This window comes from Aedes aegypti, chromosome 2 (assembly GCF_002204515.2).
Source record: "Aedes aegypti strain LVP_AGWG chromosome 2, AaegL5.0 Primary Assembly, whole genome shotgun sequence".
In the NCBI taxonomy this organism is placed as follows: Eukaryota; Metazoa; Arthropoda; class Insecta; order Diptera; family Culicidae; genus Aedes; species Aedes aegypti.
Window position 1 is genome coordinate 385,620,224 of NC_035108.1, and position 72,089 is coordinate 385,692,312.

Here is a 72,089-nt window from a genome sequence, read left to right on the forward strand (position 1 = left end):
AGATTGTACAAGAAATTATTCAATATTCCAGGTAATCCACTATTGTGCAGGCTTTCTGACAATATTTCTATGGAAACTGAATCAAAAGCGCCCTTAATATCCAAGAAAACCGAAGCCAATTGCTCCTTGTCCGCAAAGGCTAGTTGAATATCTGATGAAAGCAACGCTAGACAATCGTTTGTTCCTTTGCCCTTGCGAAAGCCAAATTGTGTACTGGAAAGCATGTTGTTTGATTCGACCCAGTGATCAAGTCGGGATAGGATCATTTTTTCTAACAATTTCCTTAAACATGATAACATAGCGATCGGGCGGTACGAATTATGATCAGACGCTGGTTTCCCAGGCTTTTGAATAGCTATTACTTTGACCTGTCTCCATTCAGGTGGAACAATGTTGTGCTCCATGAATAAGTTGAACAGGTCAAGCAACCGTCTTTTAGCGATATCAGGGAGATTTTTAAGAAGATTGAACTTAATCATATCGCGTCCCGGAGAGGAGTTGTTTGATGAAAGAAGAGCCATAGAAAATTCCAGCATAGTGAATGGTCTGTCCAACGCATCGTCTCTCTGGGTTTCCCAGGATGGCGGTTGAGCTGGAACTGAGTCTGGACAGACCTTTTTCGCGAAGTTGAATATCCAACGATTGGAGTATTCGTCACTCTCATTTGAGGATGAGCGGTTTCGCATGTTGCGAGCCACTCTCCAAAGCGTCGTCATTGAAGTTTCTCGTGAGAGGCCATCGATGAAACGTCGCCAATAGCTACGCTTCTTCGCTTTAATAAGATTCTTCAGTCTTTTTTCGAGCTTCGAGTACTCTAAATAAAGTTCTGAGGTACCATATCTACGAAAAGCTTTAAAGGCATTGGATTTTTCTCGATACAACTGAGTGCATTCATCATCCCAACCAGGTGTGGCTGGTCGTCTTTTGAAGGATGCACTTGGAACTCGTTGCTTTTGGGATTCTAATGCACTTTTATAAATCAATTCTGTTAGGAATCGATACTCATCCAACGGTGGGAGAGTGTTGAATGATTCGATACCAAAGGTTACCGCTGATGCAAATTTTTGCCAATCGATATTCCTAGTGAGGTCAAAAGGAACCTGAATTGACTGTTCTGACCTTTCAAAATTATTTCTGATAGAAGTTATTATGGGCAAGTGATCACTACCATGGGGGTCATCGATCACCTTCCACATGCAATCGAATGATAGTGAACTTGATCCCAAAGACAGGTCAAGGCGGCTTTCTTTGCCGTCGGATGAAATACGTGTCACTTCACCTGTGTTCAAAATGTTCAAGTTGAAATCGTCGCATAAGTCATAGAAAATAGCCGCTCTATAATCGTCATAAGATTCGCCCCATCCAGTACCATGTGAGTTCATATCACCCAGTATTAAAACTGGAGATGAGAGCATGGAGACTGCATTCCAGAGATGACGGCGGTTTATTGAAACTCTTGGAGGAATATAAACAGAAGCTACGCAAAGGTCTTTACCCTTTACGCTTATTTGGCAAGCAACGATTTCTATGCCTGGATGAGTCGGGATGGGGATTCTGTAGAATGAATGGCACTTTTTGATCCCTAAAAGCACTCCCCCGTAATTATCATCTCGATCCTGGCGTATAATGTTAAAATCGTAGAAGTTAAGATCATCTTCAGAAGAAAGCCATGTTTCACAGAGTGCAAATATATCACAATCGGAGTTGTGAAGCAAAAACTTAAATGTGTCTAATTTAGGTTTTAGACTATGACAGTTCCACTGTAGCACAGTGATCATATCTTGTACCTCACTCGATGAATTATCCATCGAAAGATATGATCGAAGCAAGGAGGGGCCACGAAATAGTCAATTCCCTGAGATACTCTTCTATTGCGGGGAGAAAAAGGTCGAGTATGCCTCTGAATGAGTCTGAAACTCCGAGGGCATTGCATATGCGATCCACAAGGGCCGTAAAAGTTATCAGTCCTCGCTTGGCCCCGGGGGTTTTCGAGGAAGAGCGAGGGACTTCAGTAGCTTTTTTCTTGCTATCTTGTCTAGAGCTTCTTTTTGAAGTATATTTAATCGGTGGAGGCGGGGGCGGCAGATCTTTGCTGCAACACGGAACGGAAGCATCAAAGACCTGTTTCTTCGGCAATTTCAAATTTGCCCCACCTCCTTTTGAATTAGGCAAACTTTTGAGGGAAGATTTCATTACCTTTCGGCGCAGTCCCGGAGAAGATTGAGACTTTCGTTTACCGGGTGCGTGTACCTCCGAAGAATCTCCCCCATCGGTTTCGTCGTCGTTCGCTTCGTCGGAAGACAACTCTTGAAAAGAGTTACCAACTGGGATGGCTGATGAAGACTCTTTTGCGGACGGATTTAAAGATTTTACCATTTCCGCGTATGTCTTCTTGGAGCGCTTCACAATTGAGCGACTCTCATTTCGAATGCGTCTTTTATAAGCCGGGCATTTCTGCAGGTCATGAAGTTCCTCGCGACAGTAGCTACATTTTTCGGCTTCCTGTGTGCAAGCATCTTCCAAGTGAGCTTGGTTGCATTTGCCACAACGGGGCTTGTTGTCGCAATAGCTAGCACTGTGGCCAAGCTGCTTGCAGTTGGTACAATTGAATACCTTCGGCACGTAAAGACGCACTGGGTAAAAAGCACTGTCAATACAAACAAATTTCGGGAGGACGGAACCGGGGAAAGTCACTCGAAACGAGGCTGACGGCGAAAACACTTTCTTATTTCCTTCCATGGAAACTGATTGTAATTGTTTACAATCCAGTATAGCCACATCAGGAATGGACCGGTTCTCAAAGACGCCTTTGCCAGTCTTAATGTCTTCGCATGTTAGACTCGCGTCGATAATTTTCCCTTCCACCTCGACTTCTCGTGCCGGCACATAGACGCAATATTCCACAGTAAAAGCCTCATGCTGAGCAATTTCATTCGCTGCTTTGTAACTAGGTGCAGTTACACGCAGCTTGGATTCTTTCACTTGGTGAATAACGGTCCCAGGATATTTACGCGTCAGCTCCCGAGAAATCGAGAGCACGTTCAAAATCTTCTTTTTGCGCCGGAAATAGACAACCCAAGGCCCAGCCGAAGACGGTTGATAGAACCGCGTTCGAGCAACGAGATCTCTAGGAGGCGTATCGCCTCCATCCGATTCATCCATGCGGAAAAAAGCTTAACCGCAACCAAATGAAGAAAAAAAAAAAAAATAATAATAAAAAAAAAAAAAAAAACAAAAACAGAAAAAATATGTGTAAAAAAAAAATTATTAATCAGTGGACTATATTGTACACACCTCCCCTAAATGGGTAAATCAAATTCACAAAAAAAAAAAAGAAAAAAAAATTAACCAATCAGTTTGTTTGGGCTATTTTGTACCCAACTCCCCTATATGGGCAAAATTGCACCGGGAGAGAGACAGAGGAGGAGCGAAAAACAACCTTGAACTCAACACTGTTGTTCGGAGATGCGAAAGCAATTCAATAGATAATGTATACTTATCCGTTCTACAGCAGGAGAACGTCCACGCGCCGTAGGTAGTAGACCGACCGGGTCGGCCTTCTGCCTTGTTGTTGTTCTCGGTGCGGGAGAAAAATCAATCACCGATAATTGATGATGGGCGATGATTTTATTGCGGTGGAACGATACTAGTTTCACTAGTTCGCTTCCTTCGCAAAGCGCAATCGTCTAAGCACTCACTTTGCACAAAACTGAAACTTGTTTAACTCACTAATTAAACCAAAAACCCACGCGGGCGGTGGGGAAAAAGGCCTAAATGAACTCTGCAAAAAGTGCCGTACGATGAGACCGGGATCCTGTCGACCGACTCGTTCAAGCGCTAAGCAAGGATATATGCAAATATGCAAGAGGTCTGCGTGATCTGTGGGGATTTGAATTCGAAACTTATAACCATCTGAGTTATTTGGTCACCAAGTGACTCGGTAGCTTAGTTGGTAAAGCGTTCGTCTAGCATACAAGAGTTATATAATTTCACCCATAATTTATCCATCTTTACGACGCGTAATGAGTTAATTAAGAGTATATCAGCTTCACAGCCGCCGGTAATCCGACACGTCTGCGCGAGACGTGTATCGCCAGGAGCAAGACATTCGTTTTGCCGCCCAACACGAATCACCGACACGTTTGTATGCACTTTCCTGAAGCGTGTAGCACTAGGAGAAAGCGTAACCCGACTAGGCGTCACGTCTGTGTGGTTCCTTGTTCCGCTAGTTCCTTGAAGGAATTTTTCGAATATATTTTGCAAACTCCCTAATAATTCTGTATTTTTAAAGCAAAAGCTGTTTGAGAGGGATTACATAACCTTGAATAAACTCCTCTACTAGCAGCATTATTTCTCAAAAACTAGAGAATAATCAAATCGTGGTATCTTTTCTATTTCCCAATATTTTTGCATATTTTCATCACATGTTCTTAAGAAAATCTTCTACTTTCAGAGTCTACGTCGATTTTGATCAATAATCATCTCAATCTAAAAATATTCCAAATTTATTTGAAGAACCGACGCGTATCCATAACCCACGCAAACATCTCAGGCTACAGATTGTTTATTGTGTTCGATTATTCCCTTTTCGAAACAATACTTTTATAAGACCCTGTTATGAAAAAATGAAGCAATTTGGTGTAACCGTTTTTGAGGAATGCGCATTTATGTTTGTGATGCCACTCGAACCGCAATAGGATCTTGAAAACTTCAAAATACAGCAAACAGTAATTTTGAGATTTATTGGAGACAACTTAACCGATTTGTATGATTTTTGTCGAGCTGCTTATTCTTGGCAGGAGCTTCTTATTACCTATCATTGTGTAGCACTTCTGCGTAGTTTTTTTTTCGATAAATTGATTAAAAACAAAATAAAGGCAAAGTAATTTTTATGGGGAATGTCTTAAAATAGAAGAGTTTTTTTTGAACTTGTGATAAAATGGTGCAAAAATACCGAGAAACGAAAAAGTTATTGCGGTTTGAATATTTATTGTGGTAAAATAAATTTAGTTGCAGCTAGGGGGTTAAGGTGAAGATGTATCGAAGCCAAATCTCACCTCAAATTTTCAAGAGCACGATTCTGGAGAACCGAACATCCGTTTAGGGTGAAAACTTAATCGTCTTTAGTGCACTTCGTGCAAAAATTACAACTTCTCGAAGCGGAATGTCAAGCTGGTTCGAATGAAAATCATTTTTTGTTTCCGATTATCACAAAGCGGTTGAGTATCAGTTGGTTAAAAGGAAACTGACAATCTTGCAGCAAGCGCTTTGCCAATCTTTGTTGTGTTGTCAAGGTGAGGATAAAAACAAATAAAAATCAACGAAGATTCTACCCAGCAAGCGTCAAAATAGGCGAGGGTAGATTGAGTATTTTCGTCCCTGATCAAAACTGTTAAGGTTAAATTACATGGAATTATTTTAAATTAAGGCCAAAGTCAAAGTGGCGCAAAAGTCACAACTGAAAGAGCGGTTTTCTCCTTTTAGAACAACAAATCGAAAAAAAATAAAAACAGACAGCCTTTTTATTTGGCAAATAGATGAGCAGTTTTTATTTTCTTCGATTTGTTATTCTAAAAGGAGAAAACTGCTCTTTCGGTTTTGACTTTTGCACCATTTTTACTTGGGCCTTAAAGTCATGATAGTCAGAAGGTATGATTTTTCTCTTTATCATATTTTTCAACTTTCAATTCAACACTCAGGATTGTTCTGCATTATTATTATTGACATATTTTATTTTCTATGCATTTTTAATACGTACGATTTGTAATCAAATGCTGTTTTTTCCACACAAAATGCCCGCTCAAGATTGGGGAGTTGTATCTCCGTTTGTGGCAGTCAGAATTCACTGAAATTTGGATGATGAGCTACAAATAACCTGAAGTTTTGTGTATATATACTGAGGTCATTAAATTTCAGTCAATTTCCAAAGAGTTTCAGAGGGTTGTTCAAAGACAAAAGTAAGTAACCGAGAGATCTTTCAATTTATTTAAAAACTGTTAGTCGTAGATAGTTGGTTTGTTCGACTAAGTTCACTTTTGGATTGCTCAAACTATTTATACACACTAGCCACTTACAACTGACCGTTTTTGGATAAATTAAAAAAATCGGAAAATGGTTGAAATTTAATGCACTCAGTATACATTTTTGACTCATATTCTGAACACTTAAGGCCAACAGTGACTATAAATACATCTCACAGGCCTGTGCCTTTGGCTTAGACAACATTTGTGAAAATTTTGATTTCTTCGCAAAGTTTGACTGTTAGCTGTTGAGTGTGCTGTTAAAAATGCTAAGTTAAACTTGTTCAGTATTGTTTTTATGTAAACGAATAGAACAACATTTTGATTCGAACGCTGTGTTCATTCTGTCTCACATTCCGAACCTTAGATTCAAATTCCGAAAAGTACGAATACATCGTATTCAAATAAATAATTTTGCATACAAATTTATCTGAACTAGTTTTACGGTCCTCGAACTAGCAAACCATCACTACCCTCGAGGTATAAAATAAATTGGAATATTATTAAATTGAATTACAATTACAAACTGCCAATTTGATGACATATTCCAGCGAAATATTTCAACCAAATCGTCATATAAAAACCGAGTGTTCGGAATATGAGTCTGTTCGGAATTTGAGACAAAACGGTACACAAAACTTCAGGTTATTTATAGTTCGTCACTACCACAAGCTGGAAAACGGATTCATTTCTTCTACTTCTTGGCATTAACATCCACACTGGGACCAAGCCTGCTTCTCAGCTTAATGTTCTTATGAGTGTTCATTTTCGCATTCGTATATCGTGTGGCAGGTACGATTTTACTCTAGATTTTACTCAATGCCCAGGACATAGCAAACAGCATTTGGTTACTAGCTTTTATCACTAATTGTATGTGTTATGAAAACTTTCTGGGGGCCTGGCCTCCCTGTTCCTACGCCTCTGCTCCAACCCCTGATCAATTGGTACAGGAAGATTGGGGTAACTACTGCAGTACCATCACTATGATGACGACAACAGCGACAACATCGAGGACAAGGACGGAGCCGCTTCGGTCTTCAAACGCTTTCACTCTCGACTTATGATGCCTTGCTTCGTCCTGTTGGGAGGCACCTCCTCGTACCCAGTCCATGTCCCTATTAATATTTTAAAGATTTTCTCCTTTCTAGTCAGTCAGTGGGGTAGCACCCGGTTCAAATGCAACGGCGAGGTGAGGTGTTCTGCTCACTCATTCACAATCGGGTCCTTCGATAGGTTCGTCGTCGGTTCGGTTGATTGGAAATGTGCAGGGTGGAAAATTAAAAATAATGTTGACATGTTGGAAAATTTTAATTAATTTTGACACTCGCTTCAAGTGAGAAGTGACGGCGACAGCGAAGTTGCGAGTACGATAAACTGTCTCTGGCTGAAAGTGGAGGCGGAGAAGAACGGGTGTTGTGTTCAATAAGAGAGTCACAACATCGACGGGTTTGATGGGGGTGTAGAAACGATTGGAGGAAAAAAATACATATGGGAGAATACAATGAAGATTTGATGAGGAATGACAATTTTTCCCCGGGTGCCTGTCGATTAGAATCAACAAACTTTGACGAAGGAACGATGTCTGGTTGTTTCTAACTGTTTTTTTTTTTCATATTGAATCGTTTTCGATACAAATTTGTTGCACCAGAACTATAGTTATAGCCATCAATAAATGTTCTAAGTTAAATTGATTTGCACTAAAAACTATGCAATAAAGGAAAAATATGCTCAACTGATGAACCCCTCCCCAAAAATGTACCAGTTGTCAAGCGTATAAATACACTCCAGTAAGTGACGAGCAGTGCAATGGAACCGACAGGAGATGGACAGTCAAAACCCAAGAGCTGCAAGAATATGTTAGTTTTCTGCAAAATCAACTGCATGCATGGAAAGACACATTCCGTCGCTGCCATACGATGACTGAGGTGACATTCAGCCAAAGGAACTGCTGGACTTTATTTCCAAGGACTCTTGATGCCTGAAAAGAGTAACAGCCAGCGCCGGGTACACTCTCTGATCGCTTCCATACCTTCAGGGGGTTGGGGGCTTACGGGCTCGAAGGAAAAGCGGGACCACCATTCACCAGGCTCTGTTCTATTTCTACAACTGTCAAGACTATTTAAGACAGGCTATGGTACCCCGGGGCCATCCTGAGTTTCATTAGCATCCATCAGCCGGCCAAGACCAAGGAAGAAGCGCATCCTGCCATCTCATCCTACTTTTCGGACTCAAAACAAAAGGAATTGCAGATGGAGTGGGGGGTCGTCCATAAAAGACGCAGCGTTTTTGGAGGGAGGAGTGACGATGTGTGACAAGGAATCCCTGAATAGACGACAAAGCATCTGATTTTTTTATTCTTTATCAGTATCATTCCAAACATTAAATCAATTTCTTATTTCTAGGTGTTCTGTGTTAGAAAACACTTAGTTGGTTAAACTAAATTAAGCATTCATAAACATTTTGTTCACAATATATTACATTTAATTTACCGTAGCAGCTCAGAATTTTTGCAGGTAAGTTAGTTTCACTTGTTTGTAAGAGATAAATTTTTATTTATTAATATTTTTGTCGAAATTTGTTTCAATGTTTCAACATTGGATATTTTATTTTACTCATTAGTATCATACCACGGAGGGAGCTTCTATATAATTTTAAAGATTAACTCTGTAGTGCTTTTTTTCTTGTATTACAACAGCTAGTCCACATTGGTACAGCATACAGCATGGCTGACCTGAAAATTTGTTTAAATATCAAAAGCTTGTTCTTAAGACAAGTTTTGATTTTGTATATATAAGTGCATGAATACATTTTATATATTTGTTACATTTGGCTTGAATGCCCCAAATGAGATTTGGAAAATTTAATATTTATCTAGCATTTGCCCTAGACACTAACTTCATCTAACCAATTTATTGGAACCTCTCTTATCGTGACAACATGTCTACTGTAAGGTTAAAAGCTTTTGGTTTATGTGGGAATATTATAAGTTGAATTTTAGAAGTATTAGAAGTAAGCATCCAAACGTTTTGCAGTTTATTACAGATGACATCCGCAAACAAAGATTTTTGACATCCCTGAGGTAACTCAAGTAAGTCAGATGAGAAAATATTGAATAATATTGGTCCCAATATGCGACCTTCAGGAACATCAGCTGTTACAGGAAGTTTTTCAGACCTGCAGTTCTGATAATTAACCTAAAGTGTACGATTTGACAGATAACTTTGGATTTTTCGAAAAATGTATGTTGAAAAATTGAAGTTTTTTATTTTTACAATCAAGCTTTCATGCCAAGCACTGTCAAATGCTTTTTCTATGTCTATAAGAGCAAGACCAGTGGAAAAGCATTCATATTTGTTGAAACGAATCGAATTTGTTACACGTTGGAGTTGATGAGTGGTCGACTATCCATGTAGGAATCTGAACGGTTCATTGCCAAAAATTGAATTTTCGTTGATGACCATTATTCTGTACAAATGACCTTTTCAAAAAATTTACTGATAGGGGAAATCAAGCTGATATAGCTGAAAGCTTCTGCAGGATTTTTGTCTGGTTTTAAAATCGGTACAACCTAGACATTTTTCCATTTGTCAGGAAAATATGCCAACTGTAACCATTTGTTATATATATCAACCAGAAATGATAAGCTACTCTCTGGAAGTTTGTTGATGAGAATGTAGAAAATTACATCAACGCCAAGGGCTTTCATAGATTTGATTTTTAAATAATAGTTCTCACTTCTTCCACATCAATCTCCCAGGAATTTTCTGAATCGTTCTCTCAATTGAGAATGCTTTAGGAATCATGAGTAACTTGATTGCCAATTGGACTAGTGCGCCCTCAATTAAAATTATGCACGCTTTCAAACTGCATAGCAGATTAATGAACTTTTTTGCAATTAGTTAGCAATAATTTGTTTTCCTCTTGAAATGCCGGAATTGTCTTCTGAGTTTTTTTTTTTTATTTTAATGATTTTCTACAGGGCATAGAGTCAGGATAAATTAAGACATTTTATTTTCAAAATTTTTGGTTTTTAATTTACAATTTTTTTTTCTTTTTACAGATCCTGCCATATATTTTTCATAGCAGGATCGCGAGTGCGTTGAAATAGAATTCTCCTTACGTTTTCAAGACGGGTCAATCGTTTAAAATCATTGTCTATAATAACGGACTCGAATTTCATTTCAAATTTCGTTATTGCAATGCCTCTTTTTTCAACAATGGAATGAGTTAAAGCTTCGAGAGCATTGTCAACATCAATATATTTGTTTGGAAGGAAATATTAACATTCATTGGAATAACTTGGCGAAATAATTGGCATCAAAGTCGGCAATGATAAAAAATACGTTTTGCGAGTCAATTTTCGCAAATCAGTTTGAAGGAAATTAACTTGCTGCCCACTGCATTAAATAATTAGCTAATAAGCAGCTATGAAGATAAATTAACGAAGCTATGTTTCAACTTTCCCCATGCTCCATCCAGTCGACAATTCAATAAAAAAAATTTGGATTTCTTTTTCGATTGGATTCTGGTTTCAAATAAGCTTGAATAATAACTGCTGTATGTATGTTATTGATTGTTAGAAAATTAAACAGCTTGTCAGGCGAGATTGGCCAACCCTGGCCTTAGCCTGTCACACCAGTGATACATGCAAAGGTAAAATAAACAGCTCGTCCTCTTCACCAATCAACGGACGAACTTGTCAGTTGGTATAAATTGTCTTTACAGTCACATCTTTTTTTTTCGTGCCTTACAGTGAATAATGGTATATAATCCTAAAGGCTGTAGAGAAATCTTCAGAGACTCTTACGTGATTATTTTCCCGGACTTTTTAAGATTCATGGAGAAAAATACTGGGAAAAAGCTATCTCAGTGATTTCTCATAAGATTTCGTCTTGAACACTTTTGAAAGCTCCTCAAAGCATCCCTCCAGAAATTTCTCACAAATCTTCTACGAATTCGTTGAGACAGTCTTGTTGAGAAGACAAGAAGTTGAGAAGACTTTTTAAACAGGATTCAAAGGATTTTATTCTAAATTTGCTCCAGGAGATCTAACGCCACAACCTCCAGCAATTTTCACAGTAATTACTCTGGTCCAGGTTTTCCGGTTTCATCCTAAACATTTACACCAATTGTTTCACCGATTTTGACAGTAGTTACTCTATCAGATTTCTCTTTCTATAGTTCTTACAGGAAAATTCTCACTGATTTCTTCAATTTTTTTTTTAATCGATGGAACATTTCGCCAGAAAACCCTATAATGAATCCTTAGGGAATTCTATCAACTGTTTTTTCATTTGTTCTTACATTAATTTCTTAATCGTTCAATCAATGGTTAAACTTTTAATTTTTTCCAAAATTTCTCCAGAGCATATTCCACAGAATTTTACCAAGGATTGCTTAATAAGTTCCTTTAGATTTATTTTTAAGACTTTCTTCAACATTTCGTCCACAACTCTTGCAATTTTCCCAAAACTTTTTTTTATTTTCTCAAGATTTCACACCAGAAAATATCATAGAATTTATTCCGATCATTCCTATACAAAATTTCTTCCATGTTTGCTTTTGATGTTTTTCAACTAAAATGCCAGAAATTTATCAAAAAACTCAGCAAATTTTACACTTGAATTGAAGAGCTCTTTCAGAGATCATTTCAAGAGTGTACCAGAAATTTCTACGGCATGATATATCATTTTTTTAACAATGCTTCACGATTTTTAAGGAATTTTGCCAACAATCTCAAAAATTAACCCTGGAATATTCCTGGTCTATTTTTTTCAGTTTTGGTCTTTATTTTCAGTTTTTTCAGTTCCTTGAAACTATCGAGGACTCCCAGAAGAAACCTTGAGAAGAATCTCTTGAGTGTAATTTGAAGGTATGCTTAGAGAAATTTCTTGTTAAATCTTAAAAAGACCTGAATGTTAACTTTGGAGCATATCTTAAGAAATCGGTGGGGGTATCTATGTAGTGGAGGCATCTTTGGACTACTGTTTGAATTCATGCAGACATGCTAAACAAGAATCTAGGACAAAATCCTGTGTTGAGTGGCTCAAATGTGATTATAATAGGTGTATTTTTTTTCCGATTTATAAGGTAACGATATATTTTTGAACTGTATTATTTTCACAGTCGGGTCTCCTATTAATCGCATTCCTATAACGCGCACTTCTATAAAACACACTACGTGACCCAGGGCTTATATGATTTCATCATTTTGAGGGTTGACTATCTCGTATGCCCTACAGTACTGTCTTGGGCAAAGTATAAGTACTCAGCTAGGACAGGACGTGACAGCTCAACGAAGACTGCCCCATTGTTTTTCAGTTGATGATCTTGACGATACAAAAGCCAATGCTACTAGTATTCATTTTAAGTTAATCTTGTGAACAAATAAAAAAAAACTAAGGGTCATAATTTGGATGTTTCTTACATGCTCAATTTATTTACAGCAATAGAAAATCTGATTTATATTGAAAACCGGTAATATTTTTAGAGAAAATTGAAACAATTTCCATTTTGTTGCTCCTCATTATTTATATTTTTTCGAATATAAATAGATTATATAACTCAAGGACTGACATACGGTGGGCATTCAGATGTGGAACTTCGCTACTGTGCATGTAACTTTTGTTTTCTGATATCTCAGAGTCCTGCCTACTTAGAAAGATGGCGTCTTTGGTAAACTTATTCATTAGCGCAAAGGCTATCATTATACAAGCAAAGAATTTCGAGATGTCGCCACCAATTAAGATAATTATTAAGCTAAATAATAGCCCTTGTACTACTGAACAACTTTTCCAAAGATGCCATCTTTGTAAGTGGTCAGGATCCTGATAAAAAAGTTGCATGCGCACTAGTGCCGCCTGGTGACAAAATCTCGAAACTCTTGGCTTGAATAATTCTAGTACTTGAGCTACTGAACAACTTTGCCGATGACGCCATCTCTCTAAGTAGGCAGGATCCTCAGATATTCGTAAAAAAAAACAAGTTTCATGCACACTAGCGCCACTTTGTGGCGGAATTCCACATCTGAAATGACCCCCGCATGTCAGTCCTTGAGTTAGTGAACAACTTTGTCGAAGACACCAACCTTCCAAATCTTCAGGATCTAGCGATACTACATATTATGAAGTTTACATTCCTATCTCCCAAGGTTCATATAGTGCACGCTAGAAAAAGCGCCCCAATCGGCCAAGTTCTCAACTACAAGGATACTCGTCAACCCCTAAAGGTAGATCGAACTGAGTACTGAAACTTTGCCGAATACAGTACTTACTGTGCTATCTCTTAAGGCATACGAGATAGTCAACCACACCCCCAAAATGATGAAATCCCATAAGCCCTGGGTCTCATATAATGCGGATTCCTATGACGCCCCCAACCATGTGTCTAATAGGAGACCTGCCGTAGTATTTGAAACAAGATATTCATTCAGAGAGTAACGCTTTAAATATTGTTAGAGGTCTCATCTATTTGACTCGATACATTAAATGCTCTGGTAGAAATTGCCTGGATAGTTACAAATAGGGATATCAATTTTAAAAATAATCCATGGATTTTCCAAGCATCTCGGTAATATAAGTATAATTTGTTCAGGAATACATCTGAATGGAATGGTAATGAAGTTTGATTAGAATATTTATCAAGGTGAGTAAACATTTTTTACAACTTATTTTTCAACAAAATAAAATATGGGGTCTATCCTGGCCAGCTAGGAATTGATTTCTTAAATCAAAATTTCTAATATCAAAGGTATTTCGGTGGAACAAAATTAGCACAGATTGCAACCTAAAGAAAAATGATTAAATATAAACATATTTGTTTGTCAGACAAAAGAACTTATTCCTTTATATCAAAGTCGTACTCATGCTTTCTGTGACATCCTTTCACTATGAATAATTTGAAAACGCAAGTAATCAAAATGCTTCACATGTTTTATGAATCCTATGTGTAATATTATTCCAAAACAAATAATCAAACTAAAATCCTCTGATGTTACAAAATTTCTCTCCTTTAAAAAAATTAATGGACGACTGAACAATTCTTTAACGTGTCGGGTGGATTGGCTCGGCATTATTGTTTAGAAAACCAAGCGAACAAAATTCCACTCGCTCCAACGTTTCGGTTCTGGATTAGGATCTTCCTCAGGGATCTTAAATCGTTTTATTAATAAAATTGTTGTACATACAAATTAAACAATTCACGATACCGTTTTGATTCATGTTACGGACACTTAAGGACTCAGTGAAGTATAACCCAGTATGGAGCTTACAAAATAAATCATTCTGTATGATTCCTTAGCGCTGTCGATCGACGGAAGCCCTTTACTTTCGAATGGTGGGTAAAGAATACGCTTCCGCAACATGAATAATTTTAAATAAATCAAAATGTGTGGCCATTTCATGATTCTTATTCCGGACGCTTCCTCACTTTTGCTCCATATTCCGGACACTTTGAACCGAATTTCGGACAGCTCACGATAATCAATAATGGAACAGTCAAATCATCAATTGAAATCGTAAAACCACTAAAGAGACATCTTAGGTAGTTGGGCATTATCAATATTGAAAGATTTTTATGCAAAAAGCTTACTAAAACGAGCCTCGAAAATTAGAACTTTTGAACGGCAAAAATTTAAACATTTTGTGTGAAATGTTTCCCATAAAAATTAGAGTGTCCGGAATTAAAAGCTGTCCGTAATATGATTCAAAACGGTATATGAAAAATAAAACATTTTTTGAATATATTAATATAAACAAAAAGCTAAACGACAAGACCATTTTTTTTTTGCTTAAGCTAAGTATGCTGTTCCGCTCAAGAAAAGTAAAAATTTCTGCGGAAGAAATGGTCAAGAAATTTTCTACAGTTAGCTCCATTTGAAATGACATTCCTTTTCAACTGCGTACTGCGATAAAAGAAAAATGCTTTTCTTGACCATTTCTTGCAAGAAATTTTCCACGCATCGAGATATGCGATTACTTTTCTGTTGAAGTGCATATTGATCGTTACAAGGAAACGACTGCTCTAGTCCTAAGAATTTAAGCGTGTCTTGTTGTCGGTATTGACAAACATTTGTGGAATCCTAATTTATTGTATATTGCGTTACCATGACTGGAAATAAGACGACACCAATATACGATGCATTTCACTGTCGGGTGTAAAGAAGTTTAAAGATTTTTTTGGTTTTGTTTTTGTGTTGTGTTCATTCTATTGCTATTTGTGGTGTGGTGGTTTGTTTGGTTTCTGTTTGTGTGTGCACTGGAATCATAGTGTAACTAATACAAAAACCTTCGGTATGGTTCCGTTTGTTGATGATTTTCGTAGTTAATTTGTGGCAAATTTCAAGCTTAGGGAGTCTAGTTGGTTCATTACTTGAGTCTAATATATTTCGGTTGTGTAGTCAAAAATATGTCCAGTTGTCGCAGAATGTTGCACTTTAACTGTCCTATGTTTCAACTATTCGAGTTGTATCTTCGAACAATCGTCGTCTTGCATGTCAATGGTTTTGTCCTACTTGTTTTTGTCATATTTGTAGTTTGTTTGTTGTTAACCCGACATAACTAGTTTCGCATATGAAAAATACTCATGTGATTAAGACAATTGTCAAATCAATGTATTTGTTTACCCATCAACTATTCCATCCGAAAACGAAACACATACAGCGAACTAAACAGTACAAAAATATCAAAATATGCAACTACAACATTAACACCATGAAGTTAAAACAATACCGACAAAAGTTTTAGAACAAGAGCAATAATTCTCTGTGAGTAAAAAATATTTTTTGGTCATTTAGATTTTTGTTCATGTTCTTTTTCTTCTTCTTCTTGGCATTAACGTCCTCACTGGGACAAAGCCTGCTTCTCAGCTTAGTGTTCTTATGAGCACTTCCACAGTTATTAACTGAGAGCTTTCTTTGCCAAAGTTGCCATTTTCGCATTCGTATATCGTGTGGCAGATAAGATTATAACTCTTTGCCCAGGGAAATCAAGAAAATTTCCATTACGAAAAGATCCTGGACCGACCGGGATTCGAACTCAGACACCTTCAGCATGGCTTTGCTTTGTAGCCCCGGGGTCTAACCACTCGGCTAAGGAAGGCCCCTTTTTTGTTCATTTTAATGTCTACAAAGTGTTTTGTTAAATTTTTTGTATGTCGTGTTTTGTCCAATTTGTGTGTATATATTTATATATAAAAAAAATATTTATGTAAAAGTATTTCACATCCCTGAACAAGGTCCCAGGATCGAAGCGAGTAGAATTTAGTTCGCTTAATTTTTTAAATAAGACTGCCGAACCAAATCTCCCGACACATTAAAGAAATGTCGGTCCAATACAACATAAAAATATAGTTTGTGCCTTAACTTTTAACCCAGCCTGCTTACCTCACTGATACCAAATGGCGTGAGTTCCACCTATGAGTGACCGTGAGAGATTACTGCCATCATTGCCATCATCATCGAGATACTCACTGGAACTCACCACACAAACAGCGAAAAGATGAGTGCTAGCGCTTCCTAGAACGCGTACGCGCTAGTATTAATACGCGACCATCTCACCCGTTCGATCAGTATTGCTTTAACCTCCACGCGATTTAAATCGAAGTGTGTAACAGTGAACAAATAAAGTAGAAATAGTTAAGTTCAGAGTAATAGAATAAAGTAAAGTATGTAGTGATTGATACCAGTAGTGGTGTTGTCTTTTTATTACGAATTCCCAACCCACGAAGTTCAGTTTACCTGACCAGACCAGACTAGGCCACGGTGAACAGCGCCATCTATGGGCTGAAGAACTTCGAAATAAAGCTGATGATATTAATAAAAGAACAAACATAGATTATTTTCCTTTTTTAAATTTTGAGTCGTGAACTTGTTTGAAGTTATCATTGTTCTAACAATAACAACATCAAAAATTTGTAAAATGTTTTGCATTGTAATCACAGTGTCTTTGTGGAACAACATTATAACAAAAAAAATAGGTAAGTCTGAAATTTCAAACTAAGAATAATTAGACTTTGCTCTTTTATTAGCGACCGAAATCAAAAAAAATCAGTCGGGAGGTCCAGAACATTTTAATTAAATTTGTGTAAAGTATTTATGGATGTGTTGTTGTACCGACGCACATTGCGTTGAACGTATGGGGATACGGGACAAACTGCAAGATCAAACTATTTGAATACCTTGGGATGAAAATTAAAGTTGTTCTTGGTCAAAAGAGCTGTAATTGCATAAATGACATATGTCATACGCATAATCGCAAAACTGTCTCAAACATAATTTTAATTATTTTCCACGAAAACCCTTGAAAATCGTACTTAAATTGGTCATAATGATGTAAGAAGTTATTAGGAAATATTTCTCGCATAACTTATGATCTCGTCCTAAGGTGAAGATGCATCGAAGTCAAACCTCGAATTTTAAAGAGCCCAAATCTATAGAACATGGCAACCTTTTGCGTTGAACATTTTATTGATTTGTCGCCACCAGCGAATAATCAGTGAGTTATCGGTTGTCTGCTTCTCTAGACTTGTGCTTTTGAAAATTCGATGTTTGGCTTCTATGAATCTTCATCCTAAAAACCATTGGTAACTGAGTGTGTAGCTCGTTGTTATTAAGCAGATAAACGACTCAAATTAAAACTGTCTCCGCTGGGAGGCGGAGGAGGATCTCCATGTCTTCATCGTAGCAATGTGGAATAAAGTGTAAATCCATTCGTTTGCTCAGTAAAAACAAGCTACACACTTGGTCACCTATGGCTTTTAGGACGAAAATCATAAATTATGCAAGATTTCTATTTTCTCTCGTAGATACAGAAGTGAAATATCAAAATCTTTCCAAATGTATACCATACTTGCACATAAATTACAAATCTTCATAATTTAATTTATTTTTATGGCAATAGTAGCTTTACTTGTTATTATAATAGGTGGAGACTTATAGATGGATAACAGTTTTATAAAATAACCGGTCGCATTTGAAATTGCACTGAAATCTCGACTAATATCAATTCTCCAATATTCCTAGTATACTTAAATATTTACTTACAGATATACATACGTACATTCATTCATGTATACATCCAAACATATGTACATTAGGGTGATTCAAATTTTAAAATTGTTTGAAAATCCAATCTCCCATATGCTCCTTAGCATCCTTACTATAAAAATAGTGTTCTGTGAAATTTTCTGCTTTAAATCATAATAAAGAAATTTGCTGAAGAGAGAAATCCGAATCGAAGGATAGCATAACAGGTATTCATGAGTTGGTTTGCAATTATTTAGCTTAATATGGGATTATAGCACTGCAAATATGTACAAAAATCCCAAACAAAATTAACTCAAACGGATTCCTTTCTTCAGCAACATCCTTCATTAAGGTTTGAAAAATGAGTTTTCAATATGTGATGATAAGTTTCTACTTACATTACAGTACTAGCGTGTTTGGAACATTTCTCATAATTTCTCCATAGTAATTTCCTAATAAAGCTACATTGTCGTTGGGCCACCTTTGAAGAAAATTTCACAGATCACTATTTATATAGTAAGGATGATAAGGAACATATGGGAGACTGGATTCTCAAACATTTTTAAATTTTGAACCACCCCAATGTACATAAAAACACAGATACGCAAATACAAACATATGTGCAAGACTCTCGAAATAAAAAAAAAAATAAAATTACCCCCCCGACCGATTATTTTGATTTTTGCAGCAAATGAACGCGAGAGACTTAGACTTTATTGTGGCGAAGTTTCAGACTTACCTATTTTTTTGTAATAAAGTTGTTCTACGAAACACACCGTGTAATGAAATTGAGCCAGTTTAGATCTTCGAATTCGAACTATTAAGTTCAATTGCTTTTATTAGGTATTTCCAATACTTTTACCTGTTTATTTTTTCTTTTGAAATCTCAGCTTATGTGTGATTCAATATGAAAGCTGAATGTCATTGAATCTCAAACATAAACCAAAATTAATTTTCTCCAACTCAGACTCTCTCCTGTTCCGGTCCGTCACTACGACCAGTTTTCAATCTATTGTGATATCACCCGTATCTTTAGTGCAGTACATATCGTATTAACCCACGGTGTACTATATTGAGTGATATATTCCGAAAACTGACAGCTACTTGACGACGTCATTCCTATCCATCTCGAACAAATTTGTGAAAAAAATGTTCAAGTGGTCCGGAAGGTATATGGTACGATAGGAGTGACGTCACATGTTTACAACCAAATTCGATGTTTACACCAGTAAAGAGCCTGCCTTGTTAATTTTTATGACGTGGTAAATACCAATGTTAATTGATGTGCAAATAGAATATCGATTTTGATGCAGATCTTATGTTATTTCCTTAAAAACATTTGAAGGAGTCAATAAGTCTAAATAGCCATTCACAGAGCATTAACTCAACGAAGGCGTGCCCCTTATCAATAAAAAATGATTCATTTTCTGAGAGAGAGAAAACATTAGTACTGATATTTGGCTATGCATTGTAAACCTGGAGGATAATATCTCTGTTAAATTGATTCAGTAGGCTACGGAAAATCCAGTGCTTCTTATTAACAACAAAAGCATTTTAAAAATGGAGGTTCGTGCAGTAATAAGGATTCTCGCTAGCTGTTTCAAGTAATTCCCGAAAAGTTTTCAAGGATTTTGCAGCATTTAAAACCAAACGCTACTAGGGGGAAGTATTATAAAAAAAACAGTAAAAAAAATGCTACGTCATTTATGAATGGTCCCTATGTGCATGAGGGGTAAGGTTGGATGCTCGTTCGGTGGGTCGGTCGGTCGGTCGGTACACACAATCACTGGTTGCTCCGGATCTTCTCCACGGCTGTCCGAACCTGGGTGAGTCTAATGCATGTAGACGGATGCTGGAAAAGTCCTCTTGAATCGTCGGTCTCTTTCTCATTTTCCGCCTCCCGAGCAGCAGCAACCAAAGGAACAGAGCTCTTTGGTGCATGGTGATGATAAGAAGCCTCCGATGCAGTGAGGGGAAGGGTGGGAAAAAAACCTCAACTAAAAAGGAAATCAGAAAGAAGACGTGTTTGCTAATAGATCATTCAAGGAGTGTCGGCCTGCCTGGGAAGTGGGTGGGCTGTGGACAGCAAAAACAAGGGCATTCCATCGCCTGGGAGACAAAAGGATTGCTCATGATGAGAAGACAGCCAGAAGGACAGTTGAAGGAAAAATGAAAAATTCCCATGCACTAGAAATGGACAGATGTGGAGATGTGCTGCTTTTGGTTTTCCAGGCTCTTCCGATGACGCTCGGGGGGCTGTGGCTTGGGCTGAAAATTGTTTTTCTTATACGGGGTTTTTCAAATTTTATACAATCAAATTGACTCGAAATAGCACATGTTCATGTCGTTCGGTGGATACAACCAAATCACTCCCATCATTTGAAATTGCATTTTTCCCAGTGTCTGTCGAGTACATCAGGAGTTAATCATCAATATTAACTTCCGTTTCTTGATCACAATAGATAGCCGTGTTGCAATTGGCTAAGATGTATCACTGCGAGATGTCTGTTCTGGTGAAAGCTCGTAGGCTAATTCATGACGTGATGCGATTTCATGCTAACCGTTCCTAGAAATGGATATTTAAGGGGGTCTAAAAACACCTAACCGCAAACGGAGCTTGTATTTTCTGCTCTACCTGAAGTAATGGTGCAGGCGACCTTGTGTTTTTCAGAGATAATCGGATGCCCATCTATAGTATTGAGCCTAAGGCTAAATATAGGAGGGATCATTATGCGTGTACACAGTGTATTCTGTGCTATTTAGCCTTTTACGACTTTTAATGGATACTGATCTGTTTTTTCACTGTTGGTCTTTTTCGCGCGGAGATTGAGAAACGCTTAGTCATGCACAAAATTTGCGTTTTAGGAATCTCCGGTCAACAAACTGGGAACTCTACATTAATTTGGTGGCGTTCGTTTAAATTCCTAGTGGTATGGATGATGCCGTTTATACTACAACACCCTACATTATGGAAACTTTTGAAGAAGCATGTCCTCTGCGGTCTGTGAAGACTACAAGCAATAGCAATTGGTGGAATTCTGATCTCACTAGACTCAAGAAACAATGTAGAAGAAGTTGGAAAAGATACCCTTCAGCTAGATTGGAGTCGTTCAAGTTGGCTCGCAAGGCTTGCAAGAATGTTCTTCGATCTGCTGAAAAATCTTTGTACACATGTTTCCAGTTTAGATGAAGTCAAAATCCTTGCAAAATCTAAGGATTTCCAAGTGAACGAAATTCGCTTACCTAATCGTTGCCTCTATACGCTCCAAATTAATTCAATTTCATATTTCTTGTCTTACGTTGATCGGAGAGGCTCGTCGAAATTGCTTCACTGTGTAGGTACTCACGATCCTTGGAAATTTTCAAATTAAATATGGCTTAAATGCCATATATTCTATATTTACTTACAATTATGAACCTACAAAAAACTCCAGCCAGAAATTTAATTTGTTAATGGCTCTTCTCATACACAAAACCCTTCCACTCAATTCAAACATCATCTCCTGTAATCTGTCTGGCTGCTGCAATCGAACAATTCATAGATTTGCTAAAACTCGTCACTAAATGCTCCCCTCGTTGTGGAACCGACGTGTTCCATTGACGTTTTTAGACTGATTGGACGTAATATAAATTTTAACAAATCAATTGTCGTTTGTTTTAATTTATTGTCAAATTGCATACGAATCGCATGCATATATGTGGCAACTGAAACAGACAAACGCAAGTAAACCGCTTAGGACACGTGTGGTTGGTGGAATCGTCCGAACGCGACAACGAGACGACGACCGACGACCCATTCGTCGCTGATAGATAAAGGCATTTGTTTTAATTTTAGGTTATGGATTCGTGACACTTTTTGCCGCTTTCGGTGGATGGATCCGGTGTGCGTCGAGGAATGGTGGACAACTGTGTGAGCCGAAGTCCTCATCTGTATCCGCCTATCAGTTAGTGCTTATTCGTGCGAAAATGTTAATTTATTGGCTCGCGATGAGCCTCTGATCGGCCCTATGTCGCGTCGTCGTCATCGGAGTGTGTTATCTAACCGGTCACAGTGAAATGTGTGTAGGTTGGATCACTTTTGTTACGATGACGACAACATTGACAACGTGACGTGTGCACACATTTGTGAATTTGAATCGAATCGGAACAATAGTAAATTTAGAGTTCGATTGCTGCTGTGGCAATTTCGGTGGCTTTTCGGCATTTACTGGTTCGTGGATATATCAACTCTCAAATCGCAAACTCGTTTTGATGTGTCAAATGTAGAATGCCATTTCGAATGATGGGAGCAATTTGAACACAAATTCCTGGTAGTAATAGAATCGATTCGACTTATTTACATATTGGTTGCATCCGCAGAGTGAAATGAACAAGTGCCATTTCGAGTCAATTTGATTGTATACAATTTGAAAAACCCGTAAGAGAAAAACAATTTTCAATCTAGGTATCATATATCTAATATCACAGAGTCGGATCCAGAGGCATGTTCCCCACCAGTTAGGAAATTTGCGCCATCGCTTTTTTTAGCCTATTTCATCATCTACCCGGTTGGAAATGAAAGTAAAGGAAAAGGTGGGAACCTTTCAAGAGCATTTTGCCAGGCTTGATCCTTGCTATTGATATAACAGTTTTTATCTTTGTTTTAGGGGGGTCTCGTAGCCTCGAGGTTACGGTTTCGCTTCGTAAGCGGAAGGTCATGGGTTCGATTCCCAATCCCCTCACACAAAAAACTCCGTCCAGTCACCAGAAGACGCCGCACGAAGGACTGTGTATAGGGGAACACATCCATCCTTCGTCAGTCGGATGGTGACTGAGACACACTGACCCTCTTTGTAGGCTGTTGCCTCACACGACACATATACATGGCAAAATGAACCAACGCACACCAATGGACTTCGATATGGATATGGATTGGACCAACGACAGCACTCTCCTCTACCTGCTCGGTATGAGAGAAATAGCAATAAGAAGTAGGATATAAATAGAATCTGTATATATGATCCTCGGCATAGTAGTGGCCAAGTGCACGGAGTGCCTAACAAAAAAAAAATCTTTGTTTTCATGATCAACTACAAAAAAGTATTACAGTGACCGGGAAAAGAAAAGATCATTTTAACGTTTTCCATGCAAAATGACCAAGTTTGGTGACTTGAATCTTAGCTCCGATTAGACTGAAATTCTAACCGCAGCCCTGTCGTTTTGCTTAGTCGCGCTTAGTCGACGATCAAGAAGCTTTTCTAAGATTTTTTTCTTTACGCCCTGTAGGACTTCAATTGAAAATTCAAGCTGTATCATCGACCTGAAGTAATTTGACTTTGTTTCATGTAGATCAGGGGCAACCTAACGCCCTCAAGAACATTAATCGAAATTGTCGACTTTTATCAACGCCCTGACGTATTTTGACTTTGTCTCACATGGATCAGCTGCATCTTAACACCCTGCAGGGCATAATTTAAATGTTCCAACCTGTTTAAACGGCCTGCGGCAGTTTGATCTTGTACTATGTAGATTACATGCATCTTAATGCCCTGTAGAAAATCAATTGTAAATTCCAAGCTTAATCAACGCTCTGGTGTAACTTGACATTATTCCATGTAGATCAGATGTATCTTAACGCTCTGTAAAATTTCAATTGCAAATTACAAGCTTTATCAACATTTTACTTTATGTAGGTCAAGTGTATCTCAACGCCCTATAGGGCATCAATTGAGAATTACAAGCTTTATCAACGCCCTGGAGTAATTTAACATTATTTGACTTAGATCAGTTACATCTTTACGCCCTGTATAACATAAATCAAACAAGCTGTATTAATGCCCTAGAGTGAATTGAGTTTATACCACACAGATCTTTGCGAGATCTGGAGAATTTTCCTGCCCAGTATAAAATGAATCAAAATTTCCAAGCTGTATCAATGCCCTGTAGTATTTTGACTTTACCGTATGTGAATCAGGTGCATTGTAGCACCCTGTAGGAAATCAGTTGAAAATACTAAGCTTTATCAACGCCAGGGAGTAATTTGACATTACAAAACTAACGCCCTCTAGGACATCAATTGATCCAGCTGTATAATCGCCCTGCAATTATTTGACCTTATTCCGTATAGATCTTTGCGATCTGAATTATCTCCGAACTGTATAATCACCCTGAAATAATTTTACTTATCCTATGTCGATTAAGTGCATTTTAACGCCCAATTGAAAATTTCAAACTTTATCAACGCCCTGGAGTAATTCAACCTTATTTCATGTAGATCAGATGCATTTGTCCGCTCTATTTGACATCAATCGATCAATATCTACCAAAGTCCTGAAATAATTTGATCTTCTTCCACGTAGATCATAACGCCCTATATGACATCGATCAAGCTATATCAACGCTCTGGAGTAATTTGACTTTATTTTACATAGATCTTTGCTAGATGTGAGTGTGTGTAATTTTGGTTTGATGTAACTCGTACAGGTATACGACTTTTTACATAAATTTGTATGCGTCTTCTGTTTCTCTGGGTAAATTACCTTTTCCACACAGTTAAAAATAATGAATATTACACGTCATGTAAACTTCATTTATGCGATGTAAACATGACGTCATGTAAATTAAAGTCTGAAATCATGTAAAAATGTGTTATATGTCATGTAATCACACAGAATCCTACTGGATTACATGACATATAATTGAAGTTTACATGATATATCATGCAAATATCCATGATATTCCACGCTCCAATTATGTGCATTATATGTCTCAGAAATTTACACGTTTCGTTCGAACTGTGCACGTGGAAAGTAAAATTATGTTGAAATTGTAACGTTAACTCTAGCAAGATTGAAACAATATCGATCGAATTATCTCAAGCGACTCTTTAAGTACGATGAGATATATGAAAGTTTGAAGCTGAAAAAAACTTCAATGCATAATATATTTCTCAAAATCAGATTTTTGACGCTTGGTGCGGTTTACCCCGCTGTCAGGTAACATCCTTATTAATTTTGGATCAATAATTTATATGTAATAGTGACAAAAGCATTTTCGCATTGAAATGAGTTTGAAAGTCATCTGTTAAAAGCTATCAATTATAAAATCCACACAGTTCGAACAAAACGTGTAAATTTCTGAGACATATAATGCACATAATTGGAGCGTGGAACATCATGGATATTCACATGATATGTCATGTAAACTTCAATTATATGTCATGTAACCCAGCAGGATTCTGTGTGATTACATGACATATAACACATTTTTACATGATTTCAGTCTTAAATTTACATTACGTAATGTTTACATCGCATAAATGAAGTTTACATGACGTGTAATCTTCATTATTTTTAACTGTGCACTAATAAATCCAACGCAAAACTACAATACATAATCATAGCGAAATATATAGAAATCCAAAGTAATTGTCAACTGTTTTGCACTTTATTATCACTTCAAGAGTGACAATTAAAAAATAGCAAATAAACGATATATTTGTCAGAAGCTCGAAAATCTCTCCTAAAAAACGTTCAAACTTTCAAGATGTCCTGCTTTGAGAAAATTAGTTCGTAAACAAAAATTCCCGATTCATTTTTTCAATCATATATTTCTCCAAGTCTGCTAAATACATTACTTCACGATCAAACACAATCAAACATTCTAAAAATCTAATCTCAAAAATCTCTAAAACTATATTATAATAAGATCTACTTTATAACTTGTCCTTGCACCCTCACATATAGCTAGAATTCCATTTTTTTGTTTTATTTCGCTAGAATAGGCCAAAACTAGAGGAGATGCGTTTTGGTTAACTCATATTGGTAGATCGCTCGTACGACAGCTAGCTAAACAGTTTGCAGGAAAGCTACTTTTTCTTTCTGGCGTTACGTCCCAGCGGGAACAAAGTCTGCTTCTCAGATTAGTGTTCTTATGAGCACTTCCACAGTTATTAACTGAGAGCTTTCTTTGCCGATTGACCATTTGTGCATGTGTATATCGTGTGGCAGGTACAAAGATACTCTATGCCCTGGGAATCGAGAAAATTTCCTTTACGAAAAGATCCTCGACCGGTGGGATTCGAACCCACGACCCTCAGCATGGTCATGCTGAATAGCTGCGCGTTTACCGCTACGGCTACCTGGGCCCCCAAAGGAAAGCTATTTTTCCGATAAATTACACCATTAGCGCACCGCTCGTTTCAAATTCTGAGGTCTCCATCAAGAAGCTAGCTAAGAAATTTTTTTTCGGGTGGCCTCTACAGAATGGCCCATAAAAAATGTTATTCATTATTTGTATTGTTTGATCTGTTTAAACTCAGTTTTTTGCTTTGAGCATAATTTTTATCTCTTACTTCCAACTTACTAAAGCGGAATTGGAAGCATACCTTCAAATTTGATCATGCAGTCATCGAGTTCAATATCTTTGTTACGAAATCTTCCAAAACATCAACGATGGGGTGATGTTCTTCACAGTTCTCCAGCAACCGCCCATATCAAATGATAGAATGGGTTCATACCTAGATCATTGCAGATTTAAACAGATTTTTGTAAAAACAGCTTATTTTGGTGAGTCGTTGTTGAACCTTCATATAAATGTGATAAGCGGCTCTGTTTTAATCAAAACCTATAATCTAGTAGATAAAAATAACCGAATTTAGTACTATACCATTTAATTCCACTAGAGTTCTAGTGGAACTAAATGGTATAGTACTAAATTCGTTTTTTTTTTCATCTACTTATAGGTATTCTACTAAACTGCTCGAAGATTTATTATCAACTATAATCTAGTATTGATATAAGTTGTCTCTAACCAAAGGAACGAATTTCTTCCTCAAAAAACTGTTATAGACTTCTGTGTTTATTTTTTATTCAACTTTAACAAAAAAATAAAGGCATTTCAAACCATATTTGCGTCCCTCAAAAATAAAACTCTGGCAAAATATTTTATTGTGACCACAAAAAACACGTTCTCTAAGAACTTCTCCATCCTCTGATAACAAACCTTTTAATGTTTTCAACAATAAAGTGTGATTTTTGAAGGTGGAAAATTTATCATCAGAGTATACGACAAAAAAAACGCTATTCCTAACTTAAAGCTGACAAAACCTGATAAAACTTCTTTGCTTTATTGCATTATTTTGAACAGTAAAAAAATATGACAAAAATTGTCCTAGATAGATGATATGTCAGAACATACAGCAATCAAAAATTACATTCTCTTGAAAAAAACGCTTGTGGATAATGAATTCACGTTCAAACAAATTTCGCATTATTTTTTGGGCCATAATGTAGTTTAGTTGACATGCCAAATTTCTGATTTTTATATGCTCAAAGAGATATATAAATATTGAGGTTTTTGCAAAAATTATGTTCTCATGCATCAGTAGTTGCCGTCATGCTCATGTAGTGGATCAACCAATGCACATTGGTCCCAAAGCCATATCTAGGAAGACAAAAATGATTGCGCCTAAACCGTCAATTTTAGATATATGGTGTCTTCGGCAAAGTTTCTCCATATTTTTCAGACATTTTTTTCAGGGATTTGAAATTAGGGTGGCCCACATGGTTTACGAAATCAGCACATAAACTTTTTTGCTGACGCATTTAGGACTACACAATGTCCTACAATGTTTTAGAAAAACCGATTTACAGCAACTTTGCCGAAGAACCCAAATTTCTATCTCTTATGGTTCGCGAGTTATGATTTTTTTTTAACAAAAAAGTTAGGGTGGTACTGAAAAATCAGTTTTTTCTTGATAACTTTTTATACGATAATTTCTCGCAAAAAATTTGTTCCGAGCACTTTTAGAACTTTTGATTGCGCAACTTTTTGCCGAAGAAACTACTGTTCTATCTCCTATGGTTACACAGTTATAAGAAATTTTCTTCGAAAAAATGGTTGTTTTCAAATGCCGATATCTCAGAAAGGCGCAAACGGATTTTCAATCTTTTGTCGGCATTAGAAAGATTATTTCTTTCTCTGTTTATGGTGAAAAAACTGTGACGACGTTTTTTGTTTGAAAAGATTGATAGAATTTTGAAAATGATATGTTTTCAACCGAAAATTGTCCATAACTTGAAAAATATTCGAGATAGCTCTTTGGTGCCTTGAGCAAAAATGTGCAAAATTGAAAGTTCTGAAAGTGCTTCATACAAAGTATTCATAAAAAAATCATTGTTTCATGATATATTCACCATAAACCGAATTTTGTATGGTAAAAAAAGCGAAAAAAGAGATATTTGCTGGAACAACCGGAATAACTGTATGTGAAGTCATTTTAAATTGAAAATATATGTAATGAAATAAGATCGATCACAGTAAGGGAAATGTTTGGAGTTAGGGAAAGTTAGTTGCTGAAGCAGTTTTAACAGTGATCCATGGAACATTAATCCATAAACGGTGTCTTGTTATTTCACGCGACATAATGTTTGTCCAGCTAACCTATGCCGTGGTTGGTTATAAATTGCTACCGCTTCAGATTACTGAGCAGAAGGTCATGCATTCAATACCGGATCCGTTCATTATATTATCAACCCCAAACGATAACAAAACGTATACTTTGAAGAAATCCTTCAAATTACCAAAACCTTACACCCAAAAGTTGAAACCGTCATTATAGGCGTTTTCTGCGTCTATTGATGGCGGAAAAGTGTTCTTCTGAGCGACATGACGTTTTTGAGCGTCTATTGATAGGCAGATAATCCGGTCATTGAGTCGAGCAGTTTTTACGGTACAAATGGGGAAGTACAACTTGATATGCTTTTTGAACCACACATACCAACAAGCGGGTTTAGTGCTGTGGTATAGTATGTGGTTCTCACGCTCATGACCATGGATCGATACTGGTTGATGTCGCACGTGTATTTTTTTTTCATGTGCGTGCATCACCAACACATGTATTAAAAAATAAAACTTCCACACATATGCCTCTTTTAAGTGCATGTATTGGAAGTATGGAAATACGCAAAAAACCGAGAGGGAGCAAACCAGATTCGAACCATTATCATCGGATCGACTAGCACACTGTGTATCTACTGCTCCAAACTTACCACTGAATGAAGAGTAACCAAAGTCGATGTGCTTTTACGTTTCATATGCATGATTGCTCATGCTGTTGATAAACATGTGAACATGTGTTATCCCCAGCAAAATAAAGATGTACAGTCAAGTCTCCTTTAAAGCGTTAATCATCGTATGTTGACAAGTTTAATGTATATTCATAATAATTTATCACCTACCAGAGTAGCCACATTCTCTATTGAAGAACTTACTTAAGGACTGTTCATTTTATAAAGTGGACACCTTGTGCATGCTATATCTATATAATATATCAATAGAATCGTAATCGGTTTTCTGTATACAGTATCGTTAGACTATTATATTATTGCACGATGGTGTTATAACAAAAAAGCCATCAAAATAATTATAATTCACACGAATAAGGAACAATGTTTAGAATGGTCAAAGATTGGTAGGTCTGGAGCCAAGTATAATAGTTGAGTATACCAAAACACAATTCATTCATAAAAATTCGGATTTTTGGTATGTGAAAAATATTGTTTAAGTTTGAAGAACATCTTTTCTATGAAGTTTTTGTCGAAACTTCTTTGTTCTTCTTTGTAAGATCTTATATTTCCATATAAGAGGAAAATAATAGTATTAAGATGCACAGAAAACCGATTATGATTTCATTGATAAACTAGCTAACCCAGCGTGGCTAGTCACGTTCCATAAGAATTTTCAAGCAAAAACCTCTTTCAAAGATTAATAATGTTTATGTTCAATTGCAAAATGATAACATGGACAGAGAAATTTCTCTGTTGATTAATATGCCATTGGTGTATGAATAATAAGCTGAGACACGCATGATATTTATGAACGCAAAATCGCCCAAATTTATGCTCTAACCATACTCCACTGTTATAGTGCCGTTATTCTGATCTGAAATAATTACAGCCTTAAATGCTGTTGTGAAATATTTCAAAAGTTCCAGAAGCTTCTATAAATTAGAGAGAAGAATCTGACTGAAAATTCTAGAATATTCTATTGAATCCCGATTAACCAGTGCTACAATTTCTGTATAGATCTTTGTGCTGCGATGGCGATCGTCAACGATATACAACGAATCGAATTGTAATGCTTTGGAAAGCTTTTTTAGGGGACCATTATAGTTACCATAAAAAAATATTTTTATTTTGCCTTCATAAGTCGATATCGAACCATGGAACATCGACTCAAGAAGGTTGTGTAAATAAAAAAAAAAAACTAGAATATTCGGCCCACAATCACGTTTATCTTTCCTTTGCAAATATCTTATTTGGTTTTGAACCTTATATTGAAATGACGAAACCCGTAATGAATCACATTTTCAACTTGCATCGGAATTTAAGTGCGGTCGAACAGCATAAAGTTGGTTTGTTTACATTTTGATTACCGTCCAAGTTCATAAAACCGGAAAACTACAATGATAAAAAGATCGTGACTTTTATACGAATTAGGAAGGACAAAGCTCCGGAAAACTCTAGAACACCCTGTGCAATAGCTGTTATAGTGCTCCACAATTTGCAATAGGGTCCTGAAATGGTTAATGAAATCTTGTTTTCATTTAATAACACGAAAGATCATATTACTGCAACTACTTTAGCAATTTTTCTCGCTCAAATAACGGATATATCATATTTAAACTTTAATTTCAAAATTGGATCCATAAATGAACCTTGACACTTGAGATCATGTTTGACGTTCGCTTAGTCGACAAAAATATCACAGGGGTTTTAGTTTTAACACTGGGGTTGTTGCTATCTGACATTTCGGAAGGGACACGGAAAACAAAATACACCCGAAATTTGAGTTCAAATCAAGGAGTGTGACAAAATCTATAAAAACATAAAAAAATGTTTTTTGTACTTAAACAAATGAAAAACATTAAAAAATTGAGTAAACATGTGTTTTTGGCCTGAACGTAAGCGTTTGGCACTAAAATTGGGACAGGGCTTTAGGACCCTATTGTAATGTTGTTACATTCAAATGGACTTTTGCAGTGCTCTTAATTTGACTGTTGTTGTGCTCTTAAATTGCTGTTGTATGCTGCTCAATGAAACTTTTCAAAGCGTTACTGACAGACAGAAAACTCTGGGATTTTATATACATGATAAAAAAGATATAGCATAAACAAGGTGTCCTCTTTATAAAATGAATAGTCTTTATAACATGAAAACTCTGTGGAATCTTTTGCTGGTGCTATTCAAAGAAAACAAGATCACGGTTCTACTTTCACATTGATAAAAAAATATCGATCCAATGCTGATGAATGCTACCCAGAATGAGCCGATTATAAGAAACCGTGCCCCATATATGGGATTAAATTTTAACCATGGTTTTAGTATAATAGTAAAAGAGTTTTCTATAGATGAGTCGATCATTTTGACTCAAGAACAACTTCTGCAAATTGGCTATTAGTTTTTGCAAGCAATTTATTTTTAGAATTATGGCACCGATATGTTGATTTTAGAACAGAACGTTCAGTGGGGAGATTGTAGTAAACCGTTTGGAGAAGTCAAGAGAACATATATACTGATTTTTTTTATCATGAAAAATATGAAAACAAAATTTCATTTTTATATAACGCAATAATCTTTTTTTTTATCATTTTTAATTTTGACTATCTATGAATTGTGATAAAAATTAGTTGTTCAGGACAAAATTTCAGAGACATTTTCGATAAGAAAGTTTTTCTAAGAACAACTTATGCTGTCCATAAAGGCCCATATTGAAAAAAGTAGGCACTGAGAAAATAGCTCTCAAACTTTGAAGTTTTTCTTTCATACAAATGTTTATAATTTTCTATTGGGGGCCGTCCATAAATAACGTAGCATTTTTCACTGATTTTTTACACCCCCCTTCCCTCTCGTACCGTTTCGTCACAAATGCTGATACTTCCCCTTGGAAAATACGTAGCATATCAAGCACCCCCCCCCCTTCTTCTTCTTCTTCTTCTTCTTCTTCTTGGCATTGACGTCCTCACTGGGACAGAGCCTGCTTCTCAGCTTAGTGTTCTTATGAGCACTTCCACAGTTATTAACTGAGAGCTTTCTATGCCAAGCTTCCGAATTCTCACTCACTCTCGCGATAATGGATTTCTCCATCACCACAATTTTCAGCGAAAAGCTGCCTTGCGAAATTATACTTCTACAAAACAAAGCGAAAATAGATAATGGCACAACTCCGCAGCTATGAGAATTTTATTTTATCATTCTCCTCTCCATGGAGAACTTTTCATGTGTCCATCGCCACAAGCAGCAGTTGCTTTTATGCATCAAATTAACTGCTGGTTTCGTCAAGTTGATGTGGTAGCATGGATAGAGTGCACGCATGGCGGCTGTTTGTAGCAATGTTGTAGGTTCGAATCCCGTCGGCGGCACCAGTTTTTGTTTATCTACATAGTGATAATTCTCGGGAGAAGTTAATGAGCGAAAATATATGATGGGGTGAAAAAGAAATTATCCCCGGAGTGGAAAGATTTTCGGTTATCCTCCATCGTAACTCTAGGGAAAATAAGTGTGAGCGAAAAAAGATATTCACGTGAGGAAGCGAAAAAGCATTCTCCTTACGTGCGAAAAATCGTAGATTTCGCATCATTGATACGATAATTCAGAACCCTGATCGTGTGGCAGGTACGATGATACTCTATGCCCAGGAAAGTCGAGAAAATTTACAACCCGAAAAGATCCTGGACCGACCGGGAATCGAACCCAGACACCTTCAGCATGGCTTTGCTTTGTAGCCGCGGACTCTAACCACTCGGCTACGGAAGGCCCTCCCTTTGCATTTTTTATTAATTTTCCTCAGTGATTGGGTTGAAACAAAAAATCAGAATTCAGAAGTTCAATACAAAATTTGATATTAATTACTGACTAAAATGTAAGGATAATCTAATCTAACAGTATGATATACAGTAGCGCTCGAAAGTAATTTGGAAAACAGTTTCAAATAAACTCAGTTCCTGTTACATAATTTTGGTATCTAGTTTCATATATATAAATTGTATTACTTTTGCTGTTGTCAGCAAGCCAAACAAGTTTACTATAGAAAATGTGAAAAAAAATTGATTGGATTGATGAAGCTCGTTATTGTTGAGTTAGGGTACAATATATTTTTAGTTTATTTTTAGTTAGAACAAAAATTTCGTTATTAAAGGATTGTTTTTTTTTTTAAATTATTCTTTGTTAGGAAATAGATTTCAATGAAAATGAACAATACAATATATTAATTCGAAATGAATTATTATCCAAATTCAAATCCATTTGGCAATCAGTGGCCAGATATAGAAAAAATTTCACTTGATATATTTGGAATGTTTAGAAAATTTTAGCGATTATTATACAAATTATTTATCTCTATTAATATTTCAGCTGAACTTCATTATCTTTCTTCATAATAAAATAAACCTACACAACCTATAATGAAACAGTTAAATAATAAAAAATTATCAAATTACCAAGTTATCAATAAAATTGAATGATAGGGCAATTCGATATCACTCGAATCTGTTGTCCTCATTAATATTCAGGCTATTCCATCAAGAGCATTGATACATCAAAACAAATCGATGAGTTGATTGAGTGAGATCTCCTGCAACATTGAATGCATAATACACGGTATAAATATCTTGTTTCATGTAATATTTGCCGAAAAGAGCATATTTTATTGTCTTGAAAACGGCTGACTTTATGACTTGTTAACAAATGAGAAAACAATGTACTCCAAGTAGTTAAAGCATTGATTTTTAATTTATTTATTAAACTTTGATTTTGTTTATTTATAAATTTATCAATTAAGACACGAATATAATATAATATTTACATAACCATTTAAAGCTTTGAAAAATCTGTTTGATTGCATTTATCAAGAAAATCTAAAATTTCTCAGATTTCTTTTCAATCTTGATGAATGTTTTGAAGCTGAATCATCATTTTATAAATCAAGTTAAGTCAAACAAAACAGAGGACAGAGCCTGCATCTCAGTGTTCTTATGAGCACTTCCACAGTTATTAACTGAAAGCTTACTGTGCCAATGACCATTTTTGCTTGCGTATATCGTGTGGCAGGAACGAAGATACTCTATGCTCTGGGAAGTCGAGAAAATTTCCAACCCGAAAAGATCCTCGACCGGTGGGATTCGAACCCACGACCCTCAGCTTGATCATGCTGAATAGCTCCGCGTTTACCACTACGGCTATATGGGCCCCGTAAAGATCCCCCTCCCCCCTAAATAGCTACGTCATTTATGGATGACCCCTTACATTTCTTCCTGACATATTTAACACAACCGCATAGCTTACTAATTTTGCTTCTAATGATCAGCAAAAAATAATAAACTTGAACACAATTCACGTTTGCAGCTGAAATTTAAATTAAAAGTTCATATGGAGACTGGTATGCCTTTATTTTTCAATATGCGACTGCACCAACTTCATATTTTCCAATACATTTTCAAACAATGTGTTTATTTTTATATGCATAATAAAATGCAGATTAAAATAAGTTTTATTGCACTCATTCGATAACTGTCAAGCAATGATACATAGTTTTGACATCATGAATGCTCTAAAGCATGACTTTAAATCGACAATATGTTGAGCATTATTATTATAAGTAAATTTTCTGGGATGTAGAAAAAATATTGTTCGGAAAAGATCTTCACGAGTTGTATATAGTTATGCGGCTTGGCAAACCTCTGAACGAACACCAACACCAAAAAATCCACTTAAGGGTTGAAGAAATCATTTCGTGACGCGTTCACCATTATTTTGCGATTATGTTGTGCACATAAGTTTTTTGAGAATTATTATTTATGTATATCAATTCCAAAAATATAGAAAATCTGGCTTTGGTGTAAAATGTTGAGTGCGATAATTCAACCTTATTGTAATTTCTGTAAATTCCAGTTAGGTACTATTGCATCTTCTTTACAAAAAAAAAATATAACGGTAAATGTAAATGACTGCTAATAAGAGCGGTTTTAAATTTAAAAAATTTTGAAATTCCAATCCCCATATCTTTCTTAGGGGTCGTCCATAAACCACGTGAACATTTTTCCTGACTTTTCAGTCACCTCCTCCCCTCTCGTGCTTTTGTGTGGTTTTGACGAATAACCCCCCACTTGCCCAATGATCATGTGTTTCTTTTGTTCATGAATGAAACAGAAATTTGAAAAATGGGAGAAGAGATATTTATGAATTGGTTTGCTATTATTAAGCGAAATGTGAGATTATAGTGTGACAAACTTCTGCAAAAATCCCTAACAAAATTAGCTCAAGAAAGATTTGTTTCTACTGCAGTGTTCCTTATTATTGTTTGAGGAATTAGTTTTCACTTAGAGATAATTTTGTATTAACATTAACATGTGGGGAACATTTTTTTTTTTTTCAAATTTTGTCATAGTAATTTCCATAGAAAGCTTAATCGTTTCATTAGCAGTCGGATGGTTCAAATAAAAAAAAAGTTTTAAAATTCAATATTTCATATCTTTTTTACCAACAACGATTAGAAGTTGTTGGTAAAAAAGATATGAAATATTGAATTTTAAAACTTTTTTTTTTAATTTGAACCATCCGACTGCTAATGAAACCTTTCATGTTTAGTTGATGGCGGAATTTTCTTTGAAACACAAATGGGTGGACCGTGGTCTTTGGCTAGATACCCCCTCCCCGCTAAATGATAACATAGTTTATCAACGGCCTCTATTTTGATAAGTAATTGTTAAAAGAATTACGGTAATTAAGTTTGCTGTATGCACACTTAGATGTTTGATTACAATATTACATCGTCAAATGAATCGAATCCCACAAACCCTGGGTCTCCTACTTCGAGGAGTCTCATACCGTCCCCAACCATGCGACTAATAGGAGACCAAAATGTGAATAAATGAAAAGTAAATCAATCAGCAAACGTCAACGATAAAATTCTGCTTATAAAGCGCCCGACTGTTATAGTCAAGTGTGTTTATTTGTTTCTCCCTAATATATTACCCAATCCAACACGCACGGCATGAAATTCTATTTCCACTGCAAATGTATAAGTCATTGCCGATAATAAAGATATACAAACACATAGATTTTGACTCTGGTATAAGTAAGAAATTCCCGCAGCACCGCGTTGGTACTTTAAATATATTTATAGAACATATCATCTCACCCCTTCTCGCACTTGGCTGTCCAACGGGTGTTGTATTTTGCTCCTCTTGCAGGTTGTCCTCCGTGACAAGATGGTTCCATGTTGTGTGATGTAGAGAATTCCACACATGAAAAATTGTGGTAGGCGAGTGGTGTAGGTTTATGTTTGAGGATCCGAAGGTTGCGGTTTCGAATCCAGTCACTGTTATTATTTTTTTGTTTTTCATATTTTGGTGTCTAAGGCAAATTTCTTGTGGCGGAGCCTTGGAGCAATCGGGTATATGGGGTAGCTAACAAGGGAAGGTCACGATGTGTTACACGGGGTTTTCAACCGGACTATTTTTGTTGGATTCAACATGTCGAAATATGTGAAACACCAAAGCCTTTCGGGTGAAGAGCCAGGGAGATGTAGTATGTTGTTAACAAAATGTTAATAAAATCTTAAATTTGTTTTACCAAATTAGGATGATAGTGTTGTCTAACACAGATCACCTAGATATAAGAAATGAATGTAATGTTTGGAATGATACTAATAAAGAAATTAAAAAAAAACATGTACATCGTAATGTTCTGAATGGCTTCAACGGATGACGCATGAATTTGGATACTAGGTTCAAATAATGACTTATTCAGTAGGTACAAGAATGTTAATACTTTTGACCGGGTTAAATCCGCTCGATAAAGGCAATAAATACATTACTTAGAAAAGAGATAACTTAACTTTATATAAAATGAGTAGTAGAAAATCGGTAAAATAAATGGAATGGTGTTTGATTTTCGATGATGTTATTACTTTCAATAAAAGTAACATTGTTGCTAAATAAATAACTTTACTCAAGAAAATTGTTTTAAAAAGAACAAAATGTTTATTATTTATGTGTGATTTTTTGTGTATTCATACACTAACAAATGAGGCCATTTGAAATCACAGATCTGACTGTTATTTTTTTAGTTTCAGTTCAGTCATTTAAAACGACAATATTTTCACTTGTCCCACTAGTTTCCAAAATTTTCAATATTTACCTTGAACTTTGGCACAAACATTAATTTTAAATATAGCATAGATTTAGTAGGAAACAATCTGAAAAATATAGTAGATCTTATTCATTTTATTTTTTTAAGAACCCTCTCTATACGATTTCCTTTACCCATTTGTCACACGGTACCTTATTTCGATAGTCACTCAAGCAAAATGATTATCTAAATACAGGGACCGGAATCTATTATGATAATTCGCCACAAGAAATTGGGTTGAATTTCATAAATTTGCCTGAAAACCAAAAAATAAAAACAAAATATATATTTGCGCTTATTCAGAATCGAACCAAGGACCTCCCGATTCATAAACCATTACTAACTCCACGAACCTATCGACGGCTTGATGGGAGAAGTGACAAAAGCAATATATAAAGCGTTTTATATTGCAATATTCATTCCATTCCTCTGACATGTCCACCATCCATTTGCCGCGTGACCATTTGCCTAAGTGTGCGTTTCCGATGCCATCATTCGGCTTCGGATTGGTAGTGCAATTGTGTGGGTCGGGCGTAAACATTCAGATTGCTCGAATTTTCAAGTCCAATGTGCTCGATTTCAATTGACGGGTTTGCCCGTCTACGCTTAGGAGGCGAATCTTACCATCAATAGGTGGATTTAGCACCTAATACGCTAGGAGGGAAATCCGCCATCGGAATTATTTTGGGTGTACTTCCCATGATATCCTCCCATAGAAATATAGAAGTATCTGCAATTATTCTATCTGGGCATCCAACTTATCCCATTCAACTCGATCAAATCCAATAAATCTGCTACAACGAATTAGTCAGGGCAGCATTCGCCTGTTGAAGAATGCATGAATCTTGACAATGTGCCAGATATAAATCCCAAATATCTGTCTAAGGTAACGAACCAGAAAGTGGGCCTTGATCACTTGCTTCAGCAAATAATTTTACTTTTTTCAACTCCTTAGATTCCGCTTACTATGATCGATATCAATACATGTGTATTCAATTTTAAATGACATACATACAGTTATTTCGATTGTTCTAGCAAATATCTCTTTTTTCGCTTTCTTTACCATATAAAATTTGGTTTATGGTGAATATATGTGTAAGCGTTGATTTTTCATGAATACCTTGTATGAAGCACAATCAGAACTTTCAATTTGCACATTTTTGCTCAAGGCACCAAAGAGCTATCTCGAATATTTTTCAAGTTATGGACAATTTTCGGTTGAAAACATATCATTTTCAAAATTCTATCAATCTTTTCAAACAAAAAACGTCCTCATAGTTTTTTCACCATAAACAGAGAAAGAAATAATCTTTCTAATGCCGACAAAAGATTGAAAATCCGTTTGCGCCTTTCTGAGATATCGGCATTTGAAAACAACCATTTTTTCGAAGAAAATTTCTGATAACTCTGTAACCATAAGAGATAGAACAGTAGTTTCTTCGGCAAAAAGTTGCGCAATCAAAAGTTCTAAAAGTGCTCGGAACAAAGTTTTTGCGAGAAATTATCGTATAAAAAGTTATCGAGATAAAACTGATTTTTCAGTACCACCCTAACTTTTTTGTTAAAAAAAATCATAACTCACGAACCATAAGAGATAGAAATTTGGGTTCTTCGGCAAAGTTGCTCCAAATCGGTTGTTCTAAAACATTGTAGAACATTGTGTAGTCCTAAATGCGTCAGCAAAAAAGTTTATGTGCTGATCTCGTAAACCATGTGGGCCACCCTAATTTCACATCTCTGAAAAAAATGTCTGAAAAACATGGAGAAACTTTGCCGAAGACACCATACATCTAAAATTAACAGTTTAGACGCAATCATTTTTGTCTTCCTAGATATGGCTCTGGGACCAATGTGCAATGGAAGCAGGTTTTTAAAATAGATAAGATAATAAAAATAAAGAAATGTCCTAGAGATGATCTTTATGCTTCATTCGAGACATTTGAGTAGTTGCTACGATGGAAAACTACTGGAACACGCGAACCAATAGTAGCTCAAGCGATTTCATGTACAAAACAGTAGTTTACGTAACAAGGTGCAAAATGATGAATTTTACACAACGCGTCGTTCATTTACCCAACGATGCTTGCTGAGTTGGTTAATTGCGACGATTGTTGTAATAAAGAGTTCTAAAACAATAAGCGTACAAAATTTTGTGCAATTTGGTAGAAAACCACAACGGACGTATTTACCATTATTCTACAATTTTTGGAAATTATCTCCCGAACATCCGAGGTTGTGATTGTCCTGTTCTTAGTTCAATTCACAATGCGTTGTAGATCCATGTTATTTATTGAAGTTCTAACCTGGGAAACAATCAGATAATGTATACAAAATTAAATTCATTATGAAACTAATATATTCCTTCTCAATTTAAGCACCTTCTATACAACATTAACACGTAAAGAAGACATACACCTGTTAGTACAAGTTGTGGTAAATTTGCAGACCCTTTTTTTACTGAACAATGTTTAAGTCCATGAACTTGATCTTTTCGTTCCACATTTTAGTTGAAACGAAACACAAACTAAACACATGCAAATACATCTTGGTTCTTGTGTGTTTGGAATAATATTAAAGTATTCGTGACAATGTTTCTTATAAAACGGAGACACCCTCATTAACGCCTGAGAGTTGAAACGCCCACTGGGCTACAGCAGCGCCTAAGAAGCTCAAATTTTACGCCAACCGGGGTGTTCTAACCGCAACTAGGAAATAACTTGAAATTTGTGCAGTGGAACACATTTTTTTCTCCCACTTTAGATTTATCGCAAATGCCCCATTTTGTAAAAATGCGAAACTTTTCATTTTGAACTATTTTTGAAACGAAAGGATTGAGAGCAATATACCCTTTGACAAAAGTGTTTAATTTAACAAGAGAAACAAATATGTAGAAACAAATTTACCTGTAAAATCCATACTACAGTGAAATCTCCATGAGTCGATATTAAAGGGACCATCAACTCATGGAAATATCGAGTAATGGAAAAGATATTCTATGGAGAGCTGTTTGAGGGGACCATAATAGTAACCTTGATTTTTTTGAATTTAGTATGGTTCCATGAGTCCATATCGAGTAATGAAACATCGACTCATGGAAGTTTGACTGTATTCAGAATATATTAAAACCATTTGACATTTCATCCAATATGGGACATTTGCGAAAAATTCAAAGTGTGTTATTTCCTAGTGGCGGTAAAAATTTCAGAGTAATCGGAAAAATTGTGATTTTTTTTTTCGTCGGTCACTTTAGTGTGTGGTCTTACGATTCCGTTGCATGCTCCTATGTCCTTAAATTCTTAAATATATGAACTAAAAATAAGGAAAGAAAGCTGCATGATGTACCAAGTATTGGGAAAAATTCCCTTAATGTTGGGTGTGTGATTGCCCGATACCTGATTTTGAAATTTCAAAAAAAAAATATATCTAAAAAACTAAAGAACATACATTATTGAAAATTTGAGAGTAAATGTTAAATTTTCTGAAAATTCAAGAAAAAATGAGAACAGCAATACCCTATTTGGTCTCAAAATCGAAAAAAAAAAATCCAAAAAACTTTAAAAAAGCCAACAACTAGAAATTTTTATATTTTTCCAAGTAGTTTTTTTTTCAGAGTTTAATTTTTTTTTTGAAAAGTAGAAATCTTAAGTTTTTATTCCATGAAAAAAGATTGGAAATCGGTTGAGCTGTTCAAAAGCAAAGGTTTTTTTTTTAAATAAAAATTCTAATGCGCTGAGACCAGTGTTTGCCGATAAAAAATGACTGAATGTTTATTTTCAAAATAAATATATCTCAAAAACTTAACAAGATATAGCGTTGAACATTTGATAGTAAACGGTAAATTTTCTAAATTTACAAGAAAAAATGAGAACAGCAATAGCCTCTTTGGTCCCAAGGCCTTCAAAACACAAAAAAGGAAATTTTTTATTTCTTTTCATGTAAAAAAAAAAACAATTTATGTAGAATTTTATATTTTTCTTGGAAGTTTTCATTTCGTCCAAGAAAATTCAAAATCTGTCAAGTGATTCAACAGCAATGATTTTTTATAAAATAAAAAATTTGCGAAGTCGCAATTTTTTTGGTCACCTTATTTCGGAATAAGGATAAGGAACAAAATAGCAAATTTTCACGGAATTCGGTGACCCACTAGATCGGTTTTTCATAGAATGGCTGTATATACATATACATAGTTGTCGAAATCATATTTTTTGTGTGAATTAGGGCTGGTGTCCGGAATTGGAATCAAAATGGTACTGTTGCATCCATGCAGATGGTTCAATAATGTACAGTAACGTAGCCTATTTCAATTTGAGAAAAATCAACTGTAAAAATCTTAAATTACACAGCGTAACAAAAATGACATTTTTGCGTGTCTCAAGAACCAAATTATGGGTCTCTAGAAGATTTGAGGTTGCTGAATCTGATGCCATTTTCAGAAATGTTCCAGCACGTCACAATTTTTAGCTACAGGTCGCCAAATTTGCATAAAACACTAGTTTCCTTGATGTTTATATAAAAATCAAAGTACGATTTATCAATCTTTTTAGTGATCTAATCCCTCAAGCATATAAAATAGGACTTTAACTTCCATTATAGATATGATTTGGATAAAATTTCACGATTACATTTAGACTAAATCGGGTTTTTCAACATGCTTGCAGTCTCCATACAAAATTCATCGTTTCTCTTATATGGCAAAATACAATACTTCTCTAAATCATCAAACAATAACTTTTGAGCGTTGAAAGTATTATGAGCTTTGTTGAGAAGTATTGTTTAACACATGAAGTTTGAATTCTGTGGAAAATTAGGTAAATAAATTACCATACAAGCTGACAAACTTGCATGCAAGTTGGCTGAAATAGTTAAATTTTGCATTTTCCACAGCCAATATCTCAAAAATTAGACGTGCTATGATATTTTTGAAAACGACAATGGATTCAGCAACCCTTAATTAAGCAAATAGTGGTATTTTGGCGCTAGAGACAAAAACGTGTTCCTCTGTGTTACAGCTCCAAAACTGTTCAATTGAACCCGCAGAGACCGATGTGAATATTTGAGCAAAGTCCGTTCACTCTAAAGGGTGGACTGAAAGAACTTAAAGTTTATATGGAGAAAATAAATCAAACACATTCATTATTGATATGATATTAGAGACTGCAACAAATCGGTAGTTTTTTTTCGATAAATAACATAAAAAATTATACCTTTATAAGAAAATTGAAATTCGGTTACATAAATTCCAATATTAAAGATATTTTGCACTTGTTTCGTCGTCCCTACTTGAAAAGCATTTTCATTAAAAAAAAAACTTTAGAGCTCGTCTGACTTCAAATTAAAAAGAAAGCGTTATGAGGATTTGGAGAGCACACAAATATGCCACATTAACCTTCAGTAACTCTCAATAAATATAATAACATTAGACAAGTAAAATCCTCCGAAACAAATCAAAATATTAAAGTATGTAAATTTAAAAAAAGTCACAAAAATTCTGTTCTAAGACATTATTGGGAAAAATCTGACAATTTTCCAATTTTCTTACATCGACTGGGACAGCTAAACAAATTGACTGTTGACAAAATAATAATCCAAGAAGTCGACAGGTCTTTCGAATGCACCACATACTTAAACAGTCATGTGTCAGCAAAATACATCTATGAACTAGAAGAATGAAAACTAAACTGACCTCATTCTGCGTTCCGTCATTCTCGGTAGGTTCCTCTCTCGTCGCCAGCGGAGATCCCTGCCCGCTCCGGAATCACTCGCATGCATTATATTATGCTAAAGTTAGAAAATTTATTACTTTTTACCAGTTTTTGGCCAGATGGGAATTTTACACACAGCGCTTTCATTGCTCGGATCCCCCTCTCCATCCACCCGCCGCTGACAAAGCAGTGCAGTCTCACACATGTTTAACGCCTGGGAAACTGCCAACCGAACTGCACAGCAAAAAAAAATGAATTAAAATATTCCGAAGTTATTTTTTGGCTATGTGTCAATAATATCTTCTTCTTCTTTCTGGCGTTACATCCCAACTGGGACAAAGCCTGCTTCTCAGATTAGTGTTCTTATGAGCACTTCCACAGTTATTAATCGAGAACTTTCTTTGTCGATTGACCATTTTTGCATGTGTATATCGTGTGGCAGGTACGAAGATACTCTATGCCCTGGGAATCGAGAAAATTTTCTTTACGAAAAGATCCTCGACCAGCGGGCTTCGAACCCACGACCCTCAGCATGGTCATGCTGAATAGCTGCGCGTTTACCGCTACGGCTATCTGGGCCCTAATATGTCGTAAGTAAATTCGATCACATTCGTTTTACAAGAATTTGAGTTCTCAGGTAACCCACTTCAAATAACGACACAAAACTTGTAGCGACCTTGACCAAAACATTGACGTTACTGTATCGGAAGTTCCACAATTATAAACTGAGAGGTTTCTTTGCCATTTTCACATTCGTATATCTTCTTTATAAATAAAAATGGAGTGGTGTTTGTATGTCATGAAATGGCTTGAAATCGGGACAACCGATTTGCACAATTCTTTCACTGTTGTCCTCTTTAAGAGTACCGACGAGTTTGTGTGAAGAAAAAGTTCAGGAATGTTTTCGGAAAATTTGATTATACGGGAACGAAATCATATGTCGTTTTATATGGGATATTTCATGGCATTTTTCAACAGCCTACTTGATGGCAAGACGAAGTTTGCCAGGAACACTAGTAATATATATTATCGTGTGGCAGGTACGATTATATTCTATGGCCAGGGAAGTCAAGGAAATGACCTTTACGAAAAGATCGTAGACCGACCGGGACTCGAACACAGACACCTTAAGCATGGTTTTGCTTTGTAGCCGCGGACTCTAACCATTTGGAAAACGAAGGCCCTGCATAAGACCAAAATAAAAGTTGCACTACTGTGTGATGCTTTCTTCGTGCAATTTGTGCCTTAGAAATTTCGGTACAATCTGGAAGTTAAATTTTGAGATATTCCTTAAGATCTGTTAGTGTACACCATATTTGCGAAGTTTTTTTTGTTCTAAATGGAGGTGATATTACAATTTTTTTTACAGTGCATCAGGGTGCGCAACATTAGAATCCGGGAGGTGGCAAGCATGTGGGGTACCATTTTTGGTGCCAAATGTAAGAAGGAATAGGAGACGAATGAATCAGGAGCGCACTCCGGCCAACACGCCAACGTCAATGCCAACAGGAGCACCCTGAGTTGGGGAAGGAACAGGGACAGAGGAATGTGGTGTGGATGAGAATTTCGTTCGTCCAGGCAAACATATTAAATGGACAACTGCAGCTGACAGGATGTCAAGCAGGAAAAATCAAACTTTTCCACTGGAGAGAGAGCGTACAACAAGCGTCTCCGGACATCATCGTCACCGAACCTTACCAAGGTTGGTAAGGAGGAACATTAGAATGTAAAGTAATGCTTGTGGAAATCGAGATAGTGAAATTGGAATTTTGAGAATATGTCAAGTGTGACGAGAAGGACATTGGTTTTTATAGAGTACACACGCGAGCTGTCATGCTGCATTTATGCTTCATGGCTAGACCTGTTCAAAGGTTAGGCCTGTTCAAGTGGCGTCGCAACAGTTATGATTTGGGGAGATTGATAAAGTTGACAATGTTTCGGATGTGATGGTTTTTTCGATAATATCAGAATATTAATGTAACAGGTAAAGATGTTTTATTGAATATAGAACAAAGAAAGGCTTGAATTACCTTGCTTCCTGACCTTGCTACTTTTGAAAATCTTAGCTCAGAATGCGATGCTCACCTGAAAGTAGAAAGATGAATTTTATTGAATAAGAATTTTTCATGCTAACTTATCAGATTTATTATCATTTAATTTTTGATAACTGTTTCATATTGCCAAACGATTTCAATATAAGAGCTTGACATAACAATTCTAACAAAACGTTCGATGTTATGATATATTGGCACTACTGTTTAACGAATTTCATGCATTCCTTCAGCAATAACTTTTGATGTTCTTCATGTGTGATTAGTAGTGTTATAGGTGAAGGATAGTAAGTAAGAAAGGATTTTCACAAGGCCTAGGAAAAATTAAGCGAACCGTGTTCTCTGGAAGAATAAATGAAACACTTCCTGAAGATATTGCTAGATGAAAACCTGAAGCATTGTATGGAAGAGAACTACGAAATAACTATGAAATAAAAGTAAAATTTGTAAAATAAATGTTCTCTTATTTGAGAACTTTGAAAGCAAAATCGATTTCATTTTACCCCTCTACGGACTTCAATATTAGAATACAACGCATATCTCCTCAACCAGCCGACCATCAGCCACCGGATCCTTAATGTGCCCGGACATCCATCAAATGAATCACATTTCTCATTGTAACGGCCACTATTTCATCGCATTTCTCGATTTCTCATCCATGTGATTTTTCCATCATCATCCGTCCTGGCAAGAAACCTACAACAAACTCCCATTCAGTCCCATTCTAGTGAGGCATCAAATCCACTCCACATCCCGTCACATCAACATCCAGAAAGATGACGATGACCGATTCGCACCTCCACCGCCGACCCCTCTCTACCTCTTGTGGGATTCTGGTTCGTCCTCTCAAGGGGGACACCCGCACACAGAAGGGAATCAAGAAAATCGAGACCGAGTTAGCAGTAGCGAAATCAGACGAAAAATGATTTCCCTTTCTCCGGGACTCGTCAGCCATCAGCCCATTCCTCAGTGGTTCGATCTAGAACAAATTTTGTTTAGTTTGTATGCTGGGCATGTTTTCTAACATATCTTGCCATTATGGAATTTTATTTTAAAATGTTTCTTGTTTTGGACTGATAGTATATATCATTCTTCAGAATATAATTCTGTTAGTTCAAATATTTAACCTGAACATCGAATAAATATGATATTGAAAATGATAAGCTTCATACTTATAAACATAAGTTGAAGAGACAAGTACAAATATCTTTGAAAAATAGTTTATATTCAGCCTCAATGAAATTATGACGTAACAAATTGTATAATACTTGAACACTCCTGTTTTTAGCTTTCGAATGTACTTAATCTTATCGCGGGCTACTGTAGTCTTTGTTGTGCTTTTCTAACAAGAGGCATGTTTTTAAAGAGTACATTTTGTGTTAATTTACTTTGTATGAATTCGAATTTACTGGAAATATCACAATCAAGATTCACTCAAAGAGTTGTTTGAAATTGAAAAAAACTACAAATTTCCTTCAAACATTGGATTAATGATTGAAAACGAAACATTAAGGAAAATAACGCCAGAACATATATTACCGTAAGAAAAAGATTTTGAGGTTAAGTCCGCCTTCGAACCACTGTACCTCCCCACCGTAATATAACGTGTGGATGGATATCGCAGTTGAATGGCATGTAGCAGAAGTTGTCGTCTTGGTTCGGTTCGTCATCATCCCCAGACCAGAAGAGGCTGCTCCCAAAAGTAAAATTAAACATCAGAAAAATTAGACGAACGTTTTTGATTGATTTGCTCTGAGTGTGACACCCAGATAGGTATACACATTTGCGGGTGGGTGAAATGGAGCGCGATGGGAGAAAGGTCCAAGGACCGGAAAGTGACCATTTCGATGATGAATGCCACGAGCTCGTCTCGTCATCGTCACTTCGAGTAGACTTCCCACTGGGCGAAGGTTTGGAGGAGGTTTTGGATTGTGCTACTTTTCCCGAATGTCGTTTCTGCGAATGTTGGTGGTCTAATGGCTACTGCTTCTGCTCCATAAGCAGAAGGTCATAAGTTCAACCCAGGCCCGCCTCTTTTCTCATACATTGTTGTTGTATTTCTCACTTGTTTCCATCTTCCACTTTTTAATCTATCAACCTTATTATTCGTAAATAGCAATTGCTAGAACCAGAGGCGGATAAAAATCTATGTTTTTACGCTTCGGCTCTTGCTTAATTATAGCTCATCTTTCCTTACGCCAGATACATAAGCAGTTTACTGACCAGAAAGTAAACCTCTCTGCTATAAAACAATTATTTTATTTCTATACCTTCTCGTAGATCCAGCGGTATATTTGGTCTACTGTGGGCCAGATTTGAAAATGCAACACAAATTCCTCCCCTCCCCTGCTGACTTGACCGGCGCCATTGTTAACTAAAAATAAAAGATCACAGCACTTATACACTGTGAGGTGTCTGTTAGTGTTTTATTTTTTGTTCATTTTTTTTCTTTTTCTTTCTGGCAGCACTGTTCTGGTAGTTGGTGCAATTACTATTAGCTCAAATTAGATTCTGTAATTTATAGTGATTTTCTTCTTTTTAACTAGTATTTCATTTTTTAAAGTGTGAATGAATATCGGATCTCGTTACATAAAGTCTTGTAATGAAAGTTTGCTGTGGTTATAAAAAGTAAAATCAATTTACATTTTGTCAAGTGAACATTTACGGTTCTTGTCTTTTTCCAACAATACATCGTTTGTTTGAGTGTGTGTACTGTAACTGTGGCCCAATCACTTAATTATCGTCATATCTGTGTTGAAAAGTCTTGTTGGGCGACAGCTTGTGAGTGCCAGTTGATAACTATTGTGTGCGGAGTATATCCCTTAGTAGCACACAACTGTGGTTGCTCTGGTCTCTGGCAAGGGCCATCGTCGCTACATACAACTGCCACAAAGTAGTCTGTAGGTATGCAAGTGGTCGCTGTGTTACATTGCAGAATTTAGCGAAACGGGATAGAAAGGTACCAATAGCATAGCATAGCATAGCATAGCATAGGCTGACTGTACATGTCAATGGTTGCTACTCCGTGATTGATCGGAACTGGTAAGAATTGCACTACGATCCAAATGAATAAGGGATGGGATTTTCCGCTTACTCTCGAAGTGCAATTTTAGCAGATCTAATATTATTGATCAATAACGGCGCCGGCCAAGTCCTTACAGTCAGTTCGGATGGGGAAGGAATGTTAGGGTGTAATGATTGTTGCTTCTAGAGACCGAGAATACCTCTGCATCTCCACAATCACCACGGGAAGGGTGTTTATTAGTGAGGGAGGAAAAGATCTGGGAGTCACCTCTGGTCGGTGATGCGATCCATGGACAAGGGGGAAATATACGACTTGTATTTAAAGCTAGTTTTGCATTTTTGTCTCGAGAAGTTTTTGGAAAAAAAATACGTCAACATCTATAATGTCGAACAATTCAAAAGACGTTTTTCTTAATGACGAAAACTGAAAATTACATGTATATATTTTAACTTATATGAAACAGGAATAATGCCGACACTTGTAGTGACGAACCATACATAGTTTGTTTGAAAATTACATATAAGTATTACTGTGCATTTTGTCTCGATATGGTAGAAGTTTTAGAAAATACGTCAACATTCACAATGTCGAACAATTCAAAAGATAATTTTTAATAATGTCAAAAAGAGAAAAATATATGTATAATCAAATTGTATAAGAAAAGAACGTAATGCCGACACCTATAGTGACAAACCATACAAAGTCTGTTTTAATATTACATAAAAGTTACGCTTTCAAGAAAATATGTGTTATCATAAGCATGAAACGAACTCACCAGTTGGTAATCCATTCTCGACTGAACACAAAACTTCTTGGCGTCCCGTAAATAAACCGTCTTGCTTGGGCCTTCCCAAATACGTACCCAGCAAGACGCTCCAAAACAGGGAAAAAAAAATCTCTGGCGGCGAAAACACGCGCGAAACCGTCAGCAAAATCTATCGGACGACGCAAAACCGAACTGTCCTGCTTGGGCTTCACGAAGCACTACCCAGCAAGACGCTCCAAAACAGGGGAAAAAAAATCTCCGGCAACGAAAACGCGCGAATCCATCAGCAAAATCAATCGGACGACGCAAAACCGAACTGTCCTGCTTTGGCTTCACGAAGCACTACCCAGCAAGACGCTCCAAAACAGGGGGAAAAAAAATTCTCCGGCAACGAAAATACGCGAATCCATCAGCAAAATCAATCGACGCAAAACGAAACTGTCCTGCTTGGGCTTCACGAAACACTACCCAGCAAGACGCTCCAAAACAGGGGGAAAAAAAATCTCCGGCAACGAAAACGCGCGAATCCATCAGCAAAATCAATCGGACGACGCAAAACCGAACTGTCCTGCTTGGGCTTCACGAAGCACTACCCAGCAAGACGCTCCAAAACAGGGGGAAAAAAAATTCTCCGGCAACGAAAATACGCGAATCCATCAGCAAAATCAATCGACGCAAAACGAAACTGTCCTGCTTGGGCTTCACGAAACACTACCCAGCAAGACGCTCCAAAACAAGGGGAAAAAAATTCTCCGGCAACGAAAATACGCGCGAATCCGTCAGCCAAATCAATCGACGCAAAACGAAACTGTCCTGCTTGGGCTTCACGAAGCACTCCGAAACGGGATAGAAAGGTACCAATACCTTATAAACTCCTTTTATAGCCAGTAGTTCTGTTGGATCTCTTCCTCTCTTGATGAGTAGTTGAGTGGGATCACGGTTTGGCTCATTTTTGTTTAACTGATGTTTGTAAGAACAAGACTTGACCATTTGATTCTTTTTTATGTGTGTTGTATCTTGTGTTACCTTTTTATACCATATGCTCTGTGATACACATTCATTTTAATTTGTTTTGAACCTCGAGGTTTGTAGTAGTATTTATTTTAAATTTACAACCTTTGTTTTTGTTTTCGAGTCTCAGGTTTTTATCTCAAAATGTTGAATGATCAGACTGATGATGCTGTTTATTGTGTTGAGTGTAGAAAGCAGGAAAATGATTTGAGTCAATTAATTACATGTTTGTACTGCTATTCTAATGCTCATTTCACGTGTCGAAATATAATAGGCTCTGCGGTCCGTAAAATGAAAAAAAATGTACTTTTGTACATCAAAATGTTCTGATATTTACAAAAAAATAAGTGATATGCAAAACAATCGTACACCAATGATCGATAGAATTAGTTCAGAGTTCCAAAAAAGTGTGGTCACTGTTGTATAAGCTCTATCTAAATTCGATATTTCTATCCCCAGCTACTGTCAATGAAATTACTATATTGATAAATGAATTGAAACGTAAGATATGTGGTGGTCCTGATAATATTATCGCTGATATTCTAGAATTTTATCTGAGGTATTTAATAAAATTTTAGAAACTGGCTGTTATCCACAGTGTTTAAAGATTGCTAGGGTAGTCCCTGTTTTCAAATCAGGTGATGCGTCTGATGTAAATAATTATAGACCCATCTCAACGTTATCTACATTTAATAAAATTATAGAAAAGTTGTTGATAAACAGATTAGTACCTTTCCTCAATCAGCACAATGTGTTTTAAAAATACCAATATGGGTTCCGGCAAGGAAGCAGCATGGAAACGGCACTTTTGGAGCTTCTAGATGATGTTATCAAAAGTATTGATAATAAGAAAGTTGTGGGATCATTATTTTTAGACTAGTGGTCCCGGCAAACTTCGTCATGCCATCAAGTAGGCTGTTCATAAACGCTGTGGATAGTCCCATACAAAATGACAGTTCCATTTACGCTCGTTTTTTCGACTTTCCCGGTGAGTATCCTGGGATTTTTATACACATAAACACGTCGGAACACTTGAAAAATAAAACGGAGGAAGAATCATTCAAATCCGTTGACCCGTTCGTACGCCATTTCGTGACATACAAACACCATTCCATTTTTATTTAGATAGATTTACGGAAAGCATTCGCTTAAACACACAATTCTTTTAAAAAGCTTGAAGTATACGGTATCAGAGGGTTGACGAATAAAGTCTTGCAAAGTTATTAATTAGATAGAATGCAATTTGTCTCTATTGGTGACTCCGTTAGCTCCCTCAGACCAATTACGGTAGGTGTGCCTCAAGGGAGCAACATCGGCCCATTGTTGTTCCTCTTGTACATCAATGATCTTTGTAGACTCCCATTGAAAGGTGTTCCACGCCTATTTGCTGATGATACAGCTCTCTTCTACCCACGATTTGATGAGCATATGGTTGTAAACGATATCAATGATGACTTGCAAATTTTATCAAAATACTTAGCTTCAAATCTTCTGTCCCTAAATGTATCCAAAACTAAATATATGATTTTCCACTCACCCAGGAAGCGGAGTCAAGATCATAACGTAGTTATGCTAAACTCATGCTGCATTGAAGAGGTCAAATCATTCAAGTATTTGGGAATAATTCTAGATGCCACTTTGAATTGGTCTGAGCATATAGAATATAACGAAAAGAAAACATCTTCACTGTGTGGTGTTTTAAGGAAAGTAAGCTATTTTGTACTTCGCAGTATTTACAAAAATTCTACTTTGCGCATATCCATTCAGCATTCAACTATTCAATAGTTGCTTTGGGCCGTGCTTGTAAATTCCGTCTAAAAAAGCTTCAAACCATACAAAATAGGTGCCTTAAAACTATACTTAAAAAAAAACATTCCTATTTCCTTCAATCCAGCTCTATTCTGATAGCTCTCACAATATCTTACCGATCAATGGTCTTTGTGATTTACAAACTGTAATATTTTTACACGACATGCTTCATAGGGTTGATTTTCATCACAATGTTCAATTGCCAGTAGTTCCTCACACTTACCCAACTAGGCGCCAGAATAATCTGCTTCAAAGTCGAGCTAACACAACATTTGGCCAAAAAGGAAAATCGATCATCGGACCAACCAAGTACAATCAACTACCAGATGAAATTAAGCAGATTTCCAATCGTCATATTTTCAAAATAATATTAAAACAACATTATAAACTGCATCTTTCTGATATCCTTCGTTAATACATATACATATACATATATATTTATTTTGCACCTACAACCAGTAACACGTTATATTTAAATTCATTTGTATAATATAGTTTTAAGATGGTTCCATTAAAAGGAACATTTTGTTCCACTGGGTATCATGCCCTTCACATTCGAATTTATTCTTAATTTTATTCAATATATTTTTCCTAGTAATTTTTTTTTTGTTGCATCTCAGCTCCGTATTACGTTTGTGTTTTTGTATTGCTGTTCAGATAGAGCTGAGATAGTTGCGTCCACTACCAGGAAGCTCCCTTTCCATGTGAGTTTTTTGGTGTGGGGGATAGTGGCGTCCCTGTGTAACTGCAGTAGATCTGGCGATACTAGAGTAATAACCACTGGCGACCAATCAAGTTCAAACTCAATGTCGTTTTCTCGTACATATGTATGTCATTTCGCTGAACTCCATCTCCACGGAAGTATCCCTGAAAGAAAACTTTTATTTGATCTCTGTATTGGTTTGTGGAGGAATATTTTAAATTAGTGAAAAAAATATCTTGGTGGAATATCCTGGAAGAATACCTGGTAAAGTGCCTCACGGAATCTCCGTTGGTGGAGAACTACTGGAGGAATCCCTTGTGGAATTGTTGAAGGAATCCATGGTTAATATCCTTATGGAGTCTCTGATAGAATTTTTAGAGAAATCCCTGGTAGAAATCTGATGGAATCACAATTGGAGTTCCTGGATGAATTCCTAGTGCAGTTGCCGTAGATTGTCTGGTACAATTTTTGTAGGGATCGCTGGAGGAATCCCTGGTGAAATCTCAGGTGGAATTCCTGGAAGAAACCTTTACGGAATTGCAAAACAAATCTCTGGAGAAATCTCTGGTGGAAATCCTGGAGGAATCTCTAGTAAAAAGCATGGAAAAATCACTGGTAGAGCTTTTGGTTGAATCTTTGGCAAAATTTCAATTAAAATCGCTGGTGGAATTCTTGGAAGATCCCATGTAGAAAATCCTGGCGATATTATTAGCAATCGTTAGTGGATTCTTGACAGAATCCCTGATGTAATTCCTTACATGATGTAAGACTTACCCAGAGAAATTCCAAGACGAATGCCTCATTAAATTCCTATAGGAATACTTGATCAAACTCTTGGAGGAATCTCTGGAAGAACTGTTGGTGAAATTCTGAAAACAATTCCTGAAGAAATGCAGTGTGCCAGCGCAAGGAGAAATTGCTGTAGGAACTCTTGGAGAAATCCTCATCTACACCTGTAGAACGGAAATCCGTTTATGATCTGTATAGACTAGATTGATAGCCGAAACCCCATAGCACCATAACCTCAATCATAGTTGATCCTTGTGTATTTCTGCAGAAATCTATGTTGGAAATCCTGAAGGAATCTCCAAAAGAATTCCTGGTGGTATTCTTGAAGCCCTAGCAGTCAGATGCTCTTCATAGTCGAAAAATTCTAATCGTTTTACTCCTGAAAAAAAAACATCATGGTTTTTTGCCTGTGGAATGATATCTATTATTATTATATCAAATTGCTCTGATATTGCAAAATAAAGATCGGTGATGTGTATCCGGATATAACTGTTTTTATTTGGTCTTTGGCACGGCGTCTGTGTGAAAAATCATACATTTTGAGCTAAAGGTGATGATATTGAATGATGTTCTGAATATCCACACACACACACGTCTTACCGGAACAGTTCCAAAATAGTCAAATCCATTTGTCTATGAAAATGATTTCTTGTAGAGAGAAGAAAAAAACACAGATTTTTTAACCGTCATTGTATGCAGTAATACATAAATAGTAATATCATGTCATTTTAGCTGCCCATCAGTCCTAGTATCAGTCCCATCGCAAATATGATGTACAATCAAGCATGGAAAAATTCACTCACTCACCCGAACGCTACCGAAAACAAATAGCAAAGTATCTGCTGCCAGCGAATGTTCAGTGAGAGCCGAACGCAACTAGGCTGAGCGCGATGCCGACGAATCGCAAACGATTCAGATAAACCGAAAATCAAAAGACACACGAAATGGAGTGAGAACCAATCCGCTCGTATCTGGGAGATACGAGAGAACGCGTTCAGCATTCAATCACTGAATACATTGAGCCGAATTAATGGATTGCGACTCACTGAATCACCACGTTCCAATGCCCTGATTCAACTAGCACTGTCAAAAAAAATCACATTTAATGTTTTTAGGTGTACTTGAGATGTGGGTGACCCATCTCGCATAGAGACGTTTTGTATAAGGACGTTTGGCATAAAACAGTTTAATACAAGTACAGGCTGAGTATTCCCTTATTAGGCATAAGGATGTTAGGCATAAGGATGTTGGCATAATTGATGGTAGGCATAAAATACGTTAGGCATAATGGACGTTTGACATGAAATTCTTTTTGACAAGCTTCGATCGGATAACATTTCGAGCCCAATGACAAATTACATAATGATGAAGGAGGAGAGTAGTTGTCCTTGAGAGTTTACAGGTCATAAAAAATCTGCAATATGCATATACAAATCGTTCCAGAGGGGTATTTCCGTGTTAATTAATTGAAGAATGGAGATGTCACAATTTATACAAGCAGACAATGACAACAATGATCATGTAGCTCAACCCATTTTCGTAAATTGTTAGTTATTTTTGAGATATTCAATCAAAGTATGATTTGTAAATTACATTCTTATGTGTTATACTTCTTTGGAAATTTCGTGTATAAATATAATCGAACAATCAACATTATAGGTAATACCATCTTCAAATGTAATATTATGATGATGTTTTTGGCGCACATTTTTACTCACAGCCAGTGAATAAATTGTCACCCAACACGCAGCAACAAAGACATTGTTATCTCCAATTCTTGTTGCAACAATTTTGTTTCGCGTATGTTCAGTTTATCACCATTTGAACAGAATAAGACAAAGATCGATCACCACATGCTGTTACCGACGATATCGGCATCAATAGAGGCCTTCTTAATTTGAGTTTTCAATAAATAATTGTATTAGTATTCCCTTAGCTTATTAGTTAAAATATCTTATCATATGATATTAAATAACTAAAACTTATCCTATTGTTAGTGTTTCAAAAACACAACAACACTAAATCCTGTAGAATTGTAAAGAGGAAGGGAGTGGAGCAACGGGGGAATGGGAGGAGGATGGAGATGGGGACTTGTAAAAGGAGAGTGGAGATCAATTGACGGGAGCTCGAGCACTTAAGTCTGGGATCGGAAGCAAACAACAAGTTAAGCGAAGGTTCCTCTGGAAGAATAGAAGTGAATTGCTAAGTCGGACTGTTGTGTTCGTGGTGTGGAAAACTCTTTCGTGTGTAATTGCCGAGCCCACGGACTCCAACGCAACGGTGCTTCCATATATCACCAGGACCACCCCCCCCCCCTTCAGTGACCATACGTTAACGGCCTGCGGAAGAAGGGCTGCAAACCCGCTTCGGATTGTAATAGTTTTTCCCAGTGTATCCTCGTGTGTACGCGGTGGCGCGAAGATGACCGACAAAACGACAGTAAATTCTCCGCCGTCGAGCGATGCCGACGCCACTCTTTCCGACGTCTCTTCAACGAAGTCTAGCACGTGTTGCAGCAGGTACGTCATCATCTCCTCCCTTCCTCCACCACCATACACCGCGACGCTATGGGTCCCAACGAACAAAGAAATTGTAATTAACCCTTAAACACCCCACAATAAATTTATTAGATCAAACTTGATTGGATTCCTTAACTATTGTTTGCGAGAGATTACCCCTCTGTTCCCTTTGTTCGTCCGATTGTTGGCAGGTAAGTGTAGGGTTTCTCAGTCCTCCCGGGTCTAAAGCCGATCCTGAGGTGACTTCCAAGGAGAGCTGGCCGAGGCGTATGGACGTTGACACCCCAGGACGTGTGGACGTCCATGGGTGGTTACAATGCGCAGCGATTTTCTGGGCTTCGCTTTGCATTTTTCGAGAACTTTATCTGTGTTGGTAAACATTGGCACATTACCGAACAGCATGCATACAACAAATTTGGTTTTGCGTTCAAAATAACTGACTAATCGCAAGTTGAAAAGGTTGCAACATTGTTGTGCTCTGAGATTGTCATGACAATTTTGCTTTTGATTGTAACCCAATCCGCAACAGTATGGATAAACCGGTTGTGAGCGAGCTTGCTCTGTTGTTTGTTTTTCGTCTCCTTCGATGACAATTTGATTCACTGCTCAAAGCTCAATTAGTGTTGTGAGAACATTTCTTTGCCCTTTCAGCCAACATTTTTTGCTGAATTTCAAATGATTCCAAGCTAGTAAAGAGTTTGATAAAACCTCGATTTTTTTTTAAATGAATCAGTCAGATATTTACAAGCTTCCATTTGTGGTTAAATTTGCTGATATCAGATTAGTTTTGCGAACGTAACAACTACTTGTCGAATAAGAAAAGTTGGACAGATCTGCCTTAGAGCTTATCCGGATCCCACGTGGGCTTCGTGACCGTGAGGTTTGCGGCGTCAGTCAATTATGCGTATTGTGTCACGAGGTATGGGTTCGATTCCCGCTCCAGCCGGTGCAAACTTTTCGTCAAACGAACAATTCATCACTGGACTACTAGGTGTTTCGTGTTGTCTGTTGCCTAATGTTAGTGATTGTTCAATCTGTGAAGCCTTTGGCTGATGACGGTGTAAATTGTCTTTTTTAATCATCCAAAAGCTAGTTAGAAGGAAAATGGCTGATGGAAACATGTACAGCTACAATGCCAATAACTGTTATAACATTATGACTCAAAATAACAGCATAATATGAAAGAAAGGATAACTTAAGATTATTTGTAGCAGCTTTCAATAGAAAAATTTATAAAACTATGAAGAACAATGTAAAGAAGGAAAAAAAGGTTTTTTTTTGCACATTATTTGGTGAAAAGGTATGAGTTAAAAAAAAACAGTATATTAGTCAAATGAAAAAAAAAGAGAAATTACCCTTGAACAATAGCAGTTCTAACGCCAACAGTACTCTCAATCGGATAACTATTAAGAACAACCATCAATATAAATAAGGGAAAATCTCTGATGGAAGCAATAGTACCGTAAACCGGAATAACATTGATCAGTTTTTAGGATATTTCTAAAATATTTCATCCAACAATGTAAATGTTGCGAGTTTCAAATTTTTAAACCAAGTACTGCCACCCATAGCTCGTGGCTTTACACTGTATTTTGTTTTTTGAAAGATTTGAGCATGTCCTCAAAAATGTTTTATGTGAATTTTTCATTTAGCTGATATGGGGTAACATTGATCATCCATGTAAACAACGTTCAGTCATGTTGAAAAAGTCGTTACTTACATAAATCATGGCCCCTGAAGCCGAATATGATGTCCAAACGCTTACATCTCATTTACTTTTTAAGTTATTTTAAAATTGAAAGCACCTCGAACAGCGGAATACAATTTCCTAAGGGAATTCTACATTCTTAACAACAATTCGTTAATGTTGCCTAATTGAACATACTTATAAAAGTTTTGACAGCGGAATCGTTTTCAGCGATGCCATTTTTAGTGAGAACCGCATTTTCCTTGCTCATATCGATTGCAGAACTTATGTGAGACATGAATCTTCGGTAGTGTCATCTTTAACCATTGAAATCATTGTTTCGCAAGCTTGGAAAATTTACGCATAAAGTTAACGCAATTTTTGCAAAAATCTTAATTTTTAATAGCCTATAAATATAAGAAAGACAAGCAACATTCATGATTTGGATTATTACGAGATGAGTCATTCCGATCAATGTTACTTCGCTGATCAATGATACCCCGGATTACGGTACCAAGTTATATATATGTCTACAACCACTTACAAAAAATGAGCAGCAGGTCATGTACAGTACATTTTCATTCTACACATCTAATACTTTTGCTAGTGCATTTGCTCAAAGCCCAGTCAAGTTCGCTCAAAAAAAAAATCTTGATTATCTATAAGTCGTAGTACTATAAGCAGTGGGTGGCAAAAGACCATCCATTAACCATTAACAGCTATAGTATAGTTCCGATACCCGAACATAATGATCGTTAGCAGTAAGTTTTTTTTTTTACATGAATATGTACGATTGAAATGTTTGGATAAGTCAGATAATTTCAAATAACTTTATTTCTCTCTACAATATTGTACCGATTAGCCAGAAATGATCTCAATGTCTGCACATAAGCGAGTTCAGCCATATTTTTCCGTATCAATATTTATCATAAGGCCTTGGTTTTATTATTTTGAAATTACGAGCTGCAAAATCAACATGGCTACTAAAAATATGACGGACTACTAAGCCTTATACAAAGAAGGGTGCATATCAGATGACTTGATTGATTGCCACCGTACAATGCATAAAGTTGTTAGTCATAACTAATGACAATAATGAGCGCCAAAAACTTTTCGGCAAAAAGGGCTATCCGGAGAAATGTATTCGGGGAAAAGTAGCACAACCGAGGAGTAGTGTGATATCGTTCGTGATGTGAGAGGTCCGGTATGGATGGATGACGATGACGAGGGAGAGTGCAAACGACGGGAGAATAACTAGACCATCATATTTAATATGGGGAATATTTGGTAGGTACTACCCGCCACCGGTTCGCTTGTCGGAGGCAACATCTTGGAAAGGATGACGGAGTGGACATTTGTTGTTGGATTGGGCTGATGGAAACCTGGGCATCGTTTCGTGCTATTTCTTGGCTTCCCATCGACCGGACGATAGTGCGGCGGAAGGAACGATATCCGTGATAAGAAGCTTGAAATGAGGGTTGCCCAAGATGCTTTGAATGGCGACAATGAGGGTTCGGCGGTGGAAAAGATCTTGCCAAGTTCACTCGATGGGTGCTTCTTTTTATCGGATGTAGTGGAACTTTTGCTTGAGAACTTATGAGAAAAAAGTGGAAAATGTAAAATCATCATGATTCTTGTGGTGCACAACAGAATCTAACGAAACAGGCTCTAGTAAAATACAGGTTTGATGATGGTACTTTCGTTCGATTCAACCCTGTGCATTCAGTCGTGGGTGGTATGCCAAGGATGTAAAGTTGATGGTGTCCATCAACAACCATCACTTTATGGTTCACTTTCTTGCACCCTGCTTTCGGCCCACAATTGAGTTTTGCTGGTGATAGAAGAACGAGAAGTAAGCGTGGGTGGAATAGAGGGTAGGAAAACTTAGGGATGACGAACACAATGATGATGATGACTCTTGATTGATGTGAGGTGAAGAAAGATAGATTATTATACATTTTCACTGTTGCATATTTTCTATTTCAATGATATCAAGGACATTGAGGAATTTTGGAGTATATTTTTGCTCTTGGTTTTTCAATTTTGTGTACAAAATGAAGCAAGATCTCACCTACTTATGGTAATATACATAGGCAGTCTGCTAACCAGAAAGCAAGCCTCTCTGCCATGAAACTGCCACCTCCACACCTTCTCGCATGAACTGGCGTAAATGCAGGGGTATATCCGGTCTACAGTGGGTCCGTATTAAATGCATTATCAATTCCTGCCCTTTCCCTCATTTGTCTGCATTCCGTTGTTGCAGGCGCCGTTTTTGCCAAAAAAAATTGAAGATCACCAGCACTTACATACTAAGGGTGTCTGTTGGCCCCAAACATTCAACCAGTTACTAATACGAATGCATTATCTGAATGGTGTGTAGTTAAAAAAAAAACAACCTGTTGGTTTCTTGTGAAAGTGCAGCTGATCTGGCGATACTGGAGTAACAACCACGGGCGGCCAATCAATCTTTAGCTCAAGCTCAACTCAAAATTCAAGAAATCAATTCAGTGTTAAGAACGCCCCCTAGATATTAACACCACATTATCACCCCTTCCACAAAAAAAAATTCTCGAAAACAAATTATTTTTATCGATCCTAAACTTGCACGTAGCACATCTTCTATCGCAAATCCATTCCGACAAAATCAACACTCCTACGCTTCGAAGAATAATGTTCCTTATAAATCAAAATATTTTATTAGTAATATGTCAAACATAAAATAACCCATCACTCCAGATCCCATGTTATATTTCATCTTCGATTTGTGCCTGTCGGATGTTGCTCACTCTTTATCGCTCCGTCTATCACTCACTCACCAGTCACACACCGTCTGAGATGGCCATCAGTCGTAGCATTTCCTCAAGAATGGTGAAGATTGCTTGCTGCCGTACCAGAGGGTGGGAAGACACGGAGACGACCCTTCCGGGAGGATTTCGATCGTCACTCGTTCTTGTTTCCTGACCTTTTCTCTTGAGAGAACCTCCCTCTCCTCCACTCTCCAGACCGAGAACATAAAGAAAGTGTGATGATTCCCCAACTTTTGACGGCGTTTGTCTTCGTCGATTGATTTTTCCCCGACTCCTTCAGGACCGTAAATTTCTCGTTTCTTGTGCACTGATGCATTCTTCTGCTTCTTCTAGACATCTACCAAAAGGATGCTGAAGCTTTGTCTTTATTATGAATGCTGCCGGTGCGCTCCGTTTGATTTGAAGATGGGTATAGGGTACAGAAAGTTGCATCACTTTGGATGGGGTTGAAGGTCGAGACGACACACCGTCCTTCCCGACATTGTTCTTATTTACTCTATCGTCAATCGAAGTTTATGTTGCTGTTCTGCTGCATACTATCGTTCAAGTACAATCACACAAACTCACACACATACACACAGTGATACCGATCGAAAAACCGATTTTCAACGTTTCATCATTCCATCAACCCGGACCGGCGGCGGCGGACGATGGACGTCGTTTTCTCGGGAAGCAATTTTCTTCCAAGGATTGTGAAGACCAGCAGAACCATTCTCCATCAGGCAGCCGCAAGAAAAGCAAGAAGAATGCAGCGCAATCCCATTCGTCAACTATCTCGGAACAGGCTGCCTGAGCTGAGGAAGGTTTGATGTGAGGACCCGATGCAGAAGCAGAAACCAGATAGACTCCTCGGTGCACTCTTTCCACCGGCCTCGAGCTCGGAACAGATTGGATCTGTGGATGGAAAATTGGCACACGCTTCCAGAAGAACCAAGAGGCGGGCGGCGGTTGAGGCCTCGAAGAAGGGAAATGGATCAATATGTTTGATTTGGTCAATCAGTATCAGACGTCCGTTCGAGAATTCATGGCGACATGTGATGCATTTTCTTTTCTTCATTTTCGTCCTTTCGGGTTGAAATTTTCCTGAAGACGGAGACCTGACGTCTCTTGGAGATGCGGAAAGTTTCCCCGAGCACAGGGCGAAGCTGCTGGTGGCTGGGCTCACGTCAAGAAGGAACAAATATGCAATCGGACAGCTTCAGATGAAGATGTCCGAAGCGAGCAAAGAAAATAAACCCCGGTCGACTCGGTGCAGATGAAGGCGGAAAAAAAACCTTCCTTCAGAGGCAAAGTGCTAGCGAGAGCAACCTAATGAATTAGCCGGAGTCGTTACGGACGTTTGACGAAAAATGACTCGAAAGCAGGAGGAGAGAAAAAATCAAGGAAGTTTCGCAATCTATTCTATTCAATTAAATTGTCTCGAGTTATTTTTCTTGCCCCGTTCCGACTTTGAGACACCATCTCACTGCTGCTGACCATCCCTAGTTTACTCCTTTCTCGGGTGGGTGGGAACTTCCCACTGGGAAGGTACCGCGTCGTCACCATCGAGAGGGTTCATACACGTCCGAAGAATTTGATGAAAAATTACGGTGGCATTCATCTCGTTGTTTCTTTCCCGCATTTCCAGCTCCATCTTCCGCATCCCGCTGACTAACTTAGGGCACGGCTACTTTCTCGCCCGGTGTTCCTGCTAAGCAAACACACATCCTTCTTGTTCGAAGTTTGTGCATCTTGTCCTTCGCCACACATCACCTCCCACACGGGTGATCGGATATGACGAGAGAGAGCCTTAGTAGTGCCGGGTCACAGAGGCATCAACTACTGTCTCGGGGATATGGGAAAGAAAAATATCATGCCAATCATTCAATTTCTTATGCTGCCTTCCGCCGTTGGATTTCCTCACGAAGTTCAAGCATTACATCTTACGGCACGATTCATGCGTTGTATTAAGCCCGTCGAAGAGCTTCCTTCAATGTCGTGAGGTGACGTGATGTGATGTGCGATGAGTGGATGGATGGATGGGATAGACGAACGAGCAGGATATAAACGAATACATTTTCCTCAGACGGATGACTGATTTGGCTCATAGTGATTGACTGGTGAGCAAAAATAGGAAATATGACTGAAACTTAATCTGATTGTTGAATTTATCTTGAAACAACTCTGATATTTGCTCAGGTACATTAAGTAGGATACCAAATATAAATGGTCACATAAATGAATTATCCCCGCCCACCTTCATGCAAAATACGTAGCACAACGAAAACGGTTCAAATTGCAAAAAGATTTTTTAAGGCACAGAATTTACCAACAAAAGTTCTCCAAGAGCTCATGGAAAACATCCGTGATAAAATCGTAAATATTACTCCAGAATTACTGTTACATTAATTCAAATGTACAGGGATTTCACCAGCAGTTGCTCTGGGATTTACTGTAGAAATTCTTCCACAGATTCAGATTAAGATTCCAGAAATCACACTTTAAGATTTTTTCATCAACGATTCAGAATAACGATTGATGACATAAGCATATCGATCCATCGGTGAACCTATTTTGTCATTGACATCATTACCTATGGAGAATATAAACGATTTATTTCGAGAATTTTCCTCCACCCGACGCCGCTACGTTCACGACGACAACGTATTTTCTTCACCTCAACACAAATTATGATTGACACCTGTCAGTTATCGCGGCGCGCCCGTCGATTCGATCATGCCATCAACGTAATCGTCTATGATTCATTTGATGCTTCCTAGTGGCCACATAGATATAATCTTGTTTATTTTCCCGTAACGTTGTATCATATCGTGGATATTATTATTATCGATTCTGAAAAACTTTCTTTGAAAATTAAAAAGAAAACTATCACAACATTTGCAGATAAAAACAATATGATGGGAATTTCTCCAACTCACTATATCGGTGTCATTTGCCCCTCTTACCTACCTTGATACCTTGACCACTACAGCGAGAGCTCCAAATTCGTCGGTCTTGAGTGATACTTCTCCAGTTGCCCCGAGCGTTTAGAGCCGCCAGGTCTTTTTTCACTGTGTAGAGCCAGCATATTCGTGGCCTTCCAACCCTGTTCGCAGCCGCAAAACGTCTTTGCATTTCACGGGAAACGTCGTTGTCACATGTCACAAGTTTTCCATGATAATCAAATTCTTCAACAACTTCAAACAAATCTTTATCGAAGCCTGACTCTATCTCTACCTGCAACCATGTACTTCGTTTCGGTAAAATTAATGGTCAGGCCTATCCTCGCTGGCACGAAGGCCTCTTCCACTGACTTTGTGATACCGTGTGATGATAGTGCCTTTTCACTGCATGCCAGATCTCCTAATAGCATCCTCGAGTGCACCTCGAACTTAATAAACAGATCGTGAATCTGCAAGTTATAATCTATGAATTTGTAAAAAATTCTCCAGGCGACGGATTCAACGCCAACTCGACACGCGATTGGCAGCACCCCTTTCTGGATGTCAAAAGTATGTGAAACTATGATATTTTGCATATTTTGCTATTTTCAAAATCGATCTAGGCTAACATTTGTAAAGGGTCAAAGTTTTATTTCTTTTTTTTTATACACCCGTATAACTCGAAAACTACTATGGGCTCCAGAAGAAACTGCGGTCAAGAAAGATTCACCCCCGCACCAAATGCACGATGTACAAAACGCTCATAAGACCGGTAGTCCTCTATGGGCATGAGGCGTGGACTATGCTCGAGGAGGACTTGCAAGCTCTTGGGGTTTTCGAACGCCGAGTGCTAAGGACGATCTTCGGCGGCGTGCAGGAGAACGGCGTGTGGCGGCGAAGGATGAACCACGAGCTCGCTCAACTCTACGGCGAACCCAGTATCGTGAAGGTAGCTAAAGCTGGAAGGATACGCTGGGCAGGGCATGTTGCAAGAATGCCGGACAACAACCCTGTAAAGATGGTGTTCGCCACGAATCCGGTCGGAACAAGAAGGCGTGGGGCGCAGCGAGCTAGGTGGATTGATCAGGTACACCAGGACCTGGAGAGCGTGGGTCACAGTCGAGGATGGAGAGAAGCGGCCATGAACCGAGGGAATTGGCGAAATATTGTTGGCGAGGCTTTATCAAGATAATTGATGTAAAGCCAAATAAGTAAGTAAGTATAACTCGAAAACGGTAAGATCTACAAAAAAGTGTTGTATGGGGGACTGTCGTGAAATTTTCTGAAGTTTTAGAAAAAAATATATTTTCTACACTGAAAAATAAATGATTCAAAACCTTAAAAACGTTTAAAAAAAACGGCCATCTCAGATTTTGATCATACTTAAGCAAAAAGTTTCGTAATTAAATTTATTAAAAGTCGTCCATGCATTGCACATTGGGCATACTTAAGGGAAAAAAGTTTTTCATACATCGAATTTTTTTAGTTATATTTTCAAGTGATAAATGAGTTTCAATCACAAAATAGATAATATTTGTTTTATTGGGAGTAGTTAAAAGAAATAAAACGGAATTATACAGTTTTTTTTTAATTTAATACAATTGATCTCGCACCAAATCGCTTATGAGAAAATCAACTCCGACTAACAATCCGATGGGTTTTTTTATGGTTGGAAAGATATCACAATAATATTTCATTTCTTATTTGGTCAAAGTCAAGCTTAACAGGTATCTGGAAAGGGTCAATATTATGCTTATGAAAAAAAGTCGTGGTTTGTTTTTATCGTGCATTATTATTTTTATTATTGTTTCATATCCTAAAACGTAGTATCTGCACATGAATATTTATATATTTTTTTGGACTTTACTGAATAAATTGAATATTTGTGGTTCATCCTCTGAATTGGTATACCGTTTGGCTGCAATTTGTGTATCACTAATAGGCATAAAACAATAATATTTTTGGGGGATAGTTTTAACCTTATCTACCAATCTACATTTAAGCGAGGAGATTTCGACTGATGTGGGAGAATTGGAGCTACTAGTTTCGGCGCTGCAGTCTTGGGTAATCAAAACGACTGTTTTAGATTTTTCCCGACGTTTCGACTCTTATCCGAGTCTTCTTCAGGGGAGACTGTAATTGGGCTTGATTAGTGGTAGGATTACATAGATTTTAAGTGACTTACATTCTGTTTAGTCGTATTTCGTAAGGTGTAACATAAAACTGTCGGTGTCAAGTTTGGGGAAATACATCGGATTATTCTGTTAAGTGAACTGTAGCTTGTGTTTTTTCAAAGTTTCACTTTATATTGCCACTACTTTGCACTGCACTTGTGAAGGCGGTAACGGTTGGTTCAAAGATGGTGGGTTGATTGATTAGTTTCAGGTTTGAAACATTTCACCCATAAATTTTAGAATGGCTGCGTACGTTGTGTTTAACCCTTCTATGTCTGTTCGGTGATTAACTGTATTTGGTGTGTTCACTATGTGACACATTTCTAGGAATGTTAATGTATTTGTATTTCTACTACTATCCAACACTGTTGTACGATTCAGATCAAAACGATGGTCTAGATCTATGCAGTGTTGGATGAGTGCTGTTTTTTCTTTTAGTGTTATTATTTCCATATCTGTCTTGGTGTATCCTAAATCTGTCAACCTGTTTAGCTTATTGAGGTGTGTTTTGTGTCCATACAATCTTGTTTGCAGTCTATTTTGTGTCATACCTATGTAACAATGTTGACAGTTGTTGCAAGGTATTTTATACACTATTTTGCTTCTGTCTAGTTTGTTTACGGGGTCTTTTACTAGTGTGTGGAATTTGTTGATGGTTTTGATTTGTTTGCATGCTATAACAATATTATTGTAATCATTACTGAGGATACGGACGATACGTTCTGAGAGGCCTGCTACATATGGGATGGATCTGTACATACGATTTTCCTGATTGTTTGTTGTTGCTGGATTTTCATCTATTGCTGGGTTGTGTTGAGGTCTGATGTCTGGATCTGAAGGAACTGAAGTGTTTGGGAGGGAAATTTGTTGTGGATTTTCTTGGGATGTTGTCGTTTGATCAGTTCATAGCAGAGAAGTTGGTGACTTGACACCGACAGTTTTATGTTACACCTTACGAAATACGACTAAACAGAATGTAAGTCACTTAAAATCTATGTAATCCTACCACTAATAAAGCCCAATTACAGTCTCCCCTGAAGAAGACTCGGATTAGAGTCGAAACGTCGGGAAAAATCTAAAACAGTCGTTTTGATTACCCAAGACTGCAACGCCGAAACTAGTAGCTCCAAATCTACATTTAAACATATTGTTTATTTGATATATAACAGAGATTTAATTTGGTGATACATGTATCAGTTTGTTTCACTGCTCAGTCGAATAGTTCTCGCGGAGTAGCAATTGTGTTTCCATAGTCTTTTGCAAGACTTGCTTTTTTGCCATTCGCTTGAGAATGCCACCAATAGCGTCACAGGGGCTTGTGCCGTGGGATGTGGCAAAAAAGTGCCACTCTGCTTCCAATCCATGTATTTTCATGAATTTACATAAGCTGGAATTTTTTTTATAATGAGCTGCCGCTCTATCGGACATAAAAATAACTTTTGAGAAATTTATTTTTTGTTTGAAATAAATAGCTGAAGTGCTACTGTGTCATGGGTCATCACTACTGATATAATAATATAACTAACGTTTTCCAATTTATTATCTTTTTTATAATAAATCTCAAATGGGTGTACCGTGGTGCATCAATACCCGGACGCTTAAGTCGACACAAATGTTCAAATGCTAATATCAAGGTGTTGTTTCAGAAAACCTTCAATGTAATATTGTTTCGAACCTTGTTTAACTCACGATCTTTACGCTACTGATGAACTTTTTGGTAAAAATCATGATTTCAACATGAAAATCATTCAAATACTTGAACATGTCTTGTCCATAAATCCGGACAACTGATGCAAACGGTGTATTTAAATCCGGACACTTATGAATCAAAATCCGGACACTGTGTAATAGCACATAATATTCGTCTAATTTTAATGAAAATCCTATCAAAACACAATAAAATATAGATATTAAAAAAGCTTGATGTCTGCGTTTGCCCTATAATGTCAAAAAGAATAGCACGTTTGTAATATTAGTGATTTGACTACCTGAGCCGAGGTGCGTGTGACTTGAACTGCAGTCGGTGCAGATCAAACTGTTATTATGAAAGTTTAACACTATTTATTTCACATCGAGTTAAATGTTGAATACTCACAAAGCTTCCAATAGTTATTTTTCAAGTATTCTCTTATTTTTTCTTGCACAAAGCTCACTTACACTAATTATATCAGGGTCTTTTAGAAGATGTCCGGATCTTAAAACACTGGCTCGAAATCCCGGACAGTCTCTAGAAGCACCGATAAATATGTATTCCCGACTTATTCACCAACATTGGAGTCACCAAACTTTTGAAATATCTTTTCCTAAACACTTATGGTTAAAACTTGCTATAAAATATAGTTCAAAAACTGTTCCTTCAATCAAACAATGTTCGCGCGGTCATCGATCGTTAAACTTGAGTTGGAGTCAGAACGCGGAGAAAAGACGTTCAACGCGAACAAATTATTTGTTTTTATTTTTATTAATTGTTTGACGATGGTTACTAGATTAAACATAAATGTAAAGTTATAAGCATTGTTAATAATCAACGGAGTGAATAAAAACCCAACATATTGTCATTTAATTTAACTCTAATTGACTAATATAATCAGGTGTCCGGATATTGGTACCGTCCGGATTTTGATTCACCACGGTATCCCAAATTATTCCAGTGATTTCCTTGAGCAGCGTTTTGTATGCTAAAACTATAATTTTCAGAAAACTAGCTAATTACCAGTATTTCACCTTGTTTTAAGGAGTCATTTTTGTTTAGTAGAAAAGAAGACTGTTCTTTGCAAATAAAATCATGAGTTATGAGCTTATCAACTTTCTCCACGAAATACGTAACAAATTTTTCAACAGGTTTTATTATAGCTTCTAAGTTACAGCGATCGGTAGTGAGCCATTGCTGAAAAACTACATCTACTTTGTCGCTTTCCTCTAAAAGCGAGATTAGTTCTCCTGTAATATTTTCTTTGGAATTACAATTTTCACATTCTCGAAAATAACAATCAGTAGTTCTTACTAAACCATCGTAAAACAGTTTTTCATCAATTTCTGCCTAAGACACAATTCCTAAACTAGAATTAATTTCATATTTTCGTGGTATGTGCACACACATACATTGTGAATTCCCGTGCTATCGAGAAGCCTACAATGTTTAGGCCTCAACATAGTAAACAAAGCAAAACCAATTTCTACATTTTGGCATCTTTCTTCAAAAATCATGTATGCCTCTTTAAGAGACATCATCAATAGACGCACTTGAACTTGTTCTTTACTACCATTTCGGTACTCAGAAACGAAGTCATCGGCTCCTGGCATAGGCCTACTATTTATTTATTTCATCCATCTTCGACCTACTGGGTCGCTCAGACTATTGGCTACGGCATTGAATATTACAAATCATCGGACAAGGAAATACAAGAGTGACTGAATAAATTCATTGACTATGGAACTTAACAATTATAAAACAAATATTACAAATGACATGAGAATATTGTACAGGAAAATTCATATTGACATTTGACCTACACGGGTAGTTGGTCGCCTCACTGAATCTGAGAGATCTCTAAACATACGGCATCGTACTCCACTGGGCCAGCTCAATGATCTTAATGCAGCATCTCGAAACTGAGCATTGACGGTAACTTTTTACGAGACATAATTTAAGGATAGTACGTCTTTTCACGAGGGTACTAAGCATTTCACGTGCAATACATCCTTAGCTCCTATGGATTCGCTGACCATTTTCTTCACTTCATTCGCGGTTAAGTCAGGAGCGATGTTGGAAATGTACAACTGTCCAATAGATTCATCGGGAGCAGGCACTAGAATATTTTGTTCAATTTTCGTAGAAGATAACGGGGAATTCCATGCCCACTTCGAGTTCTTGTGGTGCATAGAATGCCCTGTTCATGAACAAGTTTTTTTACTTGTCTTACCATGTAAATTGGTGCCTCGAACTCCTCGACAATTATGTTGATCGACCACGACTTAGGAAGAATCGATAATATTTTCAACTGGTCATTTCTGTCAACACCAGGTGAGTTGAATTTTTCTTTCAACTGATTGATGATTTCCTCGATGGGGTATGGATAAGGTTGTTACTCTTCAATGTTTGCAATACTGTTGCGATATCTTTCAAACCATAAAAATCCATCGGATTGTTAGACGGAGTTGATTTTCTCATAGGCAGAGGCGAAGTCCATTGATTGCCATCATTTAAAAAACATAATCACTGTAGAATTTCATTTTTTTAACTGTTCTCAATAAAAAAAAAAACAATCTATTTTCTGATTCAAACTCATTTATCACTTGAAAACACGATTTAAAACAAAATCTTTGAGATTTTTTTTTTAACATAGCATAGCATAGCATAGCATAGACTGACTGTTGCTACTCCGTGATTGATCGGAACTGGTAATAATTGTACTACGATCCAAATGAATAAGGGATGGGAGTTTCCGCTTACTATCGAAGTGCAATTTTAGCAGATCTAATATTATTGATCAATAACGGCGCTGGCCAAGTCCTTACAGTCAGTTGGGATGGGAAAGGAATGTTAGGGTGTAATGATTGATGCTTCTAGCGACCGAGAATACCTCTGCATCTCCACAATGACCACGGGAAAGGTGTTTATTAGTGAGGGAGGAAAAGATCTGGTCGGTGATGCGATCCATGGACAAGCGGGAAATATACGACTTATATTTAAAGCTAGTTTTGTATTTTTGTCTCGAGAAGTTTTTGGTAGAAGCTTTAAAAAATCGTCAACATCTATAATGTCGAACAATTCAAAAGACGTTTTTATTAATGATCAAACTGAAAATTACATGTATATTTTAAAACATATGAAACAGAAATAATGCCAACACTTGTAGTGACGAACCATACATAGTTTGTTTGAAAATTACATATAAGTATTACTGTGCATTTTGTCTTGATATGGTAGAAGTTTTAAAAAATACGTCAACATTCACAATGTCGAACAATTCAAAAGATAATTTTTAATAATGACAAAAAGAAGAAAATATATTTATAATGCCGACACTGATAGTGACGAACCAACAAAGTTTGTTTTAATATTACATAAAAGTTACGCTTTCAAGAAAAAATGTGTTATCATAAGCATGAAACGAACTCACTAGTTGGTAATCTATCCTCGACTGAAGATAAAACTCACACTGACAGCAAAACTTCTTGGCGTCCGGAAAACAAACCGTCTTGCTTGGGCCTTCCCAAATACCTACCCAGCAAGACGCTCCAAAACAGGAAAAAAAAATCGGCGACGAAACCACGCGCGAAACCGTGATCAAAATCTATCCGACGACGCAAAACCGAACCGTCCTGCTTGGCCTTCACGAAGCACTACCCAGCAAGATGCTCCAAAACAGTAAAATAAAAAAATCTCCGGCGACGAAAACACGCGCGAAACCGTGAGCAAAATCTATCGGACGACGCAAAACCGAACTGTCCTGCTTGGCCTCACGAAGCACTACCCAAAATCTTTGAGAAAAATTTTTTTGAGAAAAACTTTTTTCCCTTAAATATGACCAATTTGCAATGCATGGACGACTTTTAGTAAACTTAATTGCGAAACTTTTTGCCAAAGAACGAACAAAATCCGAAATGGCCGTTTTTTTTAAATCGACATTTAAGTTTTGAATCATTGTTTTTTTCAATGTAAAAAATGTTTTTTTTTATTTTTTCAATATTTTTTTCTAAAACTTCAGGAAATTTCACGACAGTCCCCCATACAACACTTTTTTGTAGGTCTTACCGTTTTCGAGTTATATGGGTTTATAAAAAAAAGTAAAAAATCTGACCCTTTCCAAATGTTAGTCTAGATCGATTTTGAAAAAAAAAAAAAAAAACGAAGTGTGTAAAGTATCTTAGTTTCACATACTTTTGACACCTAGAAAGTTTCATTGAATTCTGAAGGGATGCTGCCAATCCCTTTGTCGAGTTGGCGATTTCACGTCAGGTAAACTTCTGGTCCACTCTCGAGCCGTCATAAACAGCACGTACAATCTCGCAAGTCTTTAAATTATTTTGATATAATAAATTAATTTCTTATACAAATCATTTTGTTTTAATTTGCAACAAGTTAAGCCATACAATAGAAATTTATGTTGAAAAGTAATAAATCAATTCGATCTAACCACACTTACTTACAAGCAAACTCTTTGTAGGGTAACAGTATTCTGAATTTTTCCAGCTAATTCAGATGAACCCATTAAACTCACTCATAGTGCAAGTTATTTGCATTCCTTCTGGCAGCAATCCGTCTGTCTGCCCTTCCAGATGTCATTTAGAACAGACAGCTTGCACAAACTTAGCCTGATGCAGTGAGGAACGTTCCTCTGCTCTCAATTTACTTGATATTTACGGCCTATTCCGATGGACCACACTGGACCACTCGCCAATCTCCATATCCCCATCCAACCATTCCGGCTACAGATCCGGAGAAACATATCAGGAAACACATTCCATCCCAGGAAGACGTTTCGTCTAAACAGCATGTGACACTCATTCATTCGGTTCGGATCTTGGAACATGTGTGTGCTCTGTGCTGTTGCTGCATTTCTGCAATGTTCTGTAGCACTGTCCACATGACAAACGCCATAAATATACAAATGAAGACGAAAAACCTAAGCCCCGGACAGTGTTCCCCCCTTTTGGAACCCTTGCCGTTCCAGTTCGGTGCCAGTGACACAAATTTACCTTTTAGATTCATAATTGCTCGGCTTGACCCCGGTTTATTCGATGAAGAAGGGTAGCAATGTTTGACGAAGAAAGCAAAAACAACACTTTGGTAACCGTAAATTGGAGGAAAATGCTTCAGTTTTTCTTAACTTTCTGAGATTCCAGATATTTTTAAACTAATTTGATTTCTGAAAAACAAAAACAACGGTCGACATTTGATATAATATTTT